Source organism: Tachysurus fulvidraco, chromosome 12 (assembly GCF_022655615.1).
Source record: "Tachysurus fulvidraco isolate hzauxx_2018 chromosome 12, HZAU_PFXX_2.0, whole genome shotgun sequence".
Lineage (NCBI taxonomy): Eukaryota > Metazoa > Chordata > Actinopteri > Siluriformes > Bagridae > Tachysurus > Tachysurus fulvidraco.
In genome coordinates, this window is record NC_062529.1 from 17614739 (window position 1) to 17686827 (window position 72089).

Sequence of the window (72089 nt, forward strand, 5' to 3'; positions counted from 1 at the left end):
GGCTCTACTCTGAGCTCCTCCCGAGTGACCGAGCTCCTCACCCTATCTCTAAGGGAGCGCCCAGCCACCCTGCGGAGGAAACTCATTTCGGCCGCCTGTATCCGGGATCTCGTCCTTTCGGTCATGACCCAAAGCTCATGACCATAGGTGAGGGTAGGAACGTAGATCGACCGGTAAATAGAGAGCTTCGCCTTGTGGCTCAGCTCTTTCTTCACCACAACAGATTGGTATATCGACCGCATCACTGCAGAAGATACACCAATCCGCCTGTCGATCTCCCGCTCCATCCTTCCCTCACTCGTAAACGAGACCCCAAGATACTTAAACTCCTCCACTTGAGGCAGGAGCTCTCCACCAACCTGAAGGGGGCAGGCCACCCTTTTCTGACTGAGAACCATGGCCTCGGACTTGGAGGTGCTGATTCTCATCCCCGCTGCTTCAAACTCGGCTGCAAACCGTCCCAGTGCACGCTGAAGGTCCTGGTTTGAGGAAGCCAACAGGACAACATCATCTGCAAAAAGCAGAGATGAAATCCTGTGGTCCCCAAACTGGACCCCCTCCGGCCCCATATTGCGCCTAGAAATCCTGTCCATATAAGTAATGAACAGGACCGGTGACAAAGGGCAGCCCTGCCGGAGTCCAACATGCACCGGGAACAAGTCTGACTTACTGCCGGCAATGCGAACCAAACTCCTGCTCCGGTCAAATAGGGACCGGACAGCCCTTAACAGAGGGCCCCGGACCCCATACTCCCAGAGCACCCCCACAGGTCACCATGAGGGACACAGTCGAAAGCCTTCTCCAAATCCACAAAACACATGTGAACTGGTTGGGTAAACTCCCATGAACCCTCCAGCAACCTGGCGAGGGTATAGAGATGGTCCAGTGTTCCACGACTGGGATGAAACTAGCATTGTTCCTCCTGAATCCGAGGTTCGACTATCGGCCGAATTCTCCTCTCCAGTACCCTGGCATAGACTTTTCCAGGGATGCTGAGGAGTGTGATCCCCCTATAGTTGGAACACACCCTCCGGTCCCCCTTCTTAAACAGAGAGACCACCACCCCAGTCTGCCAGTCCAGAGGCACTGTCCCCAACCTCCATGCGATGTTGCAGAGGCGTGTCAACCAAGACAGCCCCACAACATCCAGAGACTTGAGGTACTCAGGGCGGATCTCATCTACCCCCGGTGCCTTGCCACTGAGGAGCTTCTCAAACTACCTCAGTGACCTCAGCTTGGGGAATCGACGAGTCCACAACTGAGCCCCCACCCTCTGCTTCCTCAGTGGAAGACATGATGGTGGGGTTGTGGAGATCCTCAAAGTATTCCTTCCACCGTCCGAGGATGTCCCCAGTCGAAGTCAGCAGATTCCCACTCCCACTGTAAACAGTGTGAGCAGGGCACTGCTTCCCCCTCCTGAGGCACCGGACAGTTTGCCAGAATTTCTTCGAGGCTAACCGATAGTCCTTCTCCATGGCCTCACCGAACTCCTCCCAGACCCAAGTTTTTCCCTCCGTAACCACCCGGGCTGAAGCTCGCTTGGCCTTTCGGTACCTATCAGCTGCCTCCGGAGTCCCCCGAGCCAACCAGGCTCGATAGGACTCCTTCTTCAGCTTGACGGCATCCCTTACTTCCAGGGTCCACCACCGGGTTCGGGGATTGCCACCACGACAGGCACCGGAGACCTTACGGCCACAGCTCCGAGCGGCCGCGTTGACAATGGAGGTGGAGAACATGGTCCACTCGGACTCAATGTCTCCAAACTCCCTCGGGATCTGATTGAAGCTCTGCCGGAGGTTGGAGTTAAAGATCTCTCTGACCGGAGACTCTGTCAAACGTTCCCAGCAGACCCTCACAGTACGTTTGGGTCTGCCAAGTCTGTCCAACTTCCTCCTCCACCATCGGATCCAACTCACCACTAGGTGGTGATCAGTTGACAGCACCGCCCCTCTCTTTACGGGTGTCCTGGTGCCATGTGTACTGATGGCCACCCTTATGCTTGAACATGGTGTTCATTATGGACAAACTGTGACTAGCACAGAAGTCCAATAACAGAACACCACTCGGGTTCAGGTCGGGGGGGCCGCTCCTCCCAATCACGCCCCTCCAGGTGTCACTGTCACTGCCCACGTGAGCGTTGAAGTCCCCCCAGTAGAACGACGGAGTCCCCGGTCGGAGCACTTTCCAGCACTCCTTCCAGACACGCCAAGAAGGTCGGGTACTCTACACTGCCATTTGGCCCATAAGCACAAATGACCATGAGAGACCTATCCCCGACCCGAAGGCGCAGGGAAACGACCCTCTCGTTCACCAGGGTGAACTCCAACACATGGTTGCTGAGCTGGGGGGCTATGAGCAAGCCCACACCAGCCCGCCGCCTCTCACCATGGGCAACTCCAGAGTAGTAGAGAGTCCAGCCTCTCTCAAGGAGTTGGATTCCAGAGCCCAAGCTGTGTGTGGAGGTGAGCCCAACTATATCTAGTCGGTATCTCTCAACCTCCCGCACCAGCTCAGGCTCCTTCCCTCCCAGCGAGGTGATATTCCATGTCCCTAGTGCCAGATTCCGTGTCTGGGGATTGGGTCGCCGAGGCTTTGTTTTGTTCATGAGGCTTTGTTATGTTATGCTATGCCTTGCTAGTCTATTTTAGGTTACTTTATGCTTTGCCCTGCTAGGCTATGTTATGTTATGCTATACCTCACCAGGCTATGTTAGGTTACGTTATGCTATGCCCTGCTAAGCTATGTTAGGTTCCGTTATGCTATGCCTTGCTAGGCTATGTTTGGTTCCGTTATGCTATGCCCTGCCAAGCTATGTTAGGTTCCGTTATGCTATGCCCTGCAAAGCTATGTTAGGTTCCGTTATGCTATGCCCTGAGAAGCTATGTTTGGTTCCGTTATGCTATGCCCTGCTAAGATGTGTTAGGTTCCGTTATGCTATGCCCTGCTAAGCTACGATAGGTTACGTTATGCTATGCCCTGCTCAGCTATGTTATGTTACGCTATGCCCTGCTATGTTAGGTTCCGTTATTCTATGCCCTGCCAAGCTATGTTAGGTTCCGTTATGATATGCCCTGAGAAGCTACGTTAGGTTCCGTTATGCTATGCCCTGCAAAGCTATGTTAGGTTCCGTTATGCTATGCCCTGCTAAGCTATGTTAGGTTCCGTTATGCTATGCCCTGAGAAGCTACGTTAGGTTCCGTTATGCTATGCCCTGCTAAGCTACGATAGATTACGTTATGCTATGCCCTGCTAAGCTATGTTATGTTACGCTATGTTAGGCATCGTTGGCTGTTATGATACATTATGCTATACCTCACTATACCTCGCTAGGCTGTGTTATGTGTTATGCTGGGCTTGTTTTGTTGCGTTGTGCTGTGCCTTGCTAGGCCGTGTTAGGTTACGTTACGCTATGTTGTGCCTCGCTAGGCTGTTGTGATACGTCGGGCTGTGCCTCGATAGGCTGTTATGATGCGTTATGCTATGCCTCGCTAGGCTGTGTTATGGTGTGTTGTGCTGTGCCTTGCTGGGCTATGTTGTGTTGCATTGCTAGGCCGTGTTAGGTAACGTTACCATATGTTGTGCCTTGCTAGACTGTTGTGATGCGTTATGCTATGCCTCGCTAGGCTGTGTTGTGATACGTTGTGCTATGCTTCGCTGGACTGTGTTATGGTACAGTATATGGTACTGTGCCTCGCTAGGCTATGTTGTGTTGCGTTGCGTTGCGTTATGCTATGCCTTGCTAGGCCATGTTAGGTTACGTTGAACTGTGTACCTTGCTAGGCTGTTGTGATGCGTTGCGCTGTGCTTCGCTAGGCTGTTATGATGTGTTAGGCCATGCCTGCTAGGCGTTTACCTTGAGCTGTGCCTCACTAGGCTGTTGTGATGAGTTAGGCCGTGCTTTGCTAGGTGTTTTGTTACGTTATGCTGTGCCTCGCTTGGAGTGGCACTCCAGGAGTGGAACGTTAAAGGTGCTGGTTGCTCCTTGGGAAATTGGGATGGCATGATGTTCATGATGATCTGGAGTCTTCTGGAGCCTGGTATGGTCTGTTTGGGGGGGATTTTGTCTGGCTGCTTTCCCAGTTAATGGGAGATTGTCCCCCCCACGAAGCTGCTTTCAGAACAGAGCCATACCGCCAAATGTAAATTTCATAAGCTTGCAAATAAAAATTTAAATATTTCAAAGAATTGTCTTTATTTTGACTCAAGTGGTCCTGACTGAACTGTGTTATTCTGTCTGCCATATTGGTTAATCATACACTTTTCCTATTATAATTTCACACTGTGGCAAACCGTTCTTCATATTGAGAAGGATTTTTATTGTGTGAGTCTATATGTAAAATTGCTGAATGACTCCAATCTTTTATTTTACACAGGAAGGTCTTGCAGCTAATAATGTTCGCCAGTCTCCTCATGATTAATCAAGAATATACAGGAATCTACAAATCTTTCTGTTCTCACTCTAAACCCTGACCATCAGGTGATGCTGTGGTACAAACGATCTGAAAACACACAGTTGCAGCTTCTCGGATATCTAATAGACATTTTCTGTTCCTGAAGATTCCCTGAAATCCAAAATCGAGTTGGTTGGAGATGGGAAGCAATAATGGGACACTTACCATTACAAAATCTGCAGCTAGATGACAGTGCTGTGAGATTAGACACAGTGCTACAGAAACTCTGTGATCTATAAACAAAACCTTCTACTTCAGAACAGCACAAATCTTCCACCTGCTGTAGGCTTTCAAAGTAAACGTAAAAGCTTGCCATCATTAAACTACCACTACACACTTGATCACTGGCTCGGAAATTTCCTTACATGACATTTATGATGTGTGATGTTTTGAAAATATAGTCATTATCTGGTCATTTTTTGGTCATTATCATTATTAGATGTGTTATGAACTATTTACTGAACTATTTATTAACTTAGTATTTGACAATTAAAAAAAAGTGTTTTTAAAATTATTTATAATTATTTCTACTTATGTGTTTTATCATGTATTATATTACACAAATAAATATTTTAGACTCACGTAGATATTTTGTTTTCCTTTTATAATTGATATATGGTGGATTTGAAGGGCAAGGTTAAGGATTAATTACAGTTTAGTATTTAGTATTCAACATGTGACAGGAAGAAGAATGAAAAGGTTTTGATGTCATTTCCTCCAGCTGATACTCAATAGGATGTGTTTGCAGCCATCTGTGGTCCTCAGCTCTTAGTGCCTCTCTTGTCATTACTAACCACCATGATCATTGTTATAATCAGTCTGCATGTCCTGCTCTACTGGACTTCAGGTACTATTAATATATGCATATAACTGAATTTGACTTGTGAATACAAATAAATTCATCTTTGTAAATCATTTGTTGTGCTTTAGTTTTAGCAGAAGAGATTGAAGTCACTCAAATCCCCAGTGTCTCCTGGCACCTGAAAGGAGATTCTGCTGAAATGAAGTGCAGTCATAATAAAGGTGTTAGCTATAATAAGATGTACTGGTTCAGACAGCACCAAGGAGAGAGTATGGAGCTCATCGTGTACATAACAACCAGTAATCAACCAGATTTTGGCTCTGTGGATAGAAATAAATTTTCTGCTTTTAAAAAAATTGCTGCAAATGGATCTTTAACTTTAAAGGATCTGGATACAGAGGACAGCGCTGTATATTTCTGTGCAGTAAGTGAGCACAGTGTGACAGAGTTACTGCACTGCTGAACAAAAATACCTGCACTGATGTTACTGCAGTCACTAATAAAACAGACAGAGGGAGTTATTGTCTAATAAATGAACAAAATAATATAATCCCTTCTCTTTTATCAAAACTGAAGAGTTTGTCTCATTCACTGTATCAGTCATTTTTGCCCAGTCTCTTTCTTATGGAGTCATGAACGCTGACCTAAACTGAGGCAAGTGAGGCCTGCAGTTCTTTGGATGTGGTCGTGGGGTCTTTTGTGACATATTGGATGAGTCGTCTTTGCGCTCTTGGGGTAATCTTGGTTGGCTGGTCACACCTATGAAGGTTCACCACGGTTCCATGTTTTCGCCATTTGTGTATAATGGCTCTCACTGTGGTTCGCTGGAGTCCCAAAGCTTAGGAAATGGCTTTGTAACCTTTTCCAGACTGATAGATCTCAATTACTTTTTTTCTCGTTTATTCCTGAATTTCTTTGGATCTCAGCATGATGCGTAGCTTTTGAGGATCTTTTGGTTTACTTCACTTTGTGAGTCAGGACTTGTTTAAGTGATTTCTTGATTGTGAGCAGGCGTGGCAGTAATCAGACATGCAGTTTGTCTGTTTATTTTTCTCATATGGGGCGGTGTGCTGTTCAAACTTGAGGGAAACTTGATCACATGTTTTACTACAACGTAACACAGCGTACTACACACATGATGTTCATCATGATCAGAGCTGCCAGTATTATATGGGTTTTAATGATATGTCCTGGAGGTAAACTTTTATTCATATTAATGCTGTTTAAGCACTTTTATGTTAATGTCATTGAATATCATTTCAATCAATATTCTCTCTCATTGCAGGTTTTTCTCAGAGTAATCGTGTTAAACAGAATCCTCCTGATCTCTTTGGCAACCATCAACAATCTGTTAAAATCCAGTGTGAGCACAGTGTACCAAGTTATAATCAGATCAACTGGTACAGACAAGACCAGGGACTGACCTTTATTGGATATCAAGTGGGAAAATCATCAACACAAATTGAAAATGATTTTAAGGCTAAAGTGGAGATTGTTGGGGATGGAAGCAAAAACCTCTCTTTGACCATCAAAAATCTTTTAACCAATGACAGTGCAGTGTACTTCTGTGCTGCTTATTACACAGTGCTGCATATCTGCTTTATTCAGTACAAAAACCTCTGTGTAAATATTCTCAGTATCTCATTAACACCTGCTCCTGTGGCCTGGAATTGACACATTGCCAGTGTTTTTAACAGAAAAGCCACATTTACATGATTACAGACAATTATACTATTGGTATTAAATCTTATCTATAAACGGTTCTATAAACTTCAAACCTGCCTTTAATAATGTTATACAAATTGTAAGTTTAACTGTGATAAATTACATAATTTTCTTGTATCCAAGTAACTTTTAGGTCAAGCAAAGATCAGTCTAACTTTTGCTTTGAATCTGATTTTCCTGAAACAGATGTTCCTCCCTCTCCCATATAGAGGAGTTTTGAGCCTTAAAACTCTGAAACAGACTCTCCGAAGATACACATGCTGCCATTGTCTCAGATGAAGAGCCAAGATGAACATCATTCTCATTCCTTTAACCGCATTATTCATTAGCCATATTAGAACTTTTACAATTTAACTCATTATGGGAATCATGTGTAAATTTTGGGAATAACAGTGATTATTTCATAGTTACCAAAATTGCTGAATGTTTTCATAAAGGAAGTTTTTTTTGCAGCTAACAATGTCCATCAGACTCATCCTGATTTAGTTATGAATGAACAGGAATCGACAAATCTTTTCTGTTTTTAATCCATCCCTGACCATCAGGTTATGCTGTGATACAAACGATCTGAAAACACACAATTACAGAATCTGAGATTTTTAGCTGCCAATTTTTAACTATTGTTGTTCAACATTCACAATGAAACTGCATTACAGTCATGATATTAAAGTTAAAGTCAACTTTACATTAAAATTAAATCATAGGATTTAATGATCAGAAATCAAAACAATTCAATATTCAACATGTGACAGGAAGACTTCAGAAGGTTTTGATGTCACTTCCTCCAGCTGCTCATCAACAAGGAACATCTGCAGCAGACTGTAGAGCTTTTCTTTTCTCCCACAACCAGCATAAACCAGTATGATCTGCGCTATAATCAGTCTGAATTTCCTGCTTTACTGGATGTCAGGTATGAGATAGTTTACAAACTGAATATAACTTGTAAATACAAATAAAATCATTCATTTAAATTATTTGTTGTGCTTTAGTTTAACAGAAGAGAATGGAGTCACTCAAATCCCCAGTGTCGCCTGGAAACTGAAAGGAGAATCTGCTGAAATGAAGTGCAGTCATAATAAAGATGTTAGGTATAATCAGATGTACTGGTACAAACAGCACCAAGGACAGAGTATGGAGCTCATCGTGTACATAACAACCAGTAATCAACCAGATTTTGGCTCTGTGGATAAAAATAAATTTTCTGCTATTAAAAAAATAGCTGCAAATGGATCTTTAACTGTGAAAGATCTGGATACAGAGGACAGCGCTGTATATTTCTGTGCAGTAAGTGAGCACAGTGTTACAGAGTTACAGCACTGCTGAACAAAAACACTTGCACTGATGTTACTGCAGTCACTAATAAAACAGACAGAGGGAGTCCTCGTCTATTAAAGATTTAGAATAAACTGGTAGGACTATAAAATTTTAGTTTTAGCTGTGTCATTGTGGGTGATTGGATAAATAGTTACAACAACATTTTGATTTCACTGCTGAAGTGTGAGCTATAAGTGGAATCAGTTTAAAAATCACTTATCTGCAAAGAAATTTGGTGCCAAATAAGTTATGAATATTTTGAATAAATTAAGCAAAGATGTACATTATAGTACATTGGTGAGAAATATGTAAACTATTGTATAGAATGAACTATAATTATTTATTTATTTTTTATTTTTTTGGATGTTGTACTCATATTATCTCATTACGTCTATGACAGAGTTTTTTAATGACGTATTTTGTTTATCGACCATATGGGGGCGTTTTATGACGCCACATCACTGTACCTTTACATCAATATTTTAGCAGCAGTTACAGAAACAGGAAAAAAGTCAAGATGATCACTGCTTTATTGACTATAAATATAGCGTTCAGCGTCAGTTCAGGCAGGCCACATAGTCAAGCTCGGCTATCAGCTGATGTCAATTTTCTAACCCCGCCCATCAACTGATCTGATTCCTAAGTGCGCTATTGGTCCATTTCAAACAGGGCGCCCTATTTAAATGCTTTTTTCAGTCTGTCTGCTTGGCTGTTTCCTCTGCATTGCTGCAACTGCGATTTAAACTCGGCGGCTATTTGGAGTCTTATACCGCAATCTACTTTTGTGGGGCTGCTGCCTCTGCTTTGCTGCTGCAATTCAAATTTGACGGCTAATTAGAGTTTAAACCACAGCTATCTCATTTTGGTTTCGCGATATGGGACTATAAGAGGTCGTGATTACTATTAGTATACTCGAGCTGAAGGGGATGTTTTGAAGACTCTTTGAACTTACGGTAAATTGATATGGCACGCATGTTCGTGTCTAATGGTGCGTTTGTTGAGCCGGAAGCGACCGGGCTGGCATGTTGTACAGTCTGTTATGCTAGGTAGGCTACGCCTTGCTAGGCTATGTTGCATTATGCTAGGCCAGGTTAGGTTACGTTACGCTATGTTATGACTCGCTAGGCTGTTATGATATGTCATGCTATGCCTCACTAGGCTATGTTAGGTGAAAGTGAAAGTGACGTGACATACGGCTAAGTAAGGTGAACCATACTCAGAATTCGTTCTCTGCACTTGACCCATCCAAAGTGCACACACACAGCAGTGAACACACACACACCGTGAACACACACCCGGAGCAGTGGGCAGCCATTAATGTCTAACCATTAGGCACTATTTGTTATGCTATGCCTCACTAGGCTATGTTAGGTTACATTATGCTATGGCCTGTTAAGCTATGTTAGGTTATGCTATGCCTCGCTAGGCTATGTTGGGTTACGGTATGCTATGCCGTGCTAGGCTGTGGTACGTTATGTTATACCTCGCTAGGCCAGGTTAGGTTACGTTGCCCTATGTTATGCCTCGCTAGGCTGTTATGATATGTTATGCTATGCCTCACTAGGCTGTTAGGTTACGTTATGCCCTGCTAGGCTATGTTACGTTATGCTATGCCTTGCTAGGCTATGTTAGGTTACGTTATGCTATGCCCTGCTAGGCTATGTTATGTTATACTATGCCTCACCAGGCTATGTTAGTTTACGTTATGCTATGCCCTGTTAAGCTATGTTAAGTTACGGTATGCTATGCCTCGCTAGGCTATGTTATGCCCTGCTAGGCTATGTTATGTTATGCTATGCCTCGCTAGGCTATGTTAGGTTACTTTATGCCTTGCCCTGTTAGGCTATGTTGGGTTACGTTATGCCCTGCTAGGCTATGTTACGTTATGTTATGCTATGTCTCACTGGGCTATGTTAGGTTATGTTATGCTATCCCTTCTTCTTCTTCATCTTCTTCTACCATTTATCCGGGGCCGGGTCACGGGGGCAGCAGTCTAAGCAGGGATGCCCAGACTTCCCTCTCCCCAGACACTTCCTCCAGCTCTTCCGGAGGAATACCGAGGCGTTCCCAGGCCAGTCGAGAGACATAGTCCCTCCAGTGTGTCCTAGGTCTTCCCCGGGGCCTCCTCCCGGTTGGACATGCCCGGAACACCTCCCCAGGGAGGCGTCCAGGAGGCATCTGAAACAGATGCCCGAGCCACCTCAGCTGACTCCTCTCGATGTGGAGGAGCAGCGGCTCTACTCTGAGCTCCTCCCGAGTGACCGAGCTCCTCACCCTATCTCTAAGGGAGCGCCCAGCCACCCTGCGGAGGAAACTCATTTCGGCCGCCTGTATCCGGGATCTCGTCCTTTCGGTCATGACCCAAAGCTCATGACCATAGGTGAGGGTAGGAACGTAGATCGACCGGTAAATAGAGAGCTTCGCCTTGTGGCTCAGCTCTTTCTTCACCACAACAGATTGGTATATCGACCGCATCACTGCAGAAGATACACCAATCCGCCTGTCGATCTCCCGCTCCATCCTTCCCTCACTCGTAAACGAGACCCCAAGATACTTAAACTCCTCCACTTGAGGCAGGAGCTCTCCACCAACCTGAAGAAGGCAGGCCACCCTTTTCTGACTGAGAACCATGGCCTCGGACTTGGAGGTGCTGATTCTCATCCCCGCTGCTTCAAACTCGGCTGCAAACCGTCCCAGTGCACGCTGAAGGTCCTGGTTTGAGGAAGCCAACAGGACAACATCATCTGCAAAAAGCAGAGATGAAATCCTGTGGTCCCCAAACCGGACCCCCTCCGGCCCCATATTGCGCCTAGAAATCCTGTCCATTTAAGTAATGAACAGGACCGGTGACAAAGGGCAGCCCTGCCGGAGTCCAACATGCACCGGGAACAAGTCTGACTTACTGCCGGCAATGCGAACCAAACTCCTGCTCCGGTCATATAGGGACCGGACAGCCCTTAACAGAGGGCCCCGGACCCCATACTCCCAGAGCACCCCCACAGGTCACCATGAGGGACACAGTCGAAAGCCTTCTCCAAATCCACAAAACACATGTGAACTGGTTGGGTAAACTCCCATGAACCCTCCAGCAACCTGGCGAGGGTATAGAGATGGTCCAGTGTTCCACGACTGGGATGAAACTAGCATTGTTCCTCCTGAATCCGAGGTTCGACTATCGGCCGAATTCTCCTCTCCAGTACCCTGGCATAGACTTTTCCAGGGATGCTGAGGAGTGTGATCCCCCTATAGTTGTAACACACCCTCCGGTCCCCCTTCTTAAACAGAGGGACCACCACCCCAGTCTGCCAGTCCAGAGGCACTGTCCCCAACCTCCATGCGATGTTGCAGAGGCGTGTCAACCAAGACAGCCCCACAACATCCAGAGACTTGAGGTACTCAGGGCGGATTTCATCTACCCCCGGTGCCTTGCCACTGAGGAGCTTCTCAAACTACCTCAGTGACCTCAGCTTGGGGAATCGACGAGTCCACAACTGAGCCCCCACCCTCTGCTTCCTCAGTGGAAGACATGATGGTGGGGTTGTGGAGATCCTCAAAGTATTCCTTCCACCGTCCGAGGATGTCCCCAGTCGAAGTCAGCAGATTCCCATTCCCACTGTAAACAGTGTGAGCAGGGCACTGCTTCCCCCTCCTGAGGCACCGGACAGTTTGCCAGAATTTCTTCGAGGCTAACCGATAGTCCTTCTCCATGGCCTCACCGAACTCCTCCCAGACCCGAGTTTTTCCCTCCGTAACCACCCGGGCTGAAGCTCGCTTGGCCTTTCGGTACCTATCAGCTGCCTCCGGAGTCCCCCGAGCCAACCAGGCTCGATAGGACTCCTTCTTCAGCTTGACGGCATCCCTTACTTCCGGGGTCCACCACCGGGTTCGGGGATTGCCACCACGACAGGCACCGGAGACCTTACGGCCACAGCTCCGAGCGGCCGCGTTGACAATGGAGGTGGAGAACATGGTCCACTCGGACTCAATGTCTCCAAACTCCCTCGGGATCTGATTGAAGCTCTGCCGGAGGTTGGAGTTAAAGATCTCTCTGACCGGAGACTCTGTCAAACGTTCCCAGCAGACCCTCACAGTACGTTTGGGTCTGCCAAGTCTGTCCAACTTCCTCCTCCACCATCGGATCCAACTCACCACCAGGTGGTGATCAGTTGACAGCACCGCCCCTCTCTTTACGGGTGTCCTGGTGCCATGTGTACTGATGGCCACCCTTATGCTTGAACATGGTGTTCATTATGGACAAACTGTGACTAGCACAGAAGTCCAATAACAGAACACCACTCGGGTTCAGGTCGGGGGGGCCGCTCCTCCCAATCACGCCCCTCCAGGTGTCACTGTCACTGCCCACGTGAGCGTTGAAGTCCCCCAGTAGAACGACGGAGTCCCCAGTCGGAGCACTTTCCAGCACTCCTTCCAGACACGCCAAGAAGGTCGGGTACTCTACACTGCCATTTGGCCCATAAGCACAAATGACCATGAGAGACCTATCCCCGACCCGAAGGCGCAGGGAAACGACCCTCTCGTTCACCAGGGTGAACTCCAACACATGGTTGCTGAGCTGGGGGGCTATGAGCAAGCCCACACCAGCCCGCCGCCTCTCACCATGGGCAACTCCAGAGTAGTAGAGAGTCCAGCCTCTCTCAAGGAGTTGGATTCCAGAGCCCAAGCTGTGTGTGGAGGTGAGCCCAACTATATCTAGTCGGTATCTCTCAACCTCCCGCACCAGCTCAGGCTCCTTCCCTCCCAGTGAGGTGACATTCCATGTCCCTAGTGCCAGATTCCGTGTCTGGGGACTGGGTCGCCGAGGCTTTGTTTTGTTCATGAGGCTTTGTTATGTTATGCTATGCCTTGCTAGTCTATTTTAGGTTACTTTATGCTTTGCCCTGCTAGGCTATGTTATGTTATGCTATACCTCACCAGGCTATGTTAGGTTACGTTATGCTATGCCCTGCTAAGCTATGTTAGGTTCCGTTATGCTATGCCTTGCTAGGCTATGTTTGGTTCCGTTATGCTATGCCCTGCCAAGCTATGTTAGGTTCCGTTATGCTATGCCCTGCAAAGCTATGTTAGGTTCCGTTATGCTATGCCCTGAGAAGCTATGTTTGGTTCCGTTATGCTATGCCCTGCTAAGATGTGTTAGGTTCCGTTATGCTATGCCCTGCTAAGCTACGATAGGTTACGTTATGCTATGCCCTGCTAAGCTATGTTATGTTACGCTATGCCCTGCTATGTTAGGTTCCGTTATGCTATGCCCTGCCAAGCTATGTTAGGTTCCGTTATGATATGCCCTGAGAAGCTACGTTAGGTTCCGTTATGCTATGCCCTGCAAAGCTATGTTAGGTTCCGTTATGCTATGCCCTGCTAAGCTATGTTAGGTTCCGTTATGCTATGCCCTGAGAAGCTACGTTAGGTTCCGTTATGCTATGCCCTGCTAAGCTACGATAGATTACGTTATGCTATGCCCTGCTAAGCTATGTTATGTTACGCTATGTTAGGCATCGTTGGCTGTTATGATACATTATGCTATACCTCACTATACCTCGCTAGGCTGTGTTATGTGTTATGCTGGGCTTGTTTTGTTGCGTTGTGCTGTGCCTTGCTAGGCCGTGTTAGGTTACGTTACGCTATGTTGTGCCTCGCTAGGCTGTTGTGATACGTCGGGCTGTGCCTCGATAGGCTGTTATGATGCGTTATGCTATGCCTCGCTAGGCTGTGTTATGGTGTGTTGTGCTGTGCCTTGCTGGGCTATGTTGTGTTGCATTGCTAGGCCGTGTTAGGTAACGTTACCATATGTTGTGCCTTGCTAGACTGTTGTGATGCGTTATGCTATGCCTCGCTAGGCTGTGTTGTGATACATTGTGCTATGCTTCGCTGGGCTGTGTTATGGTACAGTATATGGTACTGTGCCTCGCTAGGCTATGTTGTGTTGCGTTGCGTTGCGTTATGCTATGCCTTGCTAGGCCATGTTAGGTTACGTTGAACTGTGTACCTTGCTAGGCTGTTGTGATGCGTTGCGCTGTGCTTCGCTAGGCTGTTATGATGTGTTAGGCCATGCCTGCTAGGCGTTTACCTTGAGCTGTGCCTCACTAGGCTGTTGTGATGAGTTAGGCCGTGCTTTGCTAGGTGTTTTGTTACGTTATGCTGTGCCTCGCTTGGAGTGGCACTCCAGGAGTGGAACGTTAAAGGTGCTGGTTGCTCCTTGGGAAATTGGGATGGCATGATGTTCATGATGATCTGGAGTCTTCTGGAGCCTGGTATGGTCTGTTTGGGGGGGATTTTGTCTGGCTGCTTTCCCAATTAATGGGAGATTGTCCCCCCACGAAGCTGCTTTCAGAACAGAGCCATACCGCCAAATGTAAATTTCATAAGCTTGCAAATAAAAATTTAAATATTTCAAAGAATTGTCTTTATTTTGACTCAAGTGGTCCTGACTGAACTGTGTTATTCGTCTGCCATATTGGTAATCATACACTTTTCCTATTATAATTTCACACTGTGGCAACCGTTCTTCATATTGAGAAGGATTTTATATTGTGTGAGTCTATATGTAAAATTGCTGAATGACTCGAATCTTTTATTTTTACACAGGAAGGTCTTCTGCAGCTAATAATGTTCGCCAGACTCCTCATGATTTAATCAAGAATATACAGGAATCTACAAATCTTTCCTGTTCTCACTCTAAACCTGACCATCAGGTGATGCTGTGGTACAAACGATCTGAAAACACACAGTTGCAGCTTCTCGGATATCTAAATAGACATTTTCTGTATCCTGAAGATTCCCTGAAATCCAAAATCGAGTTGGTTGGAGATGGAAGCAATAATGGGACACTTACCATTACAAAATCTGCAGCTAGATGACAGTGCTGTGAGATTAGACACAGTGCTACAGAACTCTGTGATCTATAACAAAAACCTTCTACTTCAGAACAGCACAAATCTTCCACCTGCTGTAGGCTTTCAAAGTAAACGTAAAAGCTGCCATCATTAAACTACACTACACACCTGATCACTGGCTCGGAAATATCATTACAAGACATTTATGATGTGTGATGTTTTGAAAATATAGTCATTATCTGGTCATTTTTTGGTCATTATCATAATTAGATGTGTTATGAACTATTTACTGAACTATTTATTAACTTAGTATTTGACAATTAAAAAAAAGTGTTTTTAAAATAATTTATAATTATTTCTACTTATGTGTTTTATCATTTATTATATTGCACAAATAAATCTTTTAGACTCATTTAGATATTTTGTTTTCCTTTTATAATTAATATATGGTGGATTTAAAGGGCAAGATTAAGGATTGATTACAGTGAAAGTTTAGTATTCAACATGTGACAGGAAGAAGAATGAAAAGGTTTTGATGTCATTTCCTCCAGCTGATCCTCAATAGGATGTGTTTGCAGCCATCTGTGGTCCTCAGCTCTTAGTGCCTCTCTTGTCATTACTAACCACCATGATCATTGTTATAATCAGTCTGCATGTCCTGCTCTACTGGACTTCAGGTACTATTAATATATGCATATAACTGAACATCTACTGAACATAACTGAACTAACATCTTTGTAAATAATTTGTTGTGCTTTAGTTTTAGCAGAAGAGATTGAAGTCACTCAAATCCCCAGTGTCTCCTGGCACCTGAAAGGAGATTCTGCTGAAATGAAATGCAGTCATAATAAAGATGTTAACTATAATCAGATGTACTGGTACAGACAGCGCCAAGGAGAGAGGATGGAGCTCATCGTGTACATAACAACCAGTAATCAACCAGATTTTGGCTCTGTGGATAGAAATAAATTTTCTGCTTTTAAAAAAATTGCTGCAAATGGATCTTTAACTGTGAAGGATCTGGATACAGAGGACAGCGCTGTATATTTCTGTGCAGTAGGAAAACACAGTGTTACAGAGTTACAGCACTGCTGAACAAAAACACCTGCACTGATGTTACTGCAGTCACTAATAAAACAGACAGAGGGAGTCCTCGTCTATTAAAGATTTAGAATAAACTGGTAGGACTATAAAATTTTAGTTTTAGCTGTGTCATTGTGGGTGATTGGATAAATAGTTACAACAATATTTTGATTTCACTGCTGAAGTGTGAGCTATAAGTGGAATCAGTTTAAAAATCACTTATCTGCAAAGAAATTTGGTGCCAAATAAGTTATGAATATTTTGTATAAATTAAGCAAAGATGTACATTATAGTACATTGGTGAGAAATATGTAAACTATTGTATAGAATGAACTATAATTATTTTTTTGGATGTTGTACTCATATTATCTCATTACGTCTATGACAGAGTTTTTTAATGACGTATTTTGTTTATCGACCATATGGGGGCGTTTTATGACGCCACATCACTGTACCTTTACATCAATATTCTAGCAGCAGTTACAGAAACAGGAAAAAAGTCAAGATGATCACTGCTTTATTGACTATAAATATAGCGTTCAGCGTCAGTTCAGGCAGGCCACATAGTCAAGCTCGGCTATCAGCTGATGTCAATTTTCTAACCCCGCCCATCAACTGATCTGATTCCTAAGTGCGCTATTGGTCCATTTCAAACAGGGCGCCCTATTTAAATGCTTTTTTCAGTCTGTCTGCTTGGCTGTTTCCTCTGCATTGCTGCAACTGCGATTTAAACTCGGCGGCTATTTGGAGTCTTATACCGCAATCTACTTTTGTGGGGCTGCTGCCTCTGCTTTGCTGCTGCAATTCAAATTTGACGGCTAATTAGAGTTTAAACCACAGCTATCTCATTTTGGTTTCGCGATATGGGACTATAAGAGGTCGTGATTACTATTAGTATACTCGAGCTGAAGGGGATGTTTTGAAGACTCTTTGAACTTACGGTAAATTGATATGGCACGCATGTTCGTGTCTAATGGTGCGTTTGTTGAGCCGGAAGCGACCGGGCTGGCGTGTTGTACAGTCTGTTATGCTAGGTAGGCTACGCCTTGCTAGGCTATGTTGCATTATGCTAGGCCAGGTTAGGTTACGTTACGCTATGTTATGACTCGCTAGGCTGTTATGATATGTCATGCTATGCCTCACTAGGCTATGTTAGGTGAAAGTGACGTGACATACGGCTAAGTAAGGTGAACCATACTCAGAATTCGTTCTCTGCACTTGTCCCATCCAAAGTGCACACACACAGCAGTGAACACACACACACCGTGAACACACACCCGGAGCAGTGGGCAGCCATTAATGTCTAACCATTAGGCCCTTTTTGTTATGCTATGCCTCACTAGGCTATGTTAGGTTACATTATGCTATGCCCTGTTAAGCTATGTTAGGTTATGCTATGCCTCGCTAGGCTTTGTTGGGTTACGGTATGCTATGCCGTGCTAGGCTGTGGTACGTTATGCTATACCTCGCTAGGCCAGGTTAGGTTACGTTGCCCTATGTTATGCCTCACTAGGCTGTTATGATACGTTATGCTATGCCTCACTAGGCTGTTAGGTTACGTTATGCTATGCCTTGCTAGGCTATGTTAGGTTTCGTTATGCCCTGCTAGGCTATGTTACGTTATGCTATGCCTTGCTAGGCTATGTTAGGTTACTTTATGCTATGCCCTGCTAGGCTATGTTACGTTATACTATGCCTCGCCAGGCTATGTTAGGTTACGTTATACTATGCCCTGTTAAGCTATGTTAAGTTACGGTATGCTATGCCTTGCTAGGCTATGTTATGCCCTGCTAGGCTATGTTATGTTATGCTATGCCTTGCTAGGCTATGTTAGGTTACTTAATGCTTTGCCCTGCTAGGCTATGTTATGTTATGCTATGCCTCACCAGGCTATGTTAGGTTACGTTATGCTATGCCCTGCTAAGCTATGTTAGGTTACGTTATGCTATGCCCTGCAATGTTAGGTTCCGTTATGCTATTCCCTGCTAAGCTATGTTAGGTTACGTTATGCTATGCCCTGCTATGTTAGGTTCCGTTATGCTATGCCTTGCTAGGCCATGTTAGGTTATGTTGCACTGTGTACCTCGCTAGGCTGTTGTGATGCGTTGTGCTGTGCTTCGCTAGGTTGTTATGATGTGTTAGGCCATGCCTGCTAGGCGTTTATGTTGTGCTGTGCCTCACTAGGCTGTTGTGATGAGTTACTGTAGGCCGTGCTTTGCTAGGCGTTTTGTTACGTTATGCTGTGCCTCTCTTGGCTATTATATGTTGTGCCGTGCCTTGCTGGGCTGTGTTTGTTACATCGTGCTGTGCCCTGCTGGGCTGTGTTGGGTTGCGCTGTGCTATGTTGTGTTGCGTGGTGCTGTTGTAATGCGTTGTGCTGTGCCTCGCTGGGCTGTGTTACGTTACGTTATGATATGCCTTGCTGGGCTGTGCTTCGCTGGGCTGTTGTAATGCCTTATGCCATGCATTGCTGGGCGTTATGTTGCGTTGTGCTTGGACTCTCTAGGCCGTTATGATGCCTTATGCCATCCCTTGCTAGGCGTTGTTACGTTATACGATGCCTCGCTAGGCTATGGTATGTTGTGCTATGCCCTACTAGGCAGTTATGACATATGATATGCCATGACTTGCTAGGCATTATGTTAAGTCACGCTGTGCCTTGCTAGGCTGTTGTGATATGTTATGCCATGCCTCGCTAGGCTGTTATGATACGTTATGCAGGAAATATTTAATGGCAAATGGTTTAACTTCTTCACTTGACATGGTTAAATTTTAGCCAGCAATGAAAATGAAAAGCTTGATTAAATTTCTCTCCTCTCTGTAGCAGTGTCCAGTGAAAGACAGTGACCTTTGGATTGATAATCAATGGCTCCTGGCCCTGCTTGTATTGTTTCTGTTCGTTACGTACATACATACATACATACATACATACATACATACAAACAAACAAACAAACAAACAAACAAACAAATAAATAAATAAATAAATAAATAAATAAATAAATGTTCCAAAGCTGGAAAGGCCCCGAGAAGCATCCTAACCACTGCTTCTTCACTTATTTAATAGCTGGACTTATCCAAGGTTTTCGCAGGAGTGTTTGGTTGACTACTCATTAGTTTTCCTATAATTTGCCTTCTGCCGTTAAAGAACCTGAAATTGTTGGAAAAGGAAGTTAAGACTGGATTTCTTGTTGGGTCTTTTGGAAGTCTCCTTTCTCAGGTTGTTGGATGGATCCCAGAGGGATGGCTACTCGGGATATTCAGGGAGGAGGCACTTGTTTCTCATGTTCTGTTTGTGATTGAGCTAGCTCTGCTGCTGTTACGCTAGCTCTCCTCCTCTGCTGCTGCTAGCTCTCCTTTCCTGTGGCTGCTAGCTCTCCTCCTCTGCTGCTGTCCCTAAGGTAGCTGAACCAGGAGTGGAACGTTGGAACGTGGAACGTGTGGAACGTAGAACGTTGTCCTCCTTGGGAAATTGGGATGGCATGATGTTCATGATGATCTGGAGTCTTCTGCAGCCTTGAATCGTATACAGGCACTGAGCCTTCTGTTGGTTTTGGGTGTATGCCCGTGGTTGCTAGTAAATGGTAAAGGAACTGCTTTCCGTGCCTGATAACATGTCCTCTGCTCTGTTGGTATTTTACTAATATGTTTGACTAGTGAAAAGCTTGCTTTAATCCTCTGCTGGCTCTTCAGTTAGCATGAAGAGCCAGGGAGGATTGCCTGGTATGGTCTGTTTGGGGGGGATTTTGTCTGGCTGCTTTCCCTGTTAATGGGAGATTGTCCCCCCACGAAGCTGCTGCTGTTCCCTGACTAGCTTTCATGGAGCTCATGAAAAGGAAGGGGAATTCAGAACAGAGCCATACCGCCAAATGTAAATTTCATAAGCTTGCAAATAAAATTTTAAATATTTCAAAGAATTGTCTTTATTTTGACTCAAGTGGTCCTGACTGAACTGTGTTATTCATCTGCCATATTGGTAATCATACACTTTTCCTATTATAATTTCACACTGTGGCAACCGTTCTTCATATTGAGAAGGATTTTATATTGTGTGAGTCTATATGTAAAATTGCTGAATGACTCGAATCTTTTATTTTTACACAGGAAGGTCTTCTGCAGCTAATAATGTTCGCCAGACTCCTCATGATTTAATCAAGAATATACAGGAATCTACAAATCTTTCCTGTTCTCACTCTAAACCTGACCATCAGGTGATGCTGTGGTACAAACGATCTGAAAACACACAGTTGCAGCTTCTCGGATATCTAAATAGACATTTTCTGTATCCTGAAGATTCCCTGAAATCCAAAATCGAGTTGGTTGGAGATGGAAGCAATAATGGGACACTTACCATTACAAAATCTGCAGCTAGATGACAGTGCTGTGAGATTAGACACAGTGCTACAGAACTCTGTGATCTATAACAAAAACCTTCTACTTTAGAACAGCACAAATCTTCCACCTGCTGTAGGCTTTCAAAGTAAACGTAAAAGCTGCCATCATTAAACTACACTACACACCTGATCACTGGCTCGGAAATATCATTACAAGACATTTATGATGTGTGATGTTTTGAAAATATAGTCATTATCTGGTCATTTTTTGGTCATTATCATAATTAGATGTGTTATGAACTATTTACTGAACTATTTATTAACTTAGTATTTGACAATTAAAAAAAAGTGTTTTTAAAATAATTTATAATTATTTCTACTTATGTGTTTTATCATTTATTATATTGCACAAATAAATCTTTTAGACTCATTTAGATATTTTGTTTTCCTTTTATAATTAATATATGGTGGATTTAAAGGGCAAGATTAAGGATTGATTACAGTGAAAGTTTAGTATTCAACATGTGACAGGAAGAAGAATGAAAAGGTTTTGATGTCATTTCCTCCAGCTGATCCTCAATAGGATGTGTTTGCAGCCATCTGTGGTCCTCAGCTCTTAGTGCCTCTCTTGTCATTACTAACCACCATGATCATTGTTATAATCAGTCTGCATGTCCTGCTCTACTGGACTTCAGGTACTATTAATATATGCATATAACTGAATTTGACTTGTGAATACAAATAAATTCATCTTTGTAAATCATTTGTTGTGCTTTAGTTTTAGCAGAAGAGATTGAAGTCACTCAAATCCCCAGTGTCTCCTGGCACCTGAAAGGAGATTCTGCTGAAATGAAGTGCAGTCATAATAAAGGTTTTAACTATAATCAGATGTACTGGTACAGACAGCGCCAAGGACAGAGTATGGAGCTCATCGTGTACATAACAACCAGTAATCAACCAGATTTTGGCTCTGTGGATAGAAATAAATTTTCTGCTTTTAAAAAAATTGCTGCAAATGGATCTTTAACTGTGAAGGATCTGGATACAGAGGACAGTGCTGTATATTTCTGTGCAGTAAGAGAACACAGTGTTACAGAGTTACTGCACTGCTGAACAAAAACACCTGCACTGATGTTACTGCAGTCACTAATAAAACAGACAGAGGGAGTTATTGTCTAATAAATGATCAAAATAATATAATCCCTTTTCTTTTATGAAAACTGAAGAGTGGAACTGAACAAATATTTCATGATTCCACACTATCACACAATTCTCATAAGGTCCATTAGACATGGAGCAAATCTTAGAAACTTAGATCAATTTTACTGGAATACAGCTGCAAGAATGCAAGAATGGTGATAAAGGTTTAGCTTCATCAAGAAAAAAAATGAAACACTGCATAAACATTGATTTTTGATTTACAATATATTCGCATTTATTTGATCAGTAATGTGACTATTGAATTGCATACATTAGTAACGAGGTGGCTTTTGTCACATTCACTGCATCAGTCATTTTTGCCCAGTCTCTTTCTTATGGTGGAGTCATGAACACTGACCTAAACTGAGGCACGTGAGGCCTGCAGTTGTTTGAATGTGGTTGTGGGGTCTTTTGTGACATCTTGAATGAGTCATCTTTGCTCTCTTGTTCCATGTTTTCACCATTTGTGTATAATGGCTCTCACTGTGGTTTGCTGGAGTCCCAAAGCTTAGGAAATGGCTTTGTAACCTTTTCCAGACTGATAGATCTCAATTGTTGTGTAGCTTTTGAGGATCGCTTTGTGAGTCAGGACTTGTTTAAGTGATTTCTTGATTGTGAGCAGGCGTGGCAGTAATCAGACATGCAGTTTGTCTGTTTATTTTCCTCATATGGGGCGGTGTGCTGTTCAAACTTGAGGGAAACTTGATCACATGTTTTACTACAACGTAATACAGCGTACTACACACATGATGTTCATCATGATCAGAGCTGCCAGTATTATATGGGTTTTAATGATATGTCCTGGAGGTAAACTTTTATTCATATTAATGCTGTTTAAGCACTTTTATGTTAATGCCATTGAATATCATTTCAATCAATATTCTCTTTCATTGCAGGTTTTTCTCAGAGTAATCGTGTTAAACAGAATCCTCCTGATCTCTTTGGCAACCATCAAAAATCTGTTAAAATCCAGTGTGAGCACAGTGTACCAAGTTATGATCAGATCAACTGGTACAGACAAGACCAGGGACTGACCCTTATTGGATATCAGATAAGAACATCACCACCAAAAATTGAAAATGATTTTAAGGCTAAAGTGGAGTTTGTTGGGGATGGAAGCAAAAACCTCTCTTTGACCATCAAAAATCTTTTATCCAATGACAGTGCAGTGTACTTCTGTGCTGCTTATTACACAGTGCTGCATATCTGCTTTATTCAGTACAAAAACCTCTGTGTAAATATTCTCAGTATCAGATTAACACCTGCTCCTGTGGCTTGGAATTGACACATTGCCAGTGTTTTTAACAGAAAAGCCACATTTACATGATTACAGACAATTATACTATTGGTATTAAATCTTATCTACAAGCAGTTCTATAAACTTCAAACATGGCTTTAATAATGTTATACAAATTGTAAGTTTAACTGTAGTAAATTACATCATATTCTTGTATCAAAGTAACTTTTAGGTCAAGCAAAGATCAGTCAAACGTTTGGTTTGAATTTTCCTGAATCAGATGTTCCTCCCTCTCCCACATAGAAGAGTTTTGAGCCTTAAAACTCTGAACAGACTCTCAGAAGATACACATGCTGCCATTGTCTCAGATGAAGAGCCAAGATGAACATCACAGTGATTATTTCATAATTACCAAAATTGCTGAACAATGTCCATCGGATGCCTCCTGATTTAGTTATGAATGAACAGGAATCTACAAATCTTTTCTATTTTAATCCATTCCTGACCATCGGGTTATGCTGTGATACAAAAGATCTGAAAACACACAATTACAGTATCTCAGATTTTTAGCTGCCAATTTTTAACTATTGTTGTTCAACAATCACAATGAAACTGCATTACAGACATGATATTAAAGTTAAAGTCAACTTTACATTAAAATAAAATCATAGGATTTAATGATCAGAAAGCAAACCAATTCAATATTCAACATGTGACAGGAAGACTTCAGAAGGTTTTGATGTCACTTCCTCCAGCTGCTCATCAACAAGGTACATCTGCAGCAGACTGTAGAGCTTTTATTTTCTCCCACAACCAACATAAACCAGTATGATATGTGCTATAATCAATCTGAATTTCCTGCTTTACTGGACTTCAGGTATGAGATTTGTGTTTACAAACTGAATATAACTTGTAAATACAAATAAAATCATTCTTTTAAATTATTTGTTGTGCTTTAGTTTTAGCAGAAGAAAATGGAGTCACACAAATCCCCAGTGTCTCCTGGAAACTAAAAGGAGAATCTGCTGAAATGAAGTGCAGTCATAATAAAGATGCTAGCTATTTTCATATGTACTGGTACAGACAGCGCCAAGGACAGAGTATGGAGCTCATCGTGTACAAAACCCCCAGTAGTGAACCAGATTTTGGCTCTGTGGATAAAAATAAATTTTCTACTGTTAAAAAAATAGCTGCAAATGGATCTTTAACTGTGAAGGATCTGGATACAGACGACAGCGCTGTATATTTCTGTGCAGTAAGTGAGCACAGTGTTACAGAATTACTGCACTGCTGAACAAAAACACCTGCACTGATGTTACTGCAGTCACTAATAAAACAGACAGAGGGAGTCCTCGTCTATTAAATGATCAAAATAATTACTTTTTCAGTGAAACTCAACATATGTCTCACTCTTCAGGACTATTACACAATAATGTAATATAGTTTGTCCTTTTAGATTTAAGTAATAACATATTTACATTGAAATTAATGTTGTTTTAATTAATTTTTTTATTATGTAATTTAATAATCACATCCTACTTGACTTTTATTTTACTTACAGTCTCGCCTCCTAGCGGTAGTGGCTCGGTAACGAGACGTAGACCTGTAACAGGTTTTAATAACATGAAACATCCTCAAAACAAGTTTGTTCCTGTTAGCTATAAACTGTCATTACCTTACAATATACATTTCATTTTCCATAATTTCTCTTTCTCAACAGAGATGCAGTTCTTATTTTTCTCATATGGGGGCGCTGTGCTGTTTAAACATGTGGGAAACTTTATCACATGTTTTACTACAACAGACACGCAAGTACAAATCAGCACAATAGACATTCAGATGTTCAACATGATCCGAGCTGCCAGTATTATATGGGTTTTAATTATATGTCCTGGAGGTAAACTTTTATTCATATTAATGCTGTTTAGGCACTTTTACATTAATGCCATTGCATATCATTTCAATCAATATTCTCTCTCATTGCAGGTTTTTCTCAGAGTAATCGTGTTAAACAGAATCCTCCTGATCTCTTTGGCAACCATCAACAATCTGTTAAAATTCAGTGTGAACACAGTGTACCAAGTTATAATCAGATCAACTGGTACAGACAAGACCAGGGACTGACCTTTATTGGATATCAAATAGGAACATCATCAACACATACTGAAAATGATTTTAAGGCTAAAGTGGAGATTGTTGCTGTTGGAAGCAAAAACGTCTCTTTGACCATCAAAAATCTTTTATCCAATGACAGTACAGTGTACTTCTGTGCTGCTTATTACACAGTGCTGCATATCTGCTTTGTTCAGTACAAAAACCTCTGTGTAAATATTCTCAGTATCTCATTAACACCTGCTCCTGTGGCCTGGAATTGACACATTGCCAGTGTTTTTAACAGAAAAGCCACACATCTAATCTAATTTAAGAATTAATCTTTTCTTACAGAAAGGCCTTTTGTAGCTAACAATGTTTATCAGACTCCTAGCTGTTTTCATCAAGAATATACAGAACTCTACAAACCTTTCCTGTTTTGGCATGATATTAAAGTTCAAGTAAACTTTACATTAAAATAAAATCATAGGATTTAATGATCAGAAAGCAAACCAATTCAATATTCACCATGTGACAGGAAGACTTCAGAAGGTTTTGATGTCACTTCCTCCAGCTGCTCATCAACAAGGTACATCTGCAGCAGACTGTAGAGCTTTTCTTTTCTCCCACAACCAGCATAAACCAGTATGATCTGTGCTATAATCAGTCTGAATATCCTGCTTTACTGGACTTCAGGTAAGAGATAGTTTACAAACTGAATATAACTAGTAAATACAAATAAAATCATTCATTTAAATCATTTCTTGTGTTTTAGTTTTAGCAGAAGAGAATGGAGTCACTCAAATCCCCAGTGTCGCCTGGCATCTACAAGGAGAATCTGCTGAAATGAAGTGCAGTCATAATAAAGATGCTAGCTATTATCAGATGTACTGGTTCAGACAGCACCAAGGACAGAGTATGGAGCTCATTGTGTACATAACAACCAGTAATCAACCAGATTTTGGCTCTGTGGATAAAAATTAATTTTCTGCTATTAAAGAAATAGCTGCAAATGGATCTTTAACTGTGAAGGATCTGGATACAGAGGACAGCGCTGTATATTTCTGTGCAGTAGGAAAACACAGTGTTACAGAGTTACTGCACTGCTGAACAAAAACACCTGCACTGATGTTACTGCAGTCACTAATAAAACAGACAGAGGGAGTCCTCGTCTAATAAATGATCAAAATAATACATTTTTCAAAACTGTGCAGTGAAACTCAACATATGTCTCACTCTTCCAGACTATTACACAATAATGTCATATTGTCCTTTTTGGATGGAGTAATAACATATTTACATTGAAATTAATGTTGTTTTAAAATTTAATAATCACATCCTACTTGACTTTTATTTTACTTACATTGAACAACGTGAAACATCCTCAAAACAAGTTTGTTTCTGCTATCACTTACGTTATAGAAGCTATAAACTGTCATTACCTTACAATATACTTTTCATTTTCCATAATTTCTGTTTCTCAACAGAGATGCAGTTCTTATTTTCCTCATATGGGGGCGCTGTGCCATTTAAACCTGATCACATGTTTTACTACATAAGACTAGTAAGTGCAAATCAGTACAATAGACATTCAGATGTTCAATATGATCCGAGCTGCCAGTATTATATGGGTTTTAATGATATGTCCTGGAGGTAAACTTTTATTCATATTAATGCTGTTTAAGCACTTTTTTAATAATGCCATTGAATATCATTTCAATCAATATTCTCTCTCATTGCAGGTTTTTCTCAGAGTAATCGTGTTAAACAGAATCCTCCTGATCTCTTTGGCAACCATCAAAACTCTGTTAAAATCCAGTGTGAGCACAGTGTACCAAGTTATAATCAGATCAACTGGTACAGACAAGACCAGGGACTGACCCTTATTGGATATCAAATGGGAAAATCATCTACACAAATTGAAAATGATTTTAAGGCTAAAGTGGAGATTGTTGGAAATGGAAACAAAAACGTCTCTTTGACCATCAAAAATCTTTTATCCAATGACAGTACAGTGTACTTCTGTGCTGCTTATTACACAGTGCTGCATATCTGCTTTATTCAGTACAAAAACCTCTGTGTAAATATTCTCAGTATCTCATTAACACCTGCTCCTGTGGCCTGGAATTGACACATTGCCAGTGTTTTTAACAGAAATGCCACACATACATGATTATAAGCGATTATACTATAGATACTTTATCTAATCTAATTTAAGAATTAATCTTTTCTTACAGAAAGGCCTTTTGTAGCTAACAATGTTTATCAGACTCCTAGCTGTTTTAATCAAGAATTTACCCTCTCTAAAAAAAATAATACACTGGCTCAACTTTAAAAAATTAAGGTTACAATTTCCATGAATCTTATTAATGAATTTCAACTCAGTTATTATTAAGTAGATATCATTTTATATTTAAGCTAACTGTCAGGACTCAGCCTGGACTGTTGGCCATGTGCCTTTTGTTTACATTCCTCGTCACGTGTCTGCCCCGCCTTCGTATGCTCCTCCCTGTCTCCACACCTTTCCTAATCGTGTCTCAATGTCTTTTGTATTTAACTGTGCCACGTTGCCTTGTGCAGTGTTTTGTAAAGGTTTTACTTTTTTGTTTATTCTACTGTAAACCTGTTTCATACATTATAGCTTATCATGTAAAGATGCCTTAATTATTAAAATGATGGTTTAAGTACAATAAAGAGTGCTAAATGAAAATTCAGTCCATGGCAGGAAGACTTGAAATGTTTTGATGTCATTTCCTCCAGCTGGTTCTACACAGTATGTATATAAAGCAGCCTGTGGTCTTCATTTCTTGATACTTCTCTTGCCACATCGAACCAGTATGATCAGTCTTAGAACCAGTCTGATTTTCCTGTTTTACTGGAATGCAGGTACAATATAATCCACAAACTAAGAGTAAATACAAATAAATTCATCTTTGTAAATCATTTGTTGTGCTTTAGTTTTAGCAGAAGAGAATGGAGTCACTCAAATCCCCAGTGTCGCCTGGCATCTACAAGGAGAATCTGCTGAAATGAAGTGCAGTCATAATAAAGATGCTGGCTATTATCAGATGTACTGGTTCAGACAGCACCAAGGACAGAGTATGGAGCTCATCGTGTACATAACAACCAGTAATCAACCAGATTTTGGCTCTGTAGATAGAAATAAATTTTCTGCTATTAAAAAAATAGCTGCAAATGGATCTTTAACTGTAAAGGATCTGGTTACAGAGGACAGCGCTGTATATTTCTGTGCAATAGGAAAACACAGTGTTACAGAGTTACTGCACTGCTGAACAAAAACACCTGCACTAATGTTACTGCAGTCACTAATAAAACAGACAGAGGGAGTCCTCGTCTATTAAAGATTTAGAATAAACAGGTAGGACTAAAAAAACTTTAATTTTTGCCTTGTGATTGTGGGTGATTAGATAAATAGTCACAACAACATTTTGTTTTCACTGCTGAAGTGTGAGCCATAAGTGGAATCAGTTTAAAAATCACTTATCTGCAAAGAAATTTGGTGCAAAACAAGTTACAAATATTTTGTATAAATTAAGCTAAGATGTACATTATAGTACATTTGTGAGAAATATGTAAACTATTGTATAGGAATAAATATTTTTTTGGATGTAGTACTCATATTATTAAATCATTATGTCCATGACAGTTTTTTTAATGACGTAGTTTGTCTATCTTCCATATGGGGGCGTTTCATGAAGCCACATCACTGTACCTTTACATCGACATTCTAGCAGCAGTTACAGAAACAGGAAAAAAGTCAAGATGATCACTGCTTTACTGACTATAACTGCATTATTTGTCTGCCATATTGGTAATCATACACTTTCCCTATTTTAAGTTGACAATGTGACAACCGTTCTACATATTGAGAAGGATTTTATATTGTGTGAGTCTATATGTAAAATTGACTCAAATATTTTATTGTCATACAGGAAGGTCTTCTGCAGCTAACAATGTTCATCAGACTCCTCATGATTTAATCAAGAATATGCAGGAATCTACAAATCATTCCTGTTCTCACTCTATGCCTAACCATCAGGTGATGCTGTGGTATAAACAATAAAAAAAACACACAGTTGGAGCTTCTTCTTGCAGAGACCTCGTCTATTAAATGATATGTTATAACAGCTATAAACTGTCATTACCTTACAATATTCTTTTCATTTTCTATAAATTCTGTTTCTCAACAGACATGCAGTTATTATTTTCCTCATAGGGGACGCTGTGCTGTTTAAAACATGCGTGAAACCTGATCACGTGTTTTACTACAACAGACACTTACTGTAAGTGCAAATCATCACAGTAGAAATTCAGACGTTCAACATGATCCGAGCTGCCAGTATTATATGGGTTTTAATGATATGTCCCGGAGGTAAACTTTTATACATATTAATGCTGTTTAAGCACTTTTACATTAATGCCATTGAATATCATTTCGATCAATATTCTCTCTCATTGCAGGTTTTTCTCAGAGTAATCGTGTTAAACAGAATCCTCCTGATCTCTTTGGCAACCATCAACAATCTGTTAAAATCCAGTGTGAGCACAGTGTACCAAGTTATAATCAAATCAACTGGTACAGACAAGACCAGGGACTGACCCTTATTGGATATCAGCGGGGAAAATCATCAACACAAATCGAAAATGATTTTAAGGCTAAAGTGGAGTTTGTTGGGGATGGAAGCAAAAACGTCTCTTTGACCATCAAAAATCTTTTATCCAATGACAGTGCAGTGTACTTCTGTGCTGCTTATTACACAGTGCTGCATATCTGCTTTATTCAATACAAAAACCTCTGTGTAAATATTCTCAGTATCTCATTAACACCTGCTCCTGTGGCCTGGAATTGACACATTGCCAGTGTTTTTAACAGAAAAGACACATTTACATGATTACAGACAATTATACTATTGGTATTAAATCTTATCTACAAGCAGTTCTATAAGCTTCAAACATCAATCAATCAATCAAATTTTATTTATAGAGCACCTTACAAACAGCCAACAGGAGCACAATGTGCTTTCCAATAAAACAACAAAAAAAAACAAAATAAATAGAATCAATAAGAACACAATGAAACATAAAATAGAAGTTGAAACCGGGTCTACGCGTTAAAAGCTTGTATGAATAAATATGTCTTCAACTGCGATTTAAAAACACTCAGCACAGTGATGGATCGTAAATGTGCTGGAAGTGCGTTCCACAGCTTTGGTCCTTTGATGGCAAATGACCGGCCTCCAAACTTCTCATAATTGTATTTGGGAATGACCAGAGAGGTATGTCCAGAGGAGCGGAGAGATCTGGCTGGTTGGTAGACCTTTATTAATTCTGTGAGGTAGGCTGGGGCCAGACCATTGATGGCCTTGAACACACAGAGAAGGACCTTATACTCCACCCTAAACCACACCGGAAGCCAGTGAAGCGAGTGGAGGACAGGGGTGATGTGTGAGCGTTTGGAGGTGTTGGAGAGAAGACGTGCTGCCGCGTTTTGTACTATTTGAAGCCAATTGAGAAGTGATTGATTAAGTCCAGTGTAGAAAGCGTTACAGTAGTCAATCCTTGAGCTGATGAAGGCATGTATAGCTTTTTCAAGGTCAGCTTGAGACAAGAATGATTTTACCTTGCTGAGTAGTCATAGCTGGTAAAAGCTCGCCTTCACTACTGCACTGATTTGCTTATCGAAGTGCATACTCTTGTCAAAAATAACACCCAGGTTACGCACGGTAGGAGCAAACTGAGGTGTTAGAGAACCAAAACTAAGAAAACTGCCGGATGAATCTGGGCTAAACATGATGTACTCAGTCTTTTCTTCATTCAGATGAAGGAAGTTCTGGGAAAGCCACTGTTTGATATCCTGAAGGCAATTATGGAGCGGGTGCAATGCAGAACGATTACTCAGAATCACAGGAAGATAGATCTGGAGGTCGTCAGCATAGAAATGAAATTGAACACGCATTTAAAAATGTTATACAAATTGTAAGTTTAACTGTAATAAATTACATCATATTCTTGTATCAAAGTAACTTTTAGGTCAAGCTGAGTTCAGTCAAACTTTTGGTTTGTTTGAATCTGACTTTCCTGAATCAGATGTTCCTCCCTCTCCCATATGGAGGAGTTTTGAGCCTTAAAATTCTGAAACAGACTCTCAGAAGATACACATGCTGCCATTGTCTCAGATAATATGTCCCGGAGGTAAACTTTTATTCATATTAATGCTGTTTAAGCACATTTACTTTAATGCCATTGAACATCATTTCGATCAATATTCTCTCTCATTGCAGGTTTTTCTCAGAGTAATCGTGTTAAACAGAATCCTCCTTGTGTACAAAAGAGCCAAGATGAACATCATTCTCATTCCTTTAGCTGCATTATTCATTAGTCACACTAGAAAACACTAAACTTTTACAATTTAACTCATTATGGGAAACGTTTACATTTCGGGAATAAGATTGATTATTTCATATTTAAAATCATTGCTGAATGTTTTAATAAAGGAAGATTTATCAGGTTTTGCTGTGATACAAATGATCTGAAAACACACAATTACAGTACCTGAGATTTTTTACTATTGTTGTTCAACAATCACAAATAAAACTGCATTACAGACATGATATTAAAGTTAAAGTCAACTTTACATTAAAATAAAATCATAGGATTTAATGATCAGAAATCAAAACAATTCAATATTCACCATGTGACAGGAAGACTTCAGAAGGTTTTGATGTCACTTCCTCCAGCTGCTCGTCAACAAGGTACATCTACAGCAGACTGTAGAGCTTTTCTTTTCTCCCACAACCAGCATAAACCAGTATGATCTGCGCTATAATCAGTCTGAATTTCCTGCTTTACTGGACATTAGGTATGTGATTTGAGTTTACAAACTCAATATAACTTGTAAACTAAAATTAAATCATTCATTTAAATAATTTCTTGTACTTTAGTTTTAGCAGAAGAGAATGGAGTCACACAAATCCCCAGTGTCGCCTGGAAACTGAAAGGAGAATCTGCTGAAATGAAGTGCAGTCATAATAAAGATGCTACCTATAATAGGATGTACTGGTTCAGACAGCGCCAAGGACAGAGTATGGAGCTCATCGTGTACAAAACACCCAGTAGTGAAGCAGATTTTGGCTCTGTGGATAAAAATAAATTTTCTACTGTTAAAGAAATTGCTGCAAATGGATCATTAACAGTGAAGGATCTGGATACAGAGGACAGCGCTGTATATTTCTGTGCAGTAAGTGAGCACAGTGTTACAGAGTTACTGCACTGCTGAACAAAAACACCTGCACTGATGTTACTGCAGTCACTAATAAAACAGACAGAGGGAGTCCTCGTCTATTAAATGATCAAAATAATCCCTTTTTCAAAACTGGGCAGTGAAACTCAACATATGTCTCACTCTTCAAGACTATTACAGAATAATTTCATATAGGTTGTCCTTGTTATTTGGAGTAATAACATATTTACATTGAGAGTAATGTTGTTTTCAAATTTAATAATCACATCTGTAACGAAGAGTCGTAAGAGCATGATCCATTTGCAGCTTTTAATAAAGACAAAGCCGTAGTCGTACAGGCAAGGTCAGTGCAAGTAAACACAATATCAGAGAGCAGGCAGGAATCGGAAATGGTAAGACAGGCAGAAGGTCAGGGCAGGCAGCGAACAATCACTAAACAGAACAGAGAAAACACGGGAATTGCTCAGAATGATTGCCGAGACAGATAAAGACTTCGCACTGGTGTTAAGTTCACGTTCAGTCTTTATAGAAAGCGGTTGATGAGGAACAGGTGGTGGTGGTGGAGTCAGTGGTGGGTTCTGGGAGGTGTAGTCCGGGAGAGCTAGTATTCTGGAGACGCTTCTCGGTGTTGGTGTTCGCTGACCGTGACAACATCCTACTTGTCTATTATTTTACTTACATTTATCAACATTAAACATCCTCAAAACAAGTTTATTCCTGTTATCACTTATGTTATAGCAGCTATAAACTGTCATTACCTTACAATATTTTCATTTTCCATAATTTCTGTTTCTCAACAGACATGCAGTTCTAATTTTCCTCATATGGGGGCGCTGTGCTGTTAAAACATGCGTGAAATCTGATCGCGTTTCACTACAACAGACACTTAAGTGCAAATCAGCACAATAGACATTCAGATGTTCATCATGATCAGAGCTGCCAGTATTATATGGGTTTTAATGATATGTCCTGGAGGTAAACTTTTATTCATATTAATGCTTTTTAAGCACTTTTACATTAATGCCATTGAATATCATTTCAATCAATATTCTCTCTCATTGCAGGTTTTTCTCAGAGTAATCGTGTTAAACAGAATCCTCCTGATCTCTTTGGCAACCATCAAAACTCTGTTAAAATCCAATGTGAGCACAGTGTACCAAGATATGATCAAATCAACTGGTACAGACAAGACCAGGGACTGACCTTTATTGGATATCAAATGGGAAAATCATCAACACAAATTGAAAATTATTTTAAGGCTAAAGTGGAGATTGTTGGGGATGGAAGCAAAAACGTCTCTTTGACCATTAATAATCTTTTATCCAATGACAGTACAGTGTACTTCTGTGCTGCTTATTACACAGTGCTGCATATCTGCTTTAGTCAGTACAAAAACTTCTGTGTAAATATTCTCAGTATCACATTAACACCTGCTCCTGTGGCCTGGAATTGACACATTGCCAGTGTTTTTAACAGAAATGCCACACATACATGATTATAAGCGATTATACTATAGATACTTTATCTAATCTAATTTAAGAATTAATCTTTTCTTACAGAAAGGCCTTTTCTGGCTAACAATGTTTATCAGACTCCTGGCTGTTTTAATCAAGAATTTACACACTCTACAAACCTTTCCTATTTTGCCATGATATTAAAGTTAAAGTCAACTTTACATTAAAATAAAATCATATGATTTAATGATCAGAAATCAAAACAATTCAATATTCACCATGTGACAGGAAGACCAGAAGGTTTTGATGTCACTTCCTCCAGCTGCTCGTCAACAAGGTACATCTGCAGCAGACTGTAGAGCTCTTCTTTTCTCCCACAACCAGCATAAACCAGTATGATCTGTGCTATAATCAGTCTGAATATCCTGCTTTACTGGACATTAGGTATGTGATTTGAGTTTACAAACAATATAACTTGTAAACTCAAATAATTTCTTGTACTTTAGTTTTAGCAGAAGAGAATGGAGTCACTCAAATCCCCAGTGTCGCATGGCACCTGAAAGGAGAATCTGCTGAAATGAAGTGCAGTCATAATAAAGGGTGGCAGCTATTATCAGATGTACTGGTACAGACAGCGCCAAGGACAGAGTATGGAGCTCATAGTGTACAAAACACCCAGTAGTGAAGCAGATTTTGGCTCTGTGGATAAAAATAAATTTTCTACTGTTAAAGAAATTGCTGCAAATGGATCTTTAACAGTGAAGGATCTGGATACAGAGGACAGCGCTGTATATTTCTGTGCAGTAAAAGAACACAGTGTTACAGAGTTACTGCACTGCTGAACAAAAACACCTGCACTGATGTTACTGCAGTCACTAATAAAACAGACAGAGGGAGTCCTCGTCTATTAAATGATCAAAATAATCCCTTTTTCAAAACTGGGCAGTGAAACTAAACACATGTCTCATTCTTCCAGACTATTACACAATAATGTCATATAGGTTGTCCTTTTTAGATGGAGTAATAACATATTCACATTGAAATTAATGTTGTTTTCAAATTTAATAATCACATCCTACTTGACTTTTATTTTAGTTATCTTTATCAACGTGAAACATCCTCAAAACAAGTTTGTTCCTGTTATCACTTATGTTATAGCAGCTATAAACTGTCATTACCTTACAATATTCTTTTCATTTTCTGTAATTTCTGTTTCTCAACAGAGATGCAGTTCTTATTTTCCTCATATGGGGGCGCTGTGCTGTTTAAAACATGCGTGAAACCTGATCACGTGTTTTACTACACCAGACACTTACTGTAAGTGCAAATCATCACAGTAGAAATTCAGACGTTCAACATGATCAGAGCTGTCAGTATTATATGGGTTTTAATGATATGTCCTGGAGGTAAACTTTTATACATATTAATGCTGTTTAAGCACTTTTACATTAATGCCATTGAATATCATTTCGATCAATATTCTCTCTCATTGCAGGTTTTTCTCAGAGTAATCGTGTTAAACAGAATCCTCCTGATCTCTTTGGCAACCATCAAAGATCTGTTAAAATCCAGTGTGAGCACAGTGTACCAAGTTATGATCAGATCAACTGGTACAGACAAGACCAGGGACTGACCTTTATTGGATATCAAATGGGAACATCACCACCAAAAATTGAAAATGATTTTAAGGCTAAAGTGGAGATTGTTGGGGATGGAAACAAAAACGTCTCTTTGACCATCAAAAATCTTTTATCCAATGACAGTGCAGTGTACTTCTGTGCTGCTTATTACACAGTGCTGCATATCTGCTTTATTCAGTACAAAAACCTCTGTGTAAATATTCTCAGTATCAGATTAACACCTGCTCCTGTGGCCTGGAATTGACACATTGCCAGTGTTTTTAACAGAAAAGCCACATTTACATGATTACAGACAATTATACTATTGGTATTAAATCTTATCTACAAGCAGTTCTATAAACTTCAAACATGCCTTTAATAATGTTATACAAATTGTAAGTTTAACTGTAATAAATTACATCATATTCTTGTATCAAAGTAACTTTTAGGTGAAGCAAAGATCAGTCTAACTTTTGCTTTGAATCTGATTTTCCTGAATCAGATGTTCCTCCCTCTCCCATATAGAGGGGTTTTGAGCCTTAAAATTCTGAAACAGACTCTCAGAAGATACACATGCTGCCATTGTCTCAGATAAGCTGCCAGTATTATATGGGTGTTAATGATATGTCCCGGAGGTAAACTTTTATTCATATTAATGCTGTTTAAGCACATTTACTTTAATGCCATTGAACATCATTTCGATCAATATTCTCTCTCATTGCAGGTTTTTCTCAGAGTAATCGTGTTAAACAGAATCCTCCTTGTGTACAAAAGAGCCAAGATGAACATCATTCTCATTCCTTTAGCTGCATTATTCATTAGTCACACTAGAAAACACTAAACTTTTACAATTTAACTCATTATGGGAAACGTTTACATTTTGGGAATAAGATTGATTATTTCATATTTAAAATAATTGCTGAATGTTTTCATAAAGGAAGATTTATCAGGTTATGCTGTGATACAAACGATCTGAAAACACACAATTACAGTACCTGAGATTTTTTGCTGCCAATTTTTAACTATTGTTGTTCAACAATCACAAATGAAACTGCATTACAGACATGATATTAAAGTTAAAGTCAACTTTACATTAAAATAAAATCATAGGATTTAATGATCAGAAATCAAAACAATTCAATATTCACCATGTGACAGGAAGACTTCAGAAGGTTTTGATGTCACTTCCTCCAGCTGCTCATCAACAAGGTACATCTACAGCAGACTGTAGAGCTCTTCTTTTCTCCCACAACCAGCATAAACCAGTATGATCTGTGCTATAATCAGTCTGAATTTCCTGCTTTACTGGACATTAGGTATGTGATTTGAGTTTACAAACTCAATATAACTTGTAAACTCAAATGAAATCATTCATTTAAATAATTTCTTGTACTTTAGTTTTAGCAGAAGAGAATGGAGTCACTCAAATCCCCAGTGTCGCCTGGCACCTGAAAGGAGAATCTGCTGAAATGAAGTGCAGTCATAATAAAGATGCTACCTATAATAGGATGTACTGGTTCAGACAGCACCAAGGACAGAGTATGGAGCTCATCGTGTACATAACAACCAGTAATCAACCAGATTTTGGCTCTGTGGGTAAAAATAAATTTTCTGCTATTAAAGAAATTGCTGCAAATGGATCTTTAACTGTGAAGGATCTGGATACAGACGACAGCGCTGTATATTTCTGTGCAGTAAGTGAGCACAGTGTTACAGAGTTACTGCACTGCTGAACAAAAACACCTGCACTGATGTTACTGCAGTCACTAATAAAACAGACAGAGGGAGTCCTCGTCTATTAAATGATCAAAATAATTCCTTTTTCAAAACTGGGCAGTGAAACTCAACATATGTCTCACTCTTCAAAACTATTACACAATAATGTCAATAGGTTGTCCTTGTCAGTTGGAGTAATAACATATTTACATTGAAATTAATGTTGTTGTCAAATTTAATAATCACATCCTACTTGTCTTTTATTTTACTTACATTGAACAACGTGACACATCCTCAAAACAAATTTGTTCCTGTTATCACTTATGTTATAGAAGCTATAAACTGTCATTACCTTACTGTCAGGACTCAGCCCGGACTTTGGCCACGTGCATGTCTTTACGTTCCTCGTCACGTGTCTGCCCCACCTTCGTCTGCCCCTCCCTGTCTCCACACCTGTTTCCTATGGTGATCACCCTGTCTATTTAACTGTGCCGCGTTGCCTTGTGCAGCGTGGAATCTACTGTTTCCTGTCCTGTCTTTAGTCCGTGTCATGTTTCCTCTGTTATTAAACCCTGTTTGTTTGCTATCCTGCATTTGGGTCTGCTTTCTCAGCCCACTCCTGTATTCCCTGTATACACACGACTGTACAGCCACACACAGCTCCAACGTCATCGTCAAATTCGCTGATGATACAACGTTGATAGGCCTGATCATCGACAACAATGAGACGGCTTACAGAGAAGAGGTGAGCACCCTGACTAAATGGTGTCAGAAGAACCACCTCTCACTAAACATTGACAAGACCAAGGAGCTGGTGGTAGATTTCAGGAGACAGAGCAGAGAACACAGACCCATCACCATCGACAAGACACCTGTGGAGCGGGTGAGCAGCTTTAAGTTTCTGGGTGTTAACATCAGTGAGGATCTCACCTGGTTCACACACACTGACGCAGTGCTGAAGAAGGCACACCAAAGCCTATTCTTCCTGAGACGGTTGAGGAAGTTTGGAATGAGCCCCAGCATCCTCAGAAAATTTTACACTTGCACTATAGAGAGCATCCTGACAGGCTGCATCACTGCCTGGTTTGGAAACAGGACTGGTACAGACAAGACCAGGGACTGACCTTTATTGGATACCAGTGGGGAACATCTTCAACACAAATCGAAAATGATTTTAAGGCTAAAGATGAGGTTGTTGCTGTTGGAATCAAAAACGGCTCTTTGACCATCAAAAATCTTGTATCCAATGACAGTGCAGTGTACTTCTGTGCTGCTTATTACACAGTGCTGCATATCTGCTTTATTCAGTACAAAAACCTGTGTAAATATTCCCAGTATCTCATTAACACCTGCTCCTGTGGCCTGGAAATGACACATCGCCAGTGTTTTTAACAGAAAAGCCACACATACATTATTAAAGGTGATTATACTATAGATATCTAATCTAATTTAAGAATTACAGAAAGGCCTTTTGTAGTTAACAATGTTTATCAGACTCCTAGCTGTTTTAATCAAGAATATACAGAACTCTACACACCTGTCCTGTTTTGCCATGATATTAAAGTTAAAGTCAACTTTACATTAAAATAAAATCATAGGATTTAATGATCAGAATTCAAACTAATTCAACATGTGACAGGAAGACTTCAGAAGGTTTTGATGTCACTTCCTCCAGCTGCTCGTCAACAAGATACAACTCATTTGCAACGAAATTTGGTGCCAAATAAGTTGAATATGAATGAATATTGTGTATAAATTAAGCTAAGATGTACATCAAAGTACATTTGTGAGAAATATGTAAACTATTGTATAGGAATAAATCTTCGTTTTTTGTTTTTTTTTGAATGTTGTACTCATATTATTATCTCATTATGTCCATGACAGAGTTTTTTTAATGTTGTACTCATATTATTATCTCATTATGTCCATGACAGAGTTTTTTTAATGTTGTACTCATATTATTATCTCATTATGTCCATGACAGAGTTTTTTTAATGACATAGTTTGTCTATCTTCCATATGGGGGCGTTTTATGACGCCACATCACTGTACCTTTACATCGACATTCTAGCAGCAGATATAGAAACAGAAAAAAGGCAAGATGATCACTGCTCTTCTGACTATAACTGCATCATTCATCTGCCATTTGGGTAATCATACACTTTCCCGATTTTAAGTTCACGCTGTGGCAACCGTTCTACATATTGAGAAGGATTTTATATTGTGTGAGTCTATATGTAAAATTGCTGAATGACTCCAATCTTTTATTTTCATACAGGAAGGTCTTCTGCAGCTAATAATGTTCATCAGACTCCTCATGATTTAATCAAGAATATACAGGAATCTACAAATCATTCCTGTTCTCACTCTATGCCTAACCATCAGGTGATACTGTGGTACAAACGATCTGAAAACACACAGTTGCAGCTTCTTGGATATCTACATGTAAATACATATTTTCTGTATGAAGATTCCCTGAAATCCAAAATCAAGTTGGGTGGCGATGGAAGCAATAATGGGACACTTACTATTAAAAATCTGCAGCTAGATGACAGTGCAGTTTATTTCTGTGCAGTGAGATTAGACACAGTGTTACAGAACTCTGTGATCTATAACAAAATCTTCTACTTCAGAACAGCACAAATCTTCCACCTGCTGTAGGCTTTCAAAGTAAATGTAAAAGCTGCCATCATTAAACTACACTACACACCTGATCACTGGCTCGGAAATATCATTATTTACATTTATTATGTGTGATGTTTCGAAAATATAGTCATTATCTGTGTTTTTTTATTTTATTTTATTTTTTTATGGTCATTATCATAAATAGATGTGTTATGAACTATTTACTGAACTATTTAATAACTTAGTGTTTGAAAAAAGTGTTTTTAAAATTATTTATAATTATTTCTACTTATTATATGATTTATCGTTTATATATCGATTATATTACACAAATAAATCTTTCAGACTCATGTAGATATTTTGTTTTCCTTTTATAATTAATATATGGTGGATTTGAAGGGCAAGGTTAAGGATTAATTACAGTTTAGTATTTAGTATTCAACATGTGACAGGAAGAAGAATGAAAAGGTTTTGATGTCATTTCCTCCAGCTGATCCTCAATAGGATGTGTTTGCAGCCATATGTGGTCCTCAGCTCTTAGTGCCTCTCTTGTCATTACTAACCACCATGATCATTGTTATAATCAGTCTGCATGTCCTGCTCTACTGGACTTCAGGTACTATTAATATATGCATATAACTGAATTTGACTTGTGAATACAAATAAATTCATCTTTGTAAATCATTTGTTGTGCTTTAGTTTTAGCAGAAGAGATTGAAGTCACTCAAATCCCCAGTGTCTCCTGGCACCTGAAAGGAGATTCTGCTGAAATGAAGTGCAGTCATAATAAAGATGCTACATATAATCAGATGTACTGGTTCAGACAGCACCAAGGAGAGAGTATGGAGCTCATCGTGTACATAACATCCAGTAATCAACCCGATTTTGGCTCTGTGGACAAAAATAAATTTTCTGCTATTAAAGAAATAGCTGCAAATGGATCTTTAACTGTGAAGGATCTGGATACAGACGACAGCGCTGTATATTTCTGTGCAGTAAAAGAACACAGTGTTACAGAGTTACTGCACTGCTGAACAAAAACACCTGCACTGATGTTACTGCAGTCACTAATAAAACAGACAGAGGGAGTCCTCGTCGAATAAATGATCAAAATAATCCTTTTTCAAGAAACCAATATAAATTTACTTGAATACAATTGCAAGAATACTGATAAATGTTTAGCATCATTAAGAAAAAATAAAACACTGCATAAACATTGCATCTGACTTTAGCTATGATTTAGGATTTACAATATACTTGCATTTATTTGATCCCTCATATAACTATTTAATTACAGTATGTACATTAGTTTAACAGAATACAGATTGTCCTGAAGTGATTTATTCCCTTATACAACAGTAACAATTGCAATTCCTTCTTAATTAAAGAACACCATATTTTTCATTTGTTTATACTTTTGTTTAATGTTTTGAAATGTAATGAAAGAAAGTTTGTTCCCTTAATTACTGACTGTATAGCAGCTATTCAGAGATGGAGGTAGTAGAGATGAGGATGTTGAGTTTCTCTTCAGAAGTGACGAGGATGGACAGGATCAGGAAGGAGCACATCAGAGGGACAGCTTAGGTTGGCTGTTTTGGTGACAAGGTCAGAGAGACTAGATTAAGATGGTTTGGACAGGGACAGAGAAATGTTTATATTGGTAGAAGGATGTTGGAGATGGAGCTGCCAAGTAAGAGGTAAAGATTAAGGCCAAAGAGGAGATATATAGATGTGTCAAATGTGGACATGAAGGTAATTGGTTAAAAAAAAAAACTTCCAGCTTTTCATGTTACAGAGAAACTGCCAAGCACATTGTCCATCAGGAAGACCTCTCTGATGAAAAATATTTCGAATTAAACATCTCCACATATAGGAAACATCACAGTATATACCACTGCATGTTTTGAACCTGTTTATATTGAACATCTGACAAGAAATTATTCATGTCAGTTACTTAATTTACATATCTTATCCAACATTTCAATTGTACTGTTAAATCAGCATTTGGCAAAAAAAAAGAATATTGCCCCTCCCCAAATAGTGGCTCAATGGTTAAAGCTCTAAAAGCCTCCAGAAAGTCTTGTTGAACAGAGATGCAGTTCTTATTTTCCTCATATGGGGGCGCTGTGCCTTTTAAACATGAGGGAAACCAGATCACATGTTTTACTACAACAGACACGCAAGTACAATCAGCACAATAGACATTCAGACGTTCAATATGATCCGAGCTGTCAGTATTATATTGGTTTTAATGATATGTCCTGGAGGTAAACTTTATTCATATTAATGCTGTTTAAGCACTTTTATATTAATGCCATTGAATATCATTTCAATCAATATTCTCTCTCATTGCAGGTTTTTCTCAGAGTAATCGTGTTAAACAGAATCCTCCTGATCTCTTTGGCAACCAAAAATCTGTTAAAATCCAGTGTGAACACAGTGTACCAAGTTATAATCAAATCAACTGGTACAGACAAGACCAGGGACTGACCTTTATTGGATATCAAGTGGGAACATCACCACCAAAAATTGAAAATGATTTTACGTCTAAAGTGGAGATTGTTGGAAATGGAAACAAAAACGTCTCTTTGACCATCAAAAATCTTTTATCCAATGACAGTGCAGTGTACTTCTGTGCTGCTTATTACACAGTGCTGCATATCTGCTTTATTCAGTACAAAAACCTCTGTGTAAATATTCTCAGTATCTCATTAACACCTGCTCCTGTGGCCTGGAATTGACACATTGCCAGTGTTTTTAACAGAAAAGCCACACATACAGTACATGATTAGTGGCATTTATAATGTACTGTAGGTATGTAAGCTTCACCAAACTTCAAGCATGCCTGTAATATTGAAGAATGACTTGTACTGTACCACTTGGTTCTCTGGCTGTTTTGAAACCACAATACGTTGCAGAGCCACAACTACATTAGCATAAGCTACATTGGTTTGTATAAACATCTGCCAAATGAATAAATATAAATGCAGGAAACATCAATTCCTTGTTCACTGTAAATCACATGTTGATGGTGAATCAGGCTACAGGAATTTCAGATCATTTTCATTTGTAGCTTTTGGCAAACTACCTTACAGATTGAGAAAGATATTCTAAGGCTCCAATGTGGTGCAACAGAAAAGCATTCATCCGATCATTTGTAAATTGTGAGCCTGAAACCCAGGGATGCCACAGCCGTCTTTGGACACTAGCCAATAACAGGCAACTTTGAGCTCATGTATGTGAACGGGGGCATATAGCACATTCATTTAGGTGTGTTATACCATCCCTTGACATTGCATGAGCAGCATTTCTAAGGAAGTATGTGATATCGATCTTCCTCACTGGTTGGTACAGTAGCTATTGTTTGATAAGCGAGAGCTACCTGATATTTGGAATTTGTCCATGACTAAATTAGTAGAAAAAAATCTCTCTTATACTACAGAGTGTCCCAAAAGTCGCCATATACTGTATATAGTTTTATGTTCTGCATGCCAGCAACTCATTTTTGCCTTTTTTTGATAGCTTATTTGGCCAATTCTGGAACATTTACCACCATGTTTTTTAATGTGCATTGCCCCTAAACTAAATGATTTTACCTTCCTCTGGAACTGTTCATGGATGTCCAGTTCTCAGCTTTTGACAACAGTGTCAGGTGCAATGTGCTTTTCATGTTTCCTGTTAAAGTTCATCACAACTTCATTGCTCATGCATCACAACTTCAACCTCATCATTGCTTCTCGGTCCAACTAATAATTTCAATATGTTCGTCTTTTGACAAAGGCATTCTTAAAAGCTTTCTGGAAAAAATAGTAGAAAATTAGCATGAATATTTTTTAAAAGAAATTTTTACTTCAAAAATCATATAATCTGTGTACAGAGCATTTTGGCACACTGTAGTATACATTCTCATTTTAGTATAAATAGGTCAAGGTCTAAGAATGTTCTCGATCAGAGGTGTGGCATTTATTGGATTTCATCATTGAATTCCATATGGTCTATACAGTAGATAGTGCTGCATTTTTATTTATGTACTCACGTAGGTCTCTAATATAAGAGAAATGGGTGTGATCATATAGTTAAACAGTGTAATGATGTCACATCCTGTCTCCTCTTTGATAAGAGGTCTGATCATGTGTCATATTTTACTGTCCTGGATCAAATGTAGATCATTTGTTTATTCATTTAGTTTGAGTAAATCAATATGATTCGATTTCCATTGAATCTCATCATCTTTACCATCTGCCTCACAGGTAATATTAGAGTTAATATGTACCTATTAAAAAAAGTATTACAATAAATATTGCATTCCTTATTGGAGATACACTACAGTTAATTTAGCTTTAAATAAATAAAGATAACTAAACATATAAGATAAATCAATTATTAACCCTCTATTTTTAATCTAGGTTTTTCCTTTTGCAAGGATGTCCATCAAAGTCCTGCTGATGTGTTGTGTTTGCCTGAGGAAAGTGTAACTCTAACCTGTAACCACAGCATCCTGAACTATAGGACAATATTGTGGTATCAGAGAACACATGGAGACACCAGCCTGAAACTCATCGGACATGTTTATTATCACACTACGAAACAAATCGAGAAAGATTATGAAGGTAATTTTAGAGTGGATGGAGATGGAGAGTCATCAGCTTCTCTACAAATTCCCAAAGCAAGACAAGTACCACACAGCGCTCTGTACATCTGTGCAGCTTCTTACGCACAGTGTCACAAACGTCGTCTCCTTAAAACATAAAACTTTAGTCAACTTTAATGAACTACAAAAACCAGTACAGCTGTTCAACCACACCACAAGTCACAATAAACATCAAACTGCTGCCATATTTATTATGTGGTCTTTGTAATAATATTCTCAGCAAGCAGTGAAATATTTTCTTTTCATTAATTTTGCAAGAATTTTCTAACAAACTGACACTGATAAAGAAATGTTAGTATTTTGCACTGATTCTGTGTACAAATACAAGTTTTTTATGGTTAACTCTGAGCTCCCAGACTGCTTTCATTTTATATATTTAGAATATAAAAGACTAAAACTAGAGAAAAATTAAATATTAGCGAGACTAAATTATTAGGGATTAAAGACTAAATACTGATTTTGTATTTATGTTCTTACATCCAGAACATGGATGGCTTTAACATTAATGTGGTTACAAGTTTTTACTTGAAGAATTAAGTTGCTCTGGTTCTAATTATTGTAATTTTAAGCATCAAAATAACTCACTTCTGAAAGCATGGGTGATTATACAGTACACTTTGCTAAGATATGAGCATGTGCTGGGTTTGTCTGAGGAGTGTGTTACATTTCCCTGTAGGTGGTGCTGTAGCTCTAGTTATTTGTCTTTACCTGAAGCACCTGAACTGTGGAAGAAGCCTACATGTGAACAGGTTTAGGATAAAGAGACTTATTCTTTGCAGTCACATGCTCTTACCTCATAAGCTTCTTGTCATAATCACAAAACCTAACCACTGAACTGTGTGCAGTAAATATGAGGATATATTTCTTTTGAGCTCACAATGAACTGCATGTATACAGATCTTCAGTGACTGAGCTACGATACAATATTGTGGCATCAGAGAACATGGAGACACCAGTATGAAACATGGGATATTTAAGATTCACCGGTGCTCTAGAAATAGAGAAAGACTATGAAGGTAATTTTACAATGAGTGGAGATGAGAGATCATCAGTGACACAGCGTCACACACGTCCTGTCCTTCGAGCAAAATCCTCTACAGCCTCGTACACCTGTTTAGACACCGAAGACATACCGAAGAGCAATCTACTAAAATTATTTCAATATTAAACCACTCTGTCAATATAATAACAACTTCTGATGTAATTTCTTCTTTATTCATACAGTAAACACAGTACAGAAGCATGAAGTCTTCATTCTAATATTTCTAATTCTAATATTTTATTCTTCATCAACATTTTAAAATTACTTTAGATTCTATGTAAACTTTAAAAACCTATGAGTTTCAGTGTGTTCTTTATGTGCCATTTGAAACAATATAGTAGTGGGTGTGATCACTGTGTTCATCTATATGATGACATCACATTCTTTATCACCACTACAAATGATATACCAGATCTTGGGCTAAACTGTAAGAACCTGCTGATCATATTTGGTCATCTTAAAGTCATTTAATATGATTAGATTTTACTATAAATTCATCATCAGTGTGTGCTTCCTCTCAGGTATTTTGTTGTTAAAAAATGTAATACATTCATAGTAATTTATTAATGTGACTTAAAGCTGTTTCTAACATTTCTTTTTTCAGGTTCTTTGATTTGCAAAGAGGTTCATCAAGGTCCTGCTGATGTGTTGTGTTTGCCTGAACAGAGTGTAACTCTAACCTGTAACCATAGCATCCAAAGCTATTACACGATACTGTGGTATCAGAGAACACATGGAGACACCAACCTGGAACTCATTGCATATATTACTAATACAAATCCAAAATATGAAGCAAATTATGAAGGTAATTTTACAGTGAGTGGAAATGGGAAATCATCAGCTTCTCTACAAATTCCCAACCCAAGACACGGGCTGCACAACGCTCTGTATTTCTGTGCAGCTTATTACACACAGTGTCTTACTCAACCTCTCCTTATAACAAAAACCTGTATTTAAACAACTCTACAGACTCGTACACCTTTTTAACCACATCATAAATTATGTATTATAACAAACCACAAACTGCTGACATTAATCCAAAATTTGTCATGACTGTTGTCTTCATTATGATATTCTCAGCAGCTGTAAGCTGTTGTGGGATAAACACTGCAGAGAAAGAAAAAAAAAAGAAAAGATGTTGCTCATCAGGAGCTCTCAATGTTTCGCATAACGATCGCATTGTCTCAAATAGGGTTACTGTGTTTAATTGTTTGTTGCCTGTCTGGTAATATATGTGCTATGATGACTTTATGCTCTTTTGCCTTCTGCTTTTAAAAACACTTGTACTTATTTTGTACTGTATGTCTGTGACTTAATTGAGCTGTAATGCTACTTAGAACAAGAGACTGAAAATGAGAAAAAATACAGTAGTGGAAAGATATATTGGAGCCTCCAGAAAAAAAAACTTACCTTATTATTATTACCTTATTACCATACCTACAATTGGATTTGTTGACAGTGTAAAATATGTCACTCTCTAATCTCAATGCTGAAAAGAGAATGTCAATGTGTGATTATTCATCTGGTCTTCAGGTGGCACTAAAGTTTACTCATTTATTCAAGTGTGTGGAGGATGTGAAGTATTTTTTTTTTTCTTTCTCATCTCTATCAGCATTCTACATCTGACTTATCATAAAAAAAATATTCATGTATTCATGATCATATACAGCATTTATGAAAAACTTTTTCTTGTGCCGTCATGTTATGTTTTCTTCATTTGTTGTTTCCATAGCTCCATGTAAAAGAGACTGAGTGCAACTTGCTTTGTTATATTTTTATGTTATTTGCTAATTTAATTTAAAAGATCGACGTTTTGTGAATATCTGAAACAGCATAATTAATATGGAATCCATTGATTTGCATGATGTAGTGCGCTCTTATATGACATTTTAAACAATTCACAATAGTGGGCGTGATCATTGCCTTTATCCTACATGAAGACATCACATCCTGTATCAGTTTTGCTCATTTCATACCAGATCTGTCTTTCTCTCTAGCTTTTGTTTACCAGTTTAATCAATTAATATGATCAGATTTTCCTATCAGATTATAATCAGTCTGTGCTTCCTCTCAGGTAATGTTGTTAATATCAATATATGGAATACAAACAGTATGTTGACAATGCAGTTTGTGTAATATATAAATAGTGCTTTAGTAATCTGACCTGGTACTAAGTTTGTTAGTAATGCTTTTTTTCTAGGTTCTTTAATTTGCAAAGATGTTCATCAAAGTCCTGCTGATGTGTTGTGTATGCCTGAAGAAAGTGTCACTCTAAGCTGTAACCACAGCATCTCGAGCTATAACACAATATTGTGGTATCAAAGAATGAAAGGAGACACTGGCCTGGAACTCATTGGATACGTATATTACACCAAGGCAGAATATGAGAAAGATTATGAAGGCAATTTTACGATAAGTGGAGAAGGGAAATCATCGGTTACTCTACAAATTCCCAAACCACGACAAGGGCTGCACAGTGCTCTGTACATCTGTGCAGCTTTTTACACACAGTATCACACACGTCCGCTTCTTATAACAAAAACCTGTCTCTAATCAACTGTGCAACCTCATACACCTGTTTAAGCACATCACAAGTCATACTAAACACACTGCTAACCACATTATTACTATAGTGAAAGTGTTTATTATACAGAAGAAAAGATGTTTAATTCAGGTCACTGTGACCCTCTTTAGTAGGAGTCCATAATTAACTGGAAAACCCTCATACACCTGTTTTACCACATCATTAGTCAGAATAAACACCAAACCGCTGATATTCCAGTATCAAAACATTACAGTAGAGCAACAATATATGATGTCATTTCCTTTGTTATACAGTTCAGTTGAGTTGAACCTTCTTCCAATGTCACATGAGTTTAGTTCAGGTCACTGTATCCCTCTTTATCTGCAGGAGTTCAACATGATCACAGCTCTCCTTATTCTGCCACTTTGTCTCTTTTCTGGTGAAGCTTCACAGCCACAGGTATACTTTTCTAGCGTAAACTGTTTTAGCAATTAATATAATTTCATGTCTCATTCACAGGTCAAGTGGATGGAAATGGTGTTTTGCAGAATCCTGATATAATCTGGGGTTCTTCAGGAAGTTCTGCAGAAATTAATTGCACTCACAATAAAGATATAAACCACAGACAGATGTACTGGTTTAAGCAGCTTCCAGGGGAGGGAATTACACTCCTTGTTTTCACGTCGGTTGGTATCAAACCAGATTATGGGAAATTCACTGAAGAAAAATATGTTGCAGTTAAGACTGTAGTTGAAAGCGGCTCTTTAACTGTGAAGAACTTGGAGCCAGGAGACGATGCTCTGTATTTCTGTGCTGTGAGTCAACACTGTGGTGTAAACTCACTACAGCACTGAACAAATACTGAAAAAACCAATAATAATGTGTAAATATTTATCAGGACTCTTGGTGGTGCTGTGGTTTTATTTAGTCAGTCAAAAGAGATCACAAAGGATGTTAAAGAAAAGAAAAAAACATTTTGGCACATTGCATGTACTGTACTGTAGGATGTTTCACAGCTCTTCTGTGAAGTAGTTCTGTGGAGAGGTGAGAGAAACACATTAACACCTCATCCTAACGGTGAAGCATCATGGATTGGAGCTACTTTGTTTCTTGGTGCCTGGATCCCTTGCAATCATTAAAGGAATAATGAATTCAAAACTGTATCAAGGAATTTTACAGGATATTGTCAAGGCAACAGTCCGTGGCCTCAAGCTTTAGATGGATTGAATGATGCAACAAGAAAATGAGACAGGTAAATCTACTAAAGAATGACTGAAATCTGTGTTTTGTATTGGCAAGTCACAGTCCTCACCTTAACCCATTGAGATTTTTTGACCTGATCCGAAGAGGACCCGAAAATATTGATGAACTAAAGGTTTGTTGGGAGGAATAGCGTAAAACTCTTCCTCATGATTGTGTCAGTCTGTCAGCAGCTACATCCTGTCTCCTCACTGACACTATAATGTCTGTTCATTGGTTACTATCATCAGAATTAAATGTAAGTGGATTTCTATTTAAACTCATCATTAGTTTGAGCTGCCTCTCAGGTAATATTAGAGTTGATGTAAGTCCAAGCAGACTAGGTTACACCGAATATTTGGTATAATGAAGTCTACATTCAATTTTCTTTCAATCTAGGTTCTTAATTTTGTGAAGATGTTCATCAGAGTCCTGCAGAGTTCTGAAGAGAACGTAACTCTTACAACCAGGGGCTCCCAATCTACAATACAGTGGTATCAGAGAACATACAGTATGGAGATGCCAGTCTGAGACTCATCAGATATGTTTATTAAAGCAATACAAAAAAATTGAGAAAGATCACATTACCGTTGTTGTACAGAGAGGGAGCTCAGTTCAGTTGAATTTATCCTCCTCCTGCTGTCACATGAGTTCAGTTCAGGTCACTTTATCTCTTTTTATCAGCAGGAGTTCAACATGATCACAGCTCTAATTATTCTGGCACTTTGTCTCTTTTCTGGTGAACCTTCACATCTACAAATACAATATTTTAGCTTCAAATTCTTTCAGCATTCTCATTCACAGGTCAAGTGGATGGAAGTGATGTTTTTCAGATGTCTGATATAATCTATGGTTCTGCAGGAAGCTCTATAGGAATGAACTGCAGTCAGAATAAGGATATTACTTAAACATGGATGTACTGGTTTAAGCAGCATCCATTAAGAAGAGGGAATCAGTTGGTGTTGAACTAGATTATGGAAAATTTAGTAGAGAAAAGTATGAGGCAGTTAAGACCGTAGTAGAAAGTGGCTCTTTAACAGTGAGGAACTTAGATCCAGGAAACGATGCTCTGTATTTCAGTGCTGTGAGTATGTAGAAATTCATCTGGTCTGAAGATGGTGCTGTAGTTTTATTTATTATCTCATTTAAAATAGGTATGAAGCACCTTATACAAAGCATGTTTGCAGTAGATCGCAGGCATTTAATGCAATGTTGTGAACTCGCAGACCTTAAACACTGAGCCCCACTGTCTCATATAAAATAGATGGAGACTATGAGTTGGTAGATCTTTTGCTTTACAAACAAACAGTCATATAAAATAAAGGCAGTAGATCGTTTTTGTATTTAGCTCCTAAACTTTGGAACAGACTTCCTGACAGGTCTCAGACACACTATCCCAGTTTAAATGTGCTCCAGTACACCTGATCAAATGCCCATTATCATCTAGTGCTGGTTAATATTATGAACAGCTGCTATGCTAATTCCTCTTCACTTACTTTTATTTCTACCCATCCTGAGGCATCCAGAGATTGTACCAGCTCCGGTTGTGTTCCACTTCATGAAGATTTCGGACCTTCAGTTAAAGAAGCCTGATCCTGTGAGGATCCTGAGGACCCTAGAGATGTACCAGCTCCAGTCGTATTCTGCTTCATGAAGATTTCAGACATTCAAAGAGATGTCAACAGCATGTGGTCTTTGAGGACAACAACCTCCTAATCAATACACAATTGTATATGACTGTAGAAAGGACATTATTCTTTATAACACTCTTTGGTGTTTATAACAGTTAATAATCACACCGTCAAGAGTCACCCAAAGGAGGATGGGTTTTTTCTGTTCCACACCTCATGCTTGCTCATTAGGGGCTAAATACAAACACGTTTAAATATATGTTTAATATTAATTTTGAACTTTTTGTACTATATTTTTTATGTTCTGTAAAGCTGCTTTGAGACAATGGTTAAAAGCTCTATACAAATAAAATTGAATTGTATAAACATTTCATTGATTTAAATGCAGTCTACATGCCATACTTTTCTAATGATTTGTTTTGTATTTATTTCATTTCCATCCAGAATAATATATAATAAAAGTACACATATAAGAGACATTTATATTTAACAGGTTTCTAACACTTTTTAATATCGGCTCTTTATTTTGTGAAGATGTTCATCAAAGTCCTGATGATGTGTTGTGTTTGCCTGAACCACGGGGTACCGTACATAATACAGTGGTATGAGCGAACATATGCCGACACCAGTCTGAAACTCACTGTATATTTTTTTTGTTAGCACTATAAAATATGAGGAAAATTTTTGAAGTTTTACAAAATTTTACAATGAGTGGAGATGGGTGATCAACAGTTTCTCTACAAATTCCCAATGCAAGACAAGGGCTGCACAGTGCTCTGTATGTCTGTGCAGCTTATTAAACAGTGTTACACACGGTTTAAAATACAAACCTGCCTTTAATTAATAAAGTCTACAGCCTTCACAAGGACTCCTATATTATCGTGCTATTTCATATCTCTACAGATTCTTCATATGGTCACACACTTGTTTAGGCTCAAACAGGGGTGTGGCCATATTTTTTTAGTGTGATGATTTCATATCCTGTCTATCTGCTAAAATGAGGTCTGGCCAAATGTCACATAGTTGACACGAAATAATCATGCTTAATTACCTGTAGATCTCTTCTTTTCTAGACAACTTTAATACAATCAATATGATGAGATTTTCATTTAAACTTATAATTTGTGTGAGCTGTCTCTCAGGTAATATTATTATTTATATAAATGATAAAATTATTGATTAAAAATATATATAAAACAATTACATATGAATGGGTGTGATCATAGTGTTAGTCACTGTAAGGATGTCACATCCTGTCTCCTAGACACTGTGAGCTTTGATCGTGTGTCACATTTCTGTGTATCACCAATGTAGATTCTTTGGTTCTTACACAAGGTTAAAGAAATCAGTATGATTAGATTTTCATTTCAACTCATTATCTGTGTGATCTGCCTCTCAGGTAATATTAGAGATAATTACACTCAATGTTACATGATTTAAACTGAATATTTATTATAATGCAGTCTATATAAATGACTGAGAATTTATATTATGGCAATATATTTAGATCTACATGAAATTAGATTAATTGAAAAAATTATCCGTCAATAACATTTAACACGTTTCTTTCTATCTAGGTCCATTGTTTTGCAAAGAAGTTCATCAAAGTCCTGCTGATGTGTTGTGTTTGCCTGAAATAAGTGTAACTCTAACCTGTAACCACAGCATCAAGAACTATGACACAATACTCTGGTATCAGAGAACACATGGAGACACCAGCCTTAAACTCATCGGATATGCAAGCTATAGCAATACAAAAAAAATTGAGGACAATTATGACGGAAAATTTACCCTGACCGGAAATGGAGAGTCTTCAGTTTCTCTAAAAATTGCCAAAGCAAGTCAAGAGCTGCATAGTGCTTTTTATTTCTGTGCAGCTTATTACACACAGTGTCACACACATCATCATCTTAAAACAAAAACTCTATAGTCCCATACACCTGTGTAACCACATGACGACTTACAGCAACCAAACTGCTGACATTATTCTAACATTCAAACAACCTGTCAATAGAGAGACAATATGTGATGTCATTTCAATCAGTATATACAGAGGGAGATTAGCTCTATACTCACAGCAGGAGTTCAACATGATCAAACACACTATTTTAGGTTTAACATGTTTTAGTACTTGAATTAATTTGATATATGTCTCTCTCACAGGTCAAGTGAATAGAAGTGGTGTTTTCCAGATGCCTGGTATAATTTGACGTTCTCCACATAGTTTGGTGTTGAAACAGATTATGGATGCAGTTATGACAGGAACTGGGAGAGGTTTACATCGAACAGACAATGCTCTGTTTTTCTGACAGGTCAAACAGTGGAAAAGCAACAATGAGCAACTCAGGAAAAAAGTGTAAGCTCTGTTTGCTGGGGGTTTAATAACACAATAGCAACTGATGAGTCTATATAGTCCTTCTATTTTCCATAAACAGGAATTGACTAAAGCACAGTAAGTGTGTTTACTAAAACACAGGGGAGGAGCCCTCTGTTGGTGTGGAGGTCTAATTGCATGATTCGGTGTTGCAGCTTTTGTCTACTACAGCATGCCTGTAAAAAAATAAAATAATAATTTGTCTCTCTAATCACAACAATTATTCTATTATTCAATGACAATATATTCTTTCGGTGTCTATGTGGTGCTGTAAATTCATTCATCTAGGAATTCCAATAATTATTTCAAACAGCAGTCTCCAATTTCAGAGTAATGGGTGTGATCATAGTGTCAGTCACTGTAAGGATGTCACATCCTGCCTCCTAGACACCGTGAGCTTTGATCGTGCATCACATTTCTGTGCATCACCAATGTAGATTCTATGGTTCTTACACAGTGTTAAAGAAATCAGTATGATTAGATTTTCATTTCAACTCATTATCTGTGTGATCTGCCTCTCAGGTAATATTAGAGATAATCACACTCAATGTTACATGATTTAAACTGAATATTTATTATAATGCAGTCTATATAAATTACTGAGAATTTATATTATGGCAATATATTTAGATCTACATGAAATTAGATTAATTGAAAAAATTATCCGTCAATAACATTTAACACGTTTCTTTCTATCTAGGTCCATTGTTTTGCAAAGAAGTTCATCAAAGTCCTGCTGATGTGTTGTGTTTGCCTGAAATACGTGTAACTCTAACCTGTAACCACAGCATCAAGAACTATGACACAATACTCTGGTATCAGAGAACACATGGAGACACCAGCCTTAAACTCATCGGATATGTTTATTATACCAAGCCAGAATATGAAAAAAATTATGAAAGTAATTTTACTGTGAGCGGAAATGGAGAGTCTTCAGTTTCTCTACAAATTCCCAAAGCAAGACTAGGGCTGCACAGCGCTCTGTACATCTGTGCAGCTTATTACACAGTGTCACACACGTCCTCTCCTTCTAACAAAAACCTGTATTTAATTAATCAGCTCTACAGCCTCATACACCTGTTTAACCACATCAAAAGTCACACAAAACACCAGAATGCTGTTATTATTCCAACATTCACACTTTTCAGTTTGATAGAAATGTCTGATATGACCAGAGGATCTGCAAGAAGCTTTTTAGAAGCTAAAATTTAAAGTCGCTGTAAGGATATAAGATTAAACTAATATGATAGTTCATGATACCCCAGACTACAGAAATTTCAATAAATAGATTGCATTAGAGCCATTTTTATTACAATTATTTATTTACTTTTATTTTAATATAATAGTTAAACCATCATATGAGCACCTTATATTTAAACATTAATTAATTTGGTCAACTGTTGAATCTTACCCTGACACTCAAAAATGGAAATAAATTTGCAACTTGCAACTCAGTAGAGGGTGCTGTAGTCACTAAGGAACAGAAACATTTATTTGAAGAACAATAGAATCTAAGACATGTATCACATGTAATCATTTTATTTTGCTATGCCGGCTTTTTTTTTTCTTGTATTTGCTTCTAACCCTAACCATAATTTACAAAGGAAGGAATGAAAAAAATAATTTTTATTGCCACATGCATTCTGATTATTATTATTTTTGCATTTGAGGTCAATTTCATGCTGCTGTTATAGTGGAAATTATAGTCTAGATTAATGACACACAAAAAAAAAGTTTTTATTGTGTGTGACCATATTTCTCAACAATGTAATTATGTCATATATTGTGTCTCTCATCAGAATACAAGGTCACGTTTTACTCCTTTGCATCAATTATAGAATATTTTTTCACAAACTTCCTCTCCTAAAAACACAAACCTGTCTGTATATCCAAAAACAATTGTTTAACCACATCACAAATTACAACATTCTCATGTCTGTTGAGTAACAATATGTGATGTCATTTCCTTTATTATATAGAGAGGGAGATTAGCTCTAGATTACATGATCCTCCTACAGTCTTAACAGCAGGAGTTCATCATGATCACAGCTCTCCTTATTCTGGCACTTTTTCTTTTTTCTGGTGAAGCTTCACATCATCAAACACCCTTTTTAACCGTTTACTTGTTCCAGCACTTATTAATTTGATCTATGTGTCATTCACAGGTCAAGTGGATGGAAATGGTGTTTTGCAGAATCCTGATATAATCTGGGGTTCTCCAGGAAGTTCTGCAGAAATGAACTGCACTCACAACAAGAATGTTGACCACAGACAGATGTACTGGTTTAAGCAGCTTCCAGGGGAGGGAATTACACTCCTTGTTTTCACGTCGGTTGGTATCAAAACAGATTATGGGAAATTCACTGAAGACAAATATGTTGCAGTTAAGACTGTAGTTGAAAGCGGCTCTTTAACTGTGAAGAACTTGGAGCCAGGAGACAATGCTCTGTATTTCTGTGCTGTGAGTAAACACTGTGGTGCAAAATCGTTACACTGTTGTACAAATACAAAACTAAGAAGTAAAAGCCCTGTGTAGATATTCATTGGGTCTCTAGATGGAGCTGTGGTTTCTTGTATTCATTCATTTATTTGCAGCAGAATTTAGGGAATAAAGCCTTGATCTAGACAGTGCCTTTTTTAAATTACACAACAGATACTGTACTATGCTAGCATATAAATTGGATGGAGAATATGAGAATTTCCTTTCGTCCTTTCATTTACATTTGGATTATGGGCATGTCCTTAAAAGCCTTTAATAAACTGTACAACTTTATACAACTCTTTAACCACATCAGATGCTAGAAGCTCTAAAGCTGTTTGTGATATGCCGGGTTTTGACAGTAGTATTTTAGTGAGCACATTTATATTCATCACTTCATCATATATTAAATAATATATTCTGTATCACTTCTGCTCAGTTGTATAAGATCACAAATAATGGTATAATTTTCATAGTATGTATAGATAGATAGATAGATAGATAGATAGATAGATAGATAGATAGATAGATAGATAGATAGATAGATAGATAGATAGATAGATAGATAGATAGATAGATAGATAGATAGATATTTGTAATAGCAGGGGAAAGAAAGAAAGAAAGAAAGAAAGAAAGAAAGAAAGAAAGAAAGAAAGAAAGAAAGAAAGAAAGAAAGAAAGAAAGAAAGAAAGAAAGAAAGAAAGAAAGAAAGAAAGAACTAGGAATATAAATGCATAAATATTTTACATTTATTATAGCTATCCAAAATATTAGGAAAATTGAGATGTGATGGGATTATTATTTATAACACTTATTGTGATGGGAGCTTCTCTAAAGATTTCCAAAGCAAGGCAATCGCTACACAGCACTCTGGACTTCTGTGTAGCTTATTAAACACAGCATCATTCATGTCCTCTCCTCATAATAAAATCCTTGATCAACTGTACAGTCTCATACTAGTTACAGCAAACACCACACTGCTGAGATGGCAAAAATGTAACATCTCTTCAACTTCTCCAAGTAAATTAAAGTGAGTACAATGCTGTGTATTTCTTTGAAGTCTGTCAATTGAAACTGCATAAAATTATTTTAAAACATAATCAGCAACAAAGCATTATGTTGCGGTGGCTGGTAGCACTGAGGCCTTACAGCTCTATGGTCCTCTGTTGAATCTTGGGTTAAATTCTCTGCAATGTTCAGCATATTCTCCACATTTTCGGATGAGTGTCCTCCAGGTTAGGTGAGAATTTTTTCCCAAAAATATGCTGGTACTGTAAGTAAATACAATAAACTAAATTGCATCTAAATGTGAATGAGGGTGTGAATATTTGTGTTCTATGGAGCTGTATCTAAGATGTTTCCTCTAAGGTGACATATTAGTAAAGATATACAGAAAATATACAGTTTCACTTCAATTTAAGTAGGGGAGACCAGGGACAGATTTAACACTTTTTGCAATTTTTAGCAATACATCTGGAATAACCAATTTGTTATATTATAAACTTCAATCTGTCAACTGCTGAAACAATGTATTCAAGTGGTTTTATGAAATATGTACAGGTTGCAAAATTGAGCCAGACCTCCCTTGACCTGGAGAAGCTTTCCAAGAACACAATGCATAATTTATTTTCATCATCAGATGAGTCCTGAGTTTTCTGCTTCTTCGGTTTGGATTTTTTGTTGTTGTTGCAGCTAAAAGAAAAAAATGTTTTTTAGCTGCAGACCTGCTTTTCTCGGCCTCCAGTTGTTTTTTCATGGGAGTATCTGTAAGGACAGCGATTTCCCTTCTTTTCCTGCCCTTCGTCGTCTGCTTTGTTTGGCCAGCTTTTGGGTGTGGACGGATGGACACAGGTGAAAAAGTTGTGTCCATAGCAGAGGATGATGGCTCTGGCTCGGACACCACACATGGTGTGACAGGGGATGATGCTCTAAGTGGCATGGAGGATGCCACCGTTGCCACATTGGGTGATGCAGTTGTAGAGGATGATGGAACCTCTGGTGTCACTGCTGGCATTGGGCGGTCTGTGACTAGGGATGGTGCAAAGTCACTGTCAGTGAAAAGATTCCTATTAAAAGGCCAAATTCCAGTGCATGCAAACCCTGCCTGAATATTTGCTGGTGATACAGCACGGGGAAGGGCACTCTTCACAATGCCTGGCAGATCATAAATGGACATTGTGGCTCCTGGATGAGCTTTCATCCAGCCGCAACAGCAGTTGTATACCAGCCTCTTCAGTGGCCCATATACACTGCAATCCAAGGGCTGCAGCTTATGGGAACAGTGTGGGGGGAATTAAAGGAGGACGATGCCATTTCTCTGGCAAAAATCAATCCCCAGCTTACAAAATTTTAGCTTACAAAATAGTGATTTTAATAATACTTATTTGATCCTATAACAGCATCCAAAAAAGTACATCAGAAAGAAATGTAATCTTTTGTAGATAACTCCGTCAGGAAGATTCAAATGTGGCTCCCTTTATGGCAAAAATGTAGGGAAACTAACTGAGCATATGCACAGTGAGTGTCATCACTGTAGTCTGTTTCTGATTGGAGGAATTCAAGATGTTTCTGTTTCTGATTGGAGGAATTCAAGATGTTTCTGTTTCTGATTGGAGGAATTCAAGATGAATACAACTGTCCCTGGTCTCCCCTATAAATTGGTGTACAGTACTGAAAAGCACAAAGTAAGTCAGGCGTGTCATGCCCCTATGCTCCATCCTTCAACGTGGACTATGTAATGGATTTTATGATTGCATGGATACAAAATCACAGGTATAGAAATAATCCCTGCCCATTTCAGACAAGTATTTTTAGACCTGAAATTAACACATGAAGGATGGGATTTTAACATGATTGTTTTTCAACACCTTATTCTTACTCTTATGCTGACTGGTACAGTATATTGTGCGCGTAATCATGATCAAGCTTTTATTTGTTCTAAAATAAAGTTAATATTCAGCATGCTGTCTGTGTGCCTCTCTTTAATGGACTTGTCAATGGTTATACACTTTAAACAATCTCCATCAGAAATGACAAAGACAACCAAAAATTCTTCTGAAATAAACTGCTCACATGATGATCCAGTGCATGATTGCATCCTCTGGTACAAACATTCAAATCTTTATGACACATTCCGCAGAATTGAGCCTATTTATGAAAGCAAAATTAAAGTTGGTGGAACAGCAGTGAGAGAATGTTCATTAACTATAAGGAAACGTTTCTCCACATCATCATTGTCTAACAAATACCTCATCACACCTGCTGAGACCAATCCAAAATGAGACCACAGGCACATGCTACAAGAAAAGTCATCAGCAACATGCATATGACATCATTTCCTGCACCCTGTACAGTATATTATGGATCAGTAACTGAGATGAAAATACACTCTCTCACTCTAGATGCAAAACCATGATAAGAAGCATCATTGTCACCATCAGTGCCTTTGTGATTTTTTTGACAGGTATGATACAGCAAATATTATATTTTAAAAACATTAAACGTAAAACATATTTAACATAACATACAGAATTTAAATAAACCTTTTTATCAATGTTGTTTATTTAACAGGAGTGTCATTAAGTACCACTGTTCATCAAAAGTATCCTGATTTGCTGATGGATGAGCATGATAATGTAAAGCTTGAGTGTTCTCATCAATCCCAAAGCTTTAATGTCATCCTTTGGTACAAACATTCTGTGGACCAACATCTACAACTGCTTGGATATCTCTACAGAACCAATAAATACATAGAAACTGGTTTGAATAGAGAAATTAAACTGGAAGGAAATGGAGCAAGTGATGCCTTTCTGATCATAGAAAAAGTGTTGACAAATGACAGTGCTGTGTATTACTGTGCAGCTCAAATATACACAGTGTACCAGATGCCCTGGTTAGCTCTACAAAAAGCTCACACTATGTATATCATTATCATATGGCATAAATAAATAGTGTTGGTTTGGGATAGCCTGGTGGATATCACTGTAGCTGAGAAATGTTCATAACTAAATACTGTACAGATCTACATTCTATACTGTTAAATTATATAATGTGCTCAGTGACATCCAAAAAATAGGGTATATGAAGAGGTCCAGAAGGGGGCAGTAGTGATGCATTTAACATAAAGCAGCACATAACTTGATCTAGATTCCTATACAGCACAGAAATCAGATCAACTACATAGACTTGATATGCCACTATACACCATGGTGTTTAGAGCTACAGCAACACATTTTCTATTACACTGGCTTATAGGTGAGACAAAAAGAGTTCACAGTCTTGTTTGAAATTGATTTCTTTTTTATTTGTAACTGTTTCTAATAGTTTTTTTCCCCTAACACTGCTCTAGGGATCTGCATGTGTTTAACTGTTTCACAGTTCCCTGCTGTCCTATTCCTGCAACCTGGTGACTCGTTGAACATCACATGCAGCCACCATGACAAAAATTATGACAAAATATACTGGTATCAGCATGTTAACCAGCAAAGTCTCCAGCTAATTGGGTTCCTGAACTTCAAGAAACCTGAAACAAACAAAAATGGGTTCAACATTTCAGGAGATGCAGAGAAGGAAGGTTATCTCTCGGCACAGTCTGTGACAGCAGACTACAGCGCTTTGTATTTCTGTGCAGTGAGTAACACAGTGCTAAATAAACACTAAACCATGCACTGAAATCCCCCGCCTGTGTCACGTGACAACTTCCTGTGTCATATCGTGATGCATTTACACCTGTACGGAGGATATACAGAGGATATACTATCAAAAGGCAGGAGAAGTCAGTGATATTTCATAATTTCACAAACAATTAGTTAAAAACATGAGTACAGCCTGGATAGAATGAAGAACACTTGACAAGATGGCAAAAATTATAGTCTCAAGTATCATTCTTATCAGTCTTAAAGGTAAGCATGATTGCAAAATGAATCATTATATAAACTTTCTTCTAACTTCTTTTAATGAAGAAACACATTTCTCTTTTTTCCATAGCCACGGTTATCTCTTCCCTCAACATCCATCAATTACCACAACATTTATTAATAACACCTGACCAGAGGGAAGTGAAGCTCAGCTGCCAACATGGTGATAGCAACTATATCTACATGTATTGGTATCAACAAAAAACAGTCCGTAACTCCATTGAGCTCATTGGAATGCTTCAGTACCAACGATTTACTCCCGAGGAGAAGTTTAAACCACGATTCAACATTTCAGGACACGCCACAGGGGATGCATTTCTGCTTATATCCAGTGTAGCTCCTGAGGACAGTGCAGTATATTTCTGTGCTGCTAGTAAGCACAGTCACACACCTTCCCTTTCTGTTTAACAAAAAGCTTTACAACAAACACCTGCAAATAAGATCTGTTCTCTGATTACTGCTGTTTGTAATAGCATTTAATGTAGGAAGTGTGCAGTAGAAGTCACCGATAAAACTGGTAACACATTGTTTGTTGCAAATAAATGTTGTAAAAAAGTGGTAAATGTTTTCTACATTATTTCCATATTTCTAACCACAAAGTGTTCCAGCATTTAATGGGTGTCAAATATTTGACTATAAAAAGTGTTTTATTTCTTATTCATTTGTGTTTTAAGGTTTTCATTTAGTTTACACTTGTCTATTTTATTCCCAAAAATAAAGGCTACTGGATGTGAATTACCTTTACTACTGGAATAACTATACAAGGTTACATATGTAGCCCGGTTCCCTGAGAAAGGAACGAGACCCTGCGTCAAAGCTGACTCTATGGAAATGCTTGTTTGAGGAAGTTTAATGGCAATTTAATGGCTTGGATAGAACATGTGATGAAGGGAAAATGTGCCAGCACATCCTATAAGGGCATCTACATCACTCATTTTTATTCCATGGCATGAACAGCCTTAGCCAGGGCACTAGACAAAACGATACCCCTAGTGGAGTGAGCTCTGACACCTAGAGATGAAGCAACACCACGCGCCTCATAGACCCATGTAATGGCCTCTACTACCCAGTATGCCAGGTGCTTGGAGACTGGATTCCCCCTATTCCAGGTCCCATAGCAGACAAACAGGGAGAAGGACTTACACAATGAGCTCAAGCAGTGGACATAAGTACTTAAGGCCCTGACCGTGCAGCCAAAGCAAGTGCAACCTCCCCTGTTCTGCCGATTCATGGGGCGTAGGAGAGTAGGCCTGTAGGATAACAGGACAACTGGTCATCCTGTGCACCATGTAGACACATCCCACCCTGGGGTGCAGGATAGGCTTAGACATGCCAGGGGCAAATTCTAGATAGGCAGGGTGACTGACAGGGCCTGCAGATCTCCCACTCTTTTGAAGGGAGGCCAAGGCTAAGAGTAAAGCTGTCTTCAGGGTAAGAAACTTCTCAGAGCCTGACTAACCTCCATTTTAACCCATGGAGGGTTACCATCCACCACCTGGAATTCCCAGGAAGGAAGGCATGGTCTGCAGGTTAGTCTGAGCCCAAAAAGGTGGACTCAATCATGGCACACTCTGGCTAGGACTTCTGGGAGCAGAGCTACTGGGGAAAGGCAGACAGGTGGAGCATTGGCCATGTCAGTACAAGGGCATCCTGGCACAAAGGGGCCGGATGAGAGAGGGAAAACAAACGACTCCTTGGAGGTGAACAGATCGACTTCTGCCCGGCACATCTGCCAGATGCGCTTCACCACTTATGGGTAGTCTGCATCTGGATTTACATTCCCTGGGAGAAAAATTACTCTCAGCAAAAGAAGCTGGTCTCTGCTCAGAGCAGAATCTGCTGCACCAACCTGAACAGTGCGAATGCAAACCACCCTCATGATTTATACAGGAAACCACCGCACTGCTGTTTGTGCACACTAGCACATGGTAGCCCCTGAGGTGTGGGAGAAAGGGTTTCAATGCTAGAGACATGCACCTTATCTCCAGGCAATTATTGTGCCATGAGAGATAAGGGCCTTTACAAACACCCTGGTGGGGTGGCTATCCAAGATTGCTCCCAGCGTGAAAGTGTGGCATCTGTTGAAAGAGACTTGTGATGATAACATGCCCCTAGAGTGGGACCCAAGGTCAGGAATTGGGGTCTTTTCCACATAAGGAGGGTATGAACTTTAGCTCAATAATTTGATATCATCAACACCTCCCTATGTCACTGGATTATGGACTTTCTTAGCAACAGACACCAGCATGTAAGACCAGGCCACATCTGCTCTGCCACCATAACCTTTAACACAGGTGTACCTGTCTGTGTGCTGAGCCCATTCCTCTATTCCATCTTCACACACAACTGCAGGCCTGTGCATAGATCTAATCCTATAATTAATTTTGCTGATGACAGCACAGTGATTGGCCTCATCACCAACAATGGTGAGACAGCCTACCGGGAAGAGGACTTCAGGAGGGAGAGAGGAGGCACACACGCCCCATCCACATCAATGAGTTGCTGGTTGAATGCGTCTCCAGCTTTAAGTTCCTGAAGATCCACTTTTCGGAGGACCTATCATGGACCATTAGCACCTTCAACCTGGTCAAGAAAACTCTCAAGCACCTGCTCTTCTTGAGGACACTGAAGAGACATCAACTGTCTTCAGTCCTCATGGTGAACTTTTACTGCTGTGCAGTTGAGAGCGTCTCGGGCCTCAACACTTGCCTTTTTCTCTGCTCTGAGTGGGCTAGAAGGGGGCAAGGTGCAGCTGGAATACAGCCCAATGCTTAATGCAGTGAGGGTTAAATTCCCTGAATGCCGCAAATTGGCATTTCACCTGCTGGTCCCTGTCTATGACAACACTCGCTGCATCGCGGACTAGCCCTAAGGTGAAAAGAGATGGGCAGAATATGTATTCCATCAGGACATCAATACCATGGATATCAGGCTCCTAAGATCCCGACAAGGACAGCAATATGCTCTTTTCCGGGTTGGAAGAAATAGCCACGTGAGCTCCCGAATACAAAATGGGGAGACTGGAGTCAGGGGAGAGGGTAAGAGAAAGGGGCCTTTAGCCTTGACACCATGTCAAGTTCCCTTGGAACTTCATTAGCTAACACCTAAGCACCTTTCTAGTTATTCCATTAGAGGGCAGAAAAGAGAAATGAAACTCTATAAACAGTGTTGATTGTCAGACTTATGCACAATATTTACAAAGTGGAAGCCTGAAGAACACTTGACAAGATGGCTAAAATTGTCCCAATTATAATTCTTATCCATCTTAAAGGTAAGCATGACTACCAAAATTGCTAATATAAAAACTTAGTTTTTTCTTCTTTTAATGAATATTCTCATCAATTTTTTATTTATATATCCACAGTTATCTCTTCCCTCAACATCCAGCAATTACCACAACATCTACTAATAACACCTGAGCAGAGTGAAGCGAAGCTCAGCTGCCGGCATGGTGATACTACCTATCTCTATATGTACTGGTATCAACAAAAAGCAGTCGGTGACTCAATTGAGCTCATTGGAATGCTTTTGTCTCAAAACCCTACTCTTGAGGAGAAGTTTAAAACACGATTCAGCATTTCAGGACAGTCCACAGGGGATGCGTTTCTGCTTATATCCAGTGTAACTCCTGAGGACAGTGCAGTATATTTCTGTGCTGCTAGTAAGCACAGTCACACACCTTCCCTTTCTGTTTAACAAAAACCTTCACACCAAACACCTGCATACAAGATCTGTTCTCTGATTAATGCAGTCTAATAAGACAATATAGAAATGTACAGTAGAGGTCACTGATAAAACTGGTAACACATTTATGTTTGCAAATAAAGGTTGCAAAAGTGTAGAACTTTTCTGCTTTGTCATTACTTGTTTTGAACAAAATGGGGACAATTGTTAAAAATGCTATACAAATAAATTTGAATAGCATTTTTAACAGTTGTCTTAAAGCAGCTTTGCAGAACATTGTTTCTGAAGCTCCGTGTGTACACACGGCAATTTAATGACTTGGATAGGAGAGGTGATGTAATGAATTTGCACCAGCTAGTCCATCTACAGGTGTCTGCATCACATTACTCCTGCTTCTATTTGTCTGAAGGAAGTGCTAATAGATGCCCGGGGTGTAGCAAGTAATGCAGCATCTCGTTCCGGGTTGCATACTGTATGTAACCTGGTGTAGTTTCCTTTCGAGGGAACTGGACATTTGGTTAAGTATATACACACATTTATGATTTATCATATAAAAAAATCATAAAAATTATACAAAAAGACATTTCCCCCAAGTAAGTTTTGTAGTATAACTATCAGGACATCAGTGATGTGTGAGCTGAATTTGGTGACAGTACAGTGCATTATAGTGAAGTTATTGACTGTTTATTAGTATTCACTTTTCGGGTTTTGCTGACAGTCCCTTGAAATCTGTTTCTCAGTCGTCTGCACATAGAGACTTATGAATTTTGTCCACCATGGAGGAAAGCTGATTTTGATGAAAATTTGGTTGTATCTGCCTCTCTATATTACTACGATAAAAAAAGAGGTGTTAACTCCTGAACTAAAGTTCAGGAGTTATTGACTCGGGAAACTCGAATCTGTGAATATGTGGCCAACTTTACTTAAGTGATATCGGGTGCGTCTTGATGACGTCAGAATCCATTCAATATATTCAGAATCCATTCAATATATACAGACTTTTCATTCAATTCTCTCATGAATAATTTCCTAAATGGCATGCCATAATATATATATATATATATATATATATATAGGCTGTTTTATACGCTATGGCTTGTATTTATTGTATCTAATGTTTCACTGTTTTATATAAAAATTCTCTAACAGTCCCCAATGTGAATAGTTTTCCAGACTGATACAAGCATGTATATGTGTGATTATTAATATTCCTGATATGTATATGTAAATTAGCTGATGAATATGTATGTGCATGCAATTAAATGATTCATTTTCATTATATTGCAAAGTGGTATCCAAACAGTGGGGTATCAGGAGAAGAGATCCATAAGGACAGTAGTGATGCATAAGGATATTAGTGATGAATAAGGTAGTAGTGATGCATAAAACAAAAAGCAGCACATGACTTTTTCCAGATTCCTCTAGAGCACAGAAATCAGATCAACTACATAGACTTGATATGCCACTATACATCATGGTGTTTAGAGCTACAGCAGCACATTTTCTATTACACTGGTTTATAGGTGAGACAAAATATGATCACATTCTTCTTTGAAAATGATTCTTTTATTTCTAACAGTTTCTAATATTTTTTTCCCCTAACACTGTTCAATGGAGCTGCATGTGTTTCTGTTTCACAGTTCCGTGCTGTCCTATTCCTGCAACCTGGTGACTCGTTAAATATCACATGCAGCTACCATGACAAAAAGTATGACAAAATATACTGGTATCAGCATGTTAACCAGCAAAGTCTCCAGCTAATTAGGGATTCCTGAACTTCAAGAGTCCTGAAATAGACAAAAATGGGTTCAACATTTCAGGAGATGCAGAGAAGGAAGGTTATCTCTCGGCACAGTCTGTGACAGCAGACTACAGTGCTTTGTATTTCTGTGCAGTGAGTAACACAGTGCTAAATAAACACTAAACCATGCACTGAAATCCCCCCCTTTGTCATGTGACAACGTCCTGTGTCATATCATGATTCATTTACACCTGTACTAAGGATATACAGAAGATATACTATCAAAAGGCAGGTGGAGTCGGTGATATTTGATACGTTCACAAAAAATTAGTTAAAAACATGAGTATAGCCTAGATAGAATGAGGAACACTTGACAAAATGGCAACAATTATAGTCTCAAGTATCATTCTTCTCAGTCTTAAAGGTAAGCATGATTTCAAAAATAACTCAGTGTATTAACTTTGTTCTAACTTCTTTTATCGAAGGTGCACATTTCTCTTTTTTTCCATAGCCACAGTTATCTCTTCCCTCAACATCCAGCAATTACCACAAAATCTATTAATAACACCTGATCAGAGGGAAGTGAAGCTCAGCTGCCAACATGGTGATAGCAACTATATGTTCATGTACTGGTATCAGCAAAAAACAGTCAGTGACTCCATTGAGCTCATTGGAATGCTTCAGTACCAACGATTTACTCCTGAGGAGAAGTTTAAACCACGATTCAACGTTTCAGGACACGCCACAGGGGATGCATTTCTGCTTATATCCAGTGTAACTCCTGAGGACAGTGCAGTATATTTCTGTGCTGCTAGTAAGCACAGTCACACACCTTCCCTTTCTGTTTAACAAAAAGCTTCACACCAAACACCTGCAAATAAGATCTGTTCTCTGATTACTGCTGTTTGTAATAGCATTTAATGTAGGAAGTGTGCAGTAGAGGTCACCGATAAAACTGGTAACACATTGTTTGTTGCAAATAAATGTTGTAAAAAAGTGGTAAATGTTTTCCACATTATTTCCATATTTCCAACCACAAAGTGTTCCAGCATCTAATGGGTGTTAAATATTTGACTACAAAAAGTGTTTTATTTCTTATTCATTTGTGTTTTAAGGTTTTCATTTAGTTTACACTTGTCTATTTTATTCCCAAAAATAAAGGCTACTGGATGTGAATTACCTTTACTACTGAAATAACTATACAAGGTTACATATGTAGCCCGTTTCCCTGAGAAAGGAACGAGACCCTGCGTCAAAGCTGACTCTATGGAAATGCTTGTTTGAGGAAGTTTAATGGCAATTTAATGGCTTGGAAAGAACATGTGATGAAGGGAAAATGTGCCAGCACATCCTATAAGGGCATCTACATCACTCATTTTTATTCCATGGCATGAACAGCCTTAGCCAGGGCACTAGACAAAACGATACCCCTAGTGGAGTGAGCTCTGACACCTAGAGATGAAGCAACACAACGCGCCTCATAGACCTATGTAATGGCCTCTACTACCCAGTATGCCAGGTGCTTGGAGACTGGATTCCCCCTATTCCAGGTCCCATAGCAGACAAACAGGGAGAAGGACTTACACAATGAGCTCAAGCAGTGGACATAAGTCCTCAAGGCCCTGACCGTGCAGCCAAAGCAAGTGCAACCTCCCCTGTTCTGCCGATTCATGGGGCGTAGAAGAGTAGGCCTGTAGGATAACAGGACAACTGGTCATCCTGTGCACCATGTAGACACATCCCACCCTGGGGTGCAGGATAGGCTTAGACATGCCAGGGGCAAATTCTAGATAGGCAGGGTGACTGACAGGGCCTGCAGATCTCCCACTCTTTTGAAGGGAGGCCAAGGCTAAGAGTAAAGCTGTCTTCAGGGTAAGAAACTTCTCAGAGCCTGACTAACCTCCATTTTAACCCATGGAGGGTTACCATCCACCACCTGGAATTCCCAGGAAGGAAGGCATGGTCTGCAGGATAGTCTGAGCCCAAAAAGGTGGACTCAATCATGGCACACTCTGGCTAGGACTTCTGGGAGCAGAGCTACTGGGGAAAGGCAGACAGGTGGAGCATTGGCCATGTCAGTACAAGGGCATCCTGGCACAAAGGGGCCGGATGAGAGAGGGAAAACAATAAATGACAGTGAGTCGACTCCTTGGAGGTGAACAGATCGACTTCTGCCCGGCACATCTGCCAGATGCGCTTCACCACTTATGGGTAGTCTGCATCTGGATTTACATTCCCTGGGAGAAAAATTACTCTCAGCAAAAGAAGCTGGTCTCTTATACAGGAAACCACCGCACTGCTGTTTGTGCACACTAGCACATGGTAGCCCCTGAGGTGTGGGAGAAAGGGTTTCAATGCTAGAGACATGCACCTTATCTCCAGGCAATTATTGTGCCATGAGAGATAAGGGCCTTTACAAACACCCTGGTGGGGTGGCTATCCAAGATTGCTCCCAGCGTGAAAGTGTGGCATCTGTTGAAAGAGTCTTGTGATGATAACATGCCCCTAGAGTGGGACCCAAGGTCAGGAATCGGGGTCTTTTCCACATAAGGAGGGTATGAACTTTAGCTCAATAATTTGATATCATCAACACCTCCCTCTGTCACTGGATTATGGACTTTCTTGGCAACAGACACCAGCATGTAAGACCAGGCCACATCTGCTCTGCCACCATAACCTTTAACACAGGTGTATGTGTCTGTGTGCTGAGCCCATTCCTCTATTCCATCTTCACACACAACTGCAGACCTGTGCATAGATCTAATCCTATAATTAATTTTGCTGATGACAGCACAGTGATTGGCCTCATCACCAACAATGGTGAGACAGCCTACCGGGAAGAGGACTTCAGGAGGGAGATAGGAGGCATACACGCCCCATCCACATCAATGAGTTGCTGGTTGAATGTGTCTCCAGCTTTAAGTTCCTTAAGATCCACTTTTCGGAGGACCTATCATGGACCATTAGCACCTTCAACCTGGTCAAGAAAACTCTCAAGCACCTGCTCTTCTTGAGGACACTGAAGAGACATCAACTGTCTTCAGTCATCATGATGAACTTTTACTGCTGTGCAGTTGAGAGCGTCTCAGGCCTCAACACTTGCCTTTTTCTCTGCTCTGAGTGGGCTAGAAGGGGGCAAGGTGCAGCTGGAATACAGCCCAATGCTTAATGCAGTGAGGGTTAAATTCCCTGAATGCCGCAAACTGGCAATTCACCTGCTGGTCCCTGTCTATGACAACACTCGCTGCATCGCAGACTAGCCCTAAGGTGAAAAGAGATGGGCAGAATATGTATTCCATCAGGACATCAATACCATGGATATCAGGCTCCTAAGATCCCGACAAGGACAGCAATATGCTCTTTTCCGGGTTGGAAGAAATAGCCACGTGAGCTCCCGAATACAAAATGGGGAGACTGGAGTCAGGGGAGAGGGTAAGAGAAAGGGGCCTTCTGCCTTGACACCATGTCATGTTCCCTTGGAACTTCATTAGCTAACACCTAAGCACATTTCTAGTTATTCCATCAGAGGGCAGTAAAGAGAAATGAAACTCTATAAACAGTGTTGATTGTCAGACTTATGCACATTATTTACAAAGTGGAAGCCTGAAGAACACTTGACAAGATGGCTAAAATTCTCCCAATTATTCTTATCAATCTTAAAGGTAAGCATGACTATCAAAATTGCTAATATAAAAACTTTGTTTTTTCTTCTTTTAAGAATATTCTCATCAATTTTTTATTTATATATCCACAGTTATCTCTTCCCTCAACATCCAGCAATTACCACAACATCTACTAATAACACCTGAGCAGAGTGAAGCGAAGCTCAGCTGCCGGCATGGTGATACCAGCTATCCTTACATGTATTGGTATCAACATAAAACAGTCACTGACTCCATTGAACTCATTGGAGTGCTTGTGTCTCAAAACCCCACTCTTGAGGAGAAGTTTAAAACAAAATTCAGTATTTCAGGACAATCCACAGGGGATGCGTTTCTGCTTATATCCAGTGTAACTCCTGAGGACAGTGCAGTATATTTCTGTGCTGCTAGTAAGCACAGTTACACACCTTCCCTTTCTGTTTAACAAAAAGCTTCACACCAAACACCTGCAAATAAGATCTTTTTTCTGATTTCTGCAGTCTGTAATAGGACGCATTATAGGAAGTGTACAGTAGAGGTCACTGATAAAACTAATAACATATTGAAGTTACATGATTCTATACTTGTGATAATTCCCATGGAATTCAATGAATTCAGTATTGCTCATCAGTCACTTGAGATTTTCTAGTGTGTAGTTGTTTTTATTCTCCATGTCAATGTTAAAACCACTTCCTGCTAATGTCACACATGCGCACTGAACACTCTCTCAGCCCATATTGACAAGACCCGCCCCTTTCTGCTGATTGGCTACACTTTAGTTTTGATTTTTGTTTAATTTGTCGTCCTGACTCATTTTCTGAAGCATTTCTCAAACATTGGAGACCCTACCTTTAAGGTTTTCATTTTACTATTTGAATAACGTCATTAGCCTACACTTAAGCAACTGTCTAGTTATTTTATTAGAGGGCAGTAAAGAGAAATTAAACTGAATAAAAAGTGTTGATTGTCAAAGTTATGCACAATATTTACAAAGTGGAAGCCTGAAGAACACTTGACAAGATGGCTAAAATTGTCTCAATTATAATTCTTATCCATCTTAAAGGTAAGCATGATTGCCAAAATTGCTTATATAAAAGCTTTGTTTAACCTTCTTCTAATGAATATACACATTATTTTTTTATATATATATGCAGTCATCTCTTCCCTCAACATCCAGCAATTACCACAACATCTACTAATAACACCTGAGCAGAGTGAAGCGAAGCTCAGCTGCCGGCATGGTGATACTACCTATCCCTACATGTACTGGTATCAACAAAAAGCAGTCGGTGACTCAATTGAGCTCATTGGAATGCTTTTGTCTCAAAACCCTACTATTGAGGAGAAGTTTAAAACACGATTCAGCATTTCAGGACACGCCACACAGGATGCGTTTCTGCTTATATCCAGTGTAACTCCTGAGGACAGTGCAGTATATTTCTGTGCTGCTAGAAAGCACAGTCACACACTTTCCCTTTCTGTTTAACAAAAACCTTCACACCAAACACCTGCATACAAGATCTGTTCTCTGATTAATGCAGTCTAATAAGACAATATAGAAATGTACAGTAGAGGTCACTGATAAAACTGGTAACACATTTATGTTTGCAAATAAAGGTTGCAAAGGTGTAGAACTTTTCTGCATTGTCATCACTTGTTTTGAACAAAATGGGGACAATTGTTAAAAATGCTATACAAATAAATTTGAATAGCATTTTTAACAGTTGTCTTAAAGCAGCTTTGCAGAACATTGTTTCTGAAGCTCCGTGTGTACACACGGCAATTTAATGACTTGGATAGGAGAGGTGATGTAATGAATTTGCACCGGCTAGTCCATCTACAGGTGTCTGCATCACATTACTCCTGCTTCTATTTGTCTGAAGGAAGTGCTAATAGATGCCCGGGGTGTAGCAAGTAATGCAGCATCTCGTTCCGGGTTGCATACTGTATGTAACCTGGTGTAGTTTCCTTTCGAGGGAACTGAACATTTGGTTAAGTATATACACACATTTATGATTTATCATATAAAAAAATCATGAAAATTATACAAAAAGACATTTCCCCCAAGTAAGTTTTGTAGTATAACCATCAGGACATCAGTGATGTGTGAGCTGAATTTGGTGACAGTACAGTGCATTATAGTGAAGTTATTGACCGTTTATTAGTATTCACTTTTCGGGTTTTGCTGACAGTCCCTTTGAATCTGTTTCTCAGTCGTCTGCACATAGAGACATGAATTTTGTCCACCATGGAGGAAAGCTGAGTTTGATGAAAATTTGGTTGTATCTGCCTCTCTACATTACTACGATATTTGTGTAGTAACACCCTTTAGTTCAGGAGTTATTGACTCGGGAAACTCGAATCTGTGAATATGTGGCCAACTTTACTTAAGTGATATCGGGTGA

General features: G+C 39.3%; 11 gene segments (V, D, J or C); all 11 read left to right on the forward strand.

Annotated features, from left to right (window-relative positions):
• Positions 1 to 5964: 5964 nt before the first annotated feature.
• On the forward strand, positions 5965 to 7053 carry LOC125145984. The segment is given in 2 exon segments: positions 5965 to 6449; positions 6539 to 7053. Coding segments are annotated over 2 exon segments (486 nt in total).
• Positions 7054 to 21106: 14053 nt separating this feature from the next.
• Positions 21107 to 21692, forward strand: LOC113659622. The segment is given in 2 exon segments: positions 21107 to 21254; positions 21338 to 21692. Coding segments are annotated over 2 exon segments (384 nt in total).
• A 2947-nt stretch (positions 21693 to 24639) lies between these two features.
• On the forward strand, positions 24640 to 25442 carry LOC113659609. The segment is given in 2 exon segments: positions 24640 to 24893; positions 24983 to 25442. Coding segments are annotated over 2 exon segments (564 nt in total).
• A 1222-nt stretch (positions 25443 to 26664) lies between these two features.
• LOC113659611 lies at positions 26665 to 27437 on the forward strand. The segment is given in 2 exon segments: positions 26665 to 26740; positions 26830 to 27437. Coding segments are annotated over 2 exon segments (447 nt in total).
• Positions 27438 to 29405: 1968 nt separating this feature from the next.
• LOC113659610 lies at positions 29406 to 30075 on the forward strand. The segment is given in 2 exon segments: positions 29406 to 29480; positions 29570 to 30075. Coding segments are annotated over 2 exon segments (438 nt in total).
• Positions 30076 to 31871: 1796 nt separating this feature from the next.
• On the forward strand, positions 31872 to 32584 carry LOC113659628. The segment is given in 2 exon segments: positions 31872 to 31967; positions 32050 to 32584. Coding segments are annotated over 2 exon segments (384 nt in total).
• Positions 32585 to 34976: 2392 nt separating this feature from the next.
• Positions 34977 to 35686, forward strand: LOC125146026. The segment is given in 2 exon segments: positions 34977 to 35208; positions 35298 to 35686. Coding segments are annotated over 2 exon segments (438 nt in total).
• Positions 35687 to 36479: 793 nt separating this feature from the next.
• Positions 36480 to 37519, forward strand: LOC113659621. The segment is given in 2 exon segments: positions 36480 to 36737; positions 36820 to 37519. Coding segments are annotated over 2 exon segments (384 nt in total).
• Positions 37520 to 40297: 2778 nt separating this feature from the next.
• LOC113659617 lies at positions 40298 to 40924 on the forward strand. The segment is given in 2 exon segments: positions 40298 to 40378; positions 40462 to 40924. Coding segments are annotated over 2 exon segments (384 nt in total).
• Positions 40925 to 41944: 1020 nt separating this feature from the next.
• Positions 41945 to 42503, forward strand: LOC113659605. The segment is given in 2 exon segments: positions 41945 to 42029; positions 42118 to 42503. Coding segments are annotated over 2 exon segments (435 nt in total).
• A 23461-nt stretch (positions 42504 to 65964) lies between these two features.
• LOC113659616 lies at positions 65965 to 66980 on the forward strand. The segment is given in 2 exon segments: positions 65965 to 66467; positions 66555 to 66980. Coding segments are annotated over 2 exon segments (384 nt in total).
• Positions 66981 to 72089: the final 5109 nt, after the last annotated feature.